This window comes from Pyrus communis, chromosome 14 (genome assembly GCF_963583255.1).
Source record: "Pyrus communis chromosome 14, drPyrComm1.1, whole genome shotgun sequence".
Taxonomy (NCBI): domain Eukaryota; kingdom Viridiplantae; phylum Streptophyta; class Magnoliopsida; order Rosales; family Rosaceae; genus Pyrus; species Pyrus communis.
Window position 1 is genome coordinate 22,813,031 of NC_084816.1, and position 68,064 is coordinate 22,881,094.

General features: G+C 35.9%; 5 protein-coding genes, 1 long non-coding RNA gene and 2 pseudogenes across 11 annotated transcripts; 5 read left to right on the forward strand and 3 right to left on the reverse strand.

Annotated features, from left to right (window-relative positions):
- Positions 1 to 3,143: 3,143 nt before the first annotated feature.
- LOC137714627 (ammonium transporter 2 member 4-like) lies at positions 3,144 to 8,370 on the reverse strand (annotated as a pseudogene).
- A 4,353-nt stretch (positions 8,371 to 12,723) lies between these two features.
- Positions 12,724 to 13,254, forward strand: LOC137714628 (uncharacterized). The gene has a single exon (XM_068453791.1). It carries the CDS (start codon positions 12,724 to 12,726, stop codon positions 13,252 to 13,254), a length of 531 nt encoding a protein of 176 aa, XP_068309892.1.
- A 4,127-nt stretch (positions 13,255 to 17,381) lies between these two features.
- Positions 17,382 to 19,198, forward strand: LOC137715698 (2-methyl-6-phytyl-1,4-hydroquinone methyltransferase, chloroplastic-like; annotated as a pseudogene).
- Positions 19,199 to 19,247: 49 nt separating this feature from the next.
- On the reverse strand, positions 19,248 to 24,707 carry LOC137715696 (peptidyl-prolyl cis-trans isomerase CYP63). Of its 6 annotated transcripts, none has more exons than XM_068455038.1 (15): positions 24,498 to 24,706; positions 23,815 to 23,898; positions 23,632 to 23,686; positions 23,180 to 23,268; positions 22,786 to 22,810; positions 22,636 to 22,674; positions 22,435 to 22,552; positions 22,113 to 22,285; positions 21,694 to 22,021; positions 21,453 to 21,595; positions 21,063 to 21,264; positions 20,895 to 20,939; positions 20,547 to 20,852; positions 20,388 to 20,468; positions 19,248 to 19,869 (listed from the first exon to the last, which is right to left on the reverse strand). In XM_068455038.1, the coding sequence occupies exons 2-15, from the start codon at positions 23,890 to 23,892 to the stop codon at positions 19,521 to 19,523; spliced, it is 2,031 nt and encodes a 676-aa protein (XP_068311139.1). In that variant the 5' UTR covers positions 23,893 to 23,898; positions 24,498 to 24,706; the 3' UTR covers positions 19,248 to 19,520. The 6 variants fall into 6 exon arrangements, with proteins under 6 accessions (XP_068311139.1, XP_068311138.1, XP_068311137.1 ...); XM_068455037.1 differs by having other exon boundaries at positions 20,895 to 20,942; XM_068455036.1 differs by having other exon boundaries at positions 19,248 to 19,863; positions 20,547 to 20,942; positions 24,498 to 24,707.
- Positions 24,708 to 37,939: 13,232 nt separating this feature from the next.
- On the forward strand, positions 37,940 to 39,231 carry LOC137716433 (calmodulin-like protein 11). The gene is made up of 4 exons (XM_068455892.1): positions 37,940 to 38,142; positions 38,329 to 38,486; positions 38,584 to 38,661; positions 38,910 to 39,231. Exons 1-4 carry the CDS (start codon positions 38,067 to 38,069, stop codon positions 39,042 to 39,044), a joined length of 447 nt encoding a protein of 148 aa, XP_068311993.1. The 5' UTR covers positions 37,940 to 38,066; the 3' UTR covers positions 39,045 to 39,231.
- Positions 39,232 to 39,788: 557 nt separating this feature from the next.
- On the forward strand, positions 39,789 to 41,253 carry LOC137715837 (uncharacterized). Its single transcript, XM_068455187.1, has one exon. The coding sequence runs from the start codon at positions 39,848 to 39,850 to the stop codon at positions 40,469 to 40,471; it is 624 nt and encodes a 207-aa protein (XP_068311288.1). The 5' UTR covers positions 39,789 to 39,847; the 3' UTR covers positions 40,472 to 41,253.
- A 7,564-nt stretch (positions 41,254 to 48,817) lies between these two features.
- On the forward strand, positions 48,818 to 55,995 carry LOC137715063 (calcium-transporting ATPase 12, plasma membrane-type-like). Its single transcript, XM_068454286.1, has 2 exons — positions 48,818 to 49,566; positions 52,032 to 55,995. The coding sequence occupies exons 1-2, from the start codon at positions 49,322 to 49,324 to the stop codon at positions 55,156 to 55,158; spliced, it is 3,372 nt and encodes a 1,123-aa protein (XP_068310387.1). The 5' UTR covers positions 48,818 to 49,321; the 3' UTR covers positions 55,159 to 55,995.
- On the reverse strand, positions 52,873 to 56,753 carry LOC137715064 (uncharacterized). The gene is made up of 4 exons (XR_011065512.1): positions 56,605 to 56,753; positions 55,991 to 56,182; positions 53,088 to 53,158; positions 52,873 to 53,005 (listed from the first exon to the last, which is right to left on the reverse strand). It is a non-coding gene; the product is annotated as an uncharacterized lncRNA (long non-coding RNA).
- Positions 56,754 to 68,064: the final 11,311 nt, after the last annotated feature.

Sequence of the window (68,064 nt, forward strand, 5' to 3'; positions counted from 1 at the left end):
AGAACAACTCATGGTTGAAGAGAAGTGATAAGCAATCATGAACCAAGGTCGAGAAGAATTAGGGGGTAGGAAAAATAATTTGGGGTCAATAGTTCAGCCGAACTTTCTTTTATTCGGCCGAAGAATTGTATTCGACCAAATAGTTTTGTAAAGTGGGCCGAGGCCGAGGCCAAGAAGAATTGGGTGTAGAACCTATATATATATATATATATATATATATATATCCCATTGTATTCGGCCAAACTTTCTTTTATTCGGCCAAAGAATTGTATTCGGCCATATTTTCTTTTATTCGGCCATATCGTTTTGTAAAGTGGGCCGAGGAACATTAGCTAGATATGTTTCGTGGCCGAGGAACTTCATTGTCGGCCGAGGTCTTAAAGTGGCCGAAGACCATCATCACATATATATGAATCCAAAGCCACAAAAAACAAAATCAAAACTTGGCCCATTGGCTTTGGAATGATGTTGTCGGGCATGCATATTTCTATCACCCTTTTTTTTTTTTTTTTTTTTTTTTTTTTTTTTTCCGCGGGCTCAATGCTCATTGCCCCCCCCTGTATTTTCTTAAGTATCGGCCAAGAGGCCGAATGGTTAAGAAAGTAATTTAGCACATGGAAATAAAAGTGGCCGAACCATAAATAGGAGGAGGCCAACGATGCTTTATTCCAAGCCGAGATCTTATAATATCAAAATTCTCAAATTGATTTCGCTCTAGGCCAAATAAAGAATTTTCTCCAAATATTTGTAACTTGGTGAAATTTTTTTCATTTTCGGCCGCCGAATGTGTTGAACAATTATTATGCCCCACACGCATAATTTCGGCTTTTAATTCAAACAACTTAGCCGAATGAGATTTCTCTATATCGGTGTTATCAATAATAATCATATTGATTGGCGTAGTTTCGGCATCTAAAACCATGTCTCCAATTACCATATCAATTGATGTGGTTTTATGATCTGAAGTCGTGTATCGGTATTGTTCGTCATTGGAACACTCCTCTAAAGAAACATTTTCTGAGTCAATTCTTGGCTCAGAAACTTGAACATTTTCTTCTAGGCCTACCACACTTTCAGTCTCGACCGAAAAAATAGGTGGCCTTTGTTCCTCGACCAAATTAACAATTTTCTTAAGCCGATGTCTGATTACGGCCGAAGCGGAAAATTGCCCCCCAGTCTTTTCAACCAACCATTCCTCAAATGGAATTGATTTGTAGTCGAAAACGTAAGGAAAATATTTTCCATCTAGCCAGGCATTAAATCGAGCCCTGTCTTCATTTACCCATTGCTCTTGCAGGGCAACATGAGCTTTTATTCTCAACATGTAAGCGAATGACTTTTGCAACTCTTTATGGCCACGAAGAACTTTTTCCACTTCCAAAGATCTTTTCCGTTCTTCATTGTGTTTTTTCAATTCCTCTAGGCGCTCGTACAATCGGCTACGTGGAGCCGGATTGGAATCTTGATATATCATATAAACTTCGTAGTTTTAGCACTGGGTCCCACTGGGCGTGCCAAAATGTTGACCCTAAAAATTACACAACCTACGTGGCGCGCAGGCCGAGTAATTAATAAGCTAACTACGTCCTTCGGTCGAATGCGGGGCGTGCCAACTCGTCGGCCGAGCTCGGCCGAGGAGTAAAATTTGTTGATGTTGCGTTGAGCGCGTCGGTGACTTCTTTATCTTGCGATTGCGGCCGAGGAAGGAACAAATCTCGGCCTTTGGATTCTCGAGCCTGAAGACAAGGCTGCTAGTTCTACAAAGTTCAATATCAAATTCGGCTTTTATGGTGCCGAATGTAGTAACCTGGTAACACCTCACTTCGCCGAGAAGGCTAATGAGATGACCTCTGCCAATAAGGATTTGAAAATCCTTCTCGACCGAGACTTGGATAGATAACCAGTCGGCCTCGACGCAGTGCTGTTTATCCAAACTGAAGGTGCTTCGGGAACGGCTGATTCTACGGCAACAGTGCTGTTTATCCAAACTGAAGATGTTCGCCGGTTGCCTTCACAGTGCTGTTTATCCAAACTGAAGATGTGTCGGCGGAAAAAGAAAATAAAAAATCTCAAGATGTTTGAGAGGTTTTGCGCAGGGCAGTTGGGTGTTGAATTGGAGGTCCTCTGAATGGTGTTCGCAGGCTTGTATTTATAGAAGCAGATGTGTGGTGCGGCTTCACTTGTGTAGAATTTGATTTTAATTCAAACTCATCAGCTAGAGTCTAGGTCAAAGACTTCTCAAGGTAAGCAACAACCTATCTTTTAGATATCATTTATCTTTAAACGATCCGCTGGATATAGTCAATATTAGGCTTTAGATAATCCAATATATATTAAGAGATAATATTATGATTAAAACCACAATATTATTCCTTAATAATAATTGAAAATTATCTCAACCACTTTATCATCCAACGGTCTAGAACTTTACTCATCTAACGGCCTTGATTGTATGGGCCGATAGCGTAAATTTAGGTCCAAACAACGCCACCACGTGTTTTAAAAATAACTAAAACTAAAATAAATTACCAGATGTAGATTGGATTTACCAAAAGCTCGATTGTGCAACGGAAAATGCTAGGAGGACTTTGTTCATAATATTTTTTAATAAAATACTGTGCAGTTAACAGTTACATTCCATTTCGTAGTTTGAACAAAAAAATCTAACCATCAACCGTCACATTATTGTATCCTACAAATATAGTCTAGAAAAATGATCTTTCTAGTATCACTTGGGTGCAAAAAAGGGTTTTGAGGGCCAAGATTTTTGAGCTAAATGCTTTTAGAGAAAATATTAAGGAAACTCTCTTAAAAATAGAACTCTTCATTGACTCTCTACCAGCTCACAGTTTAACATCAATTCTCATATCAATATTATAAAATATTGTGTCATAAACATGAGGTGACAGAGGGTTTATAGAGAGTCTTGTTCTTTGAAAGAGTCTCCTTATCATTTCTCAAAAATAGAAAGAAAGTAGAGCTTTTCATATCAACTTCCAATCACAATAACAAACTAATTTGTCCATATTTTTCAGTTCTTATTACATTAGATTAGGAGTATATTACGTTTCTTGCAAGAAACACACAACCAAAATTAAAAAAAGAAAAGAAAAAAAAAAAAAAAAAAAAAAGGCATATCAACTTCATGGCTCAGCTTTAGGCGCCTTCACAGGAAACTCTTCCATTCCATAAACTGAGTTATGCTTGGAGCCATCATACTTCTCTCCATCTCCCCACACTGCATAGGCCTCCTCTCCGTGGATGGCGTCGTCACCGAGCTGCAACTGCTCGCCGTTGAGCCTGAGCGGAATGAATTGCCTCAAGAACAAGCAAATGATGCTAGTGATGATCACATTGACAGCAACCACAAACCCTAGTCCTAGGAATTGGATTCCCATTTGCTTAAACCCTGCACTGACTTGGCCACTATGGATTCCATGGGCAAGGCCAATGTAGTGTTGCCAATTTTCGGTTAAGAAGAATATACGGCAGAGCTTCGGGTGGGCAAAGAAGCCGGCAAGAATGCCTCCTAGGCTTCCGGCCACGGCGTGGGTGTGGAACACGGCCATGGTGTCATCTACATGATTTAGGATGCCGATTTTCTCGTGGAGGACCATCATAGTATACCATGGGATGCTTCCTGACATCACTCCCATTATGATTGCTACCCAACCTTGTACCACTCCTACGCTCAAAAAAATTATGAAAAAAAAAAGTGATCATGTACAACTCAAATAAAAACGGCATACCGGTTATGTAATATGTCGTGACAATTTACGATTGCACCAAGAAATGTATCATTTTGAGTAGGCCTGATTATGAACAGGCTGAATACTTCAAATTGGCAGCATGATATTTTTATCGGCTTTCAAATTAAAGCAATAGAAAATAAATCCCATATTTATTTAAGAAAATTGAAATTTAAAATAAATTTGGTGTTAGATTACATATTGATTATAATCCCTTGATGTGTCCTTAATTCAAAATAATTAATGAGCATTTTATTTAATCTCCCATTAAATATTTAAATTTATTAATATACAAATTTTAATTTATTTTTTGACCAAAAAAGAGTTTTTTAATTTATTAATTTTATTGAACATTCTTCAAACTTGAAAGACTCAATTAATATACCTAAATGTTATTACCGAAATGTATTATATTAAACTAATGTATTTAAATGTTAGTACAGAAATGTATGTACCTGTTGACCCTAAAAACTACAAAGCCTACGTGGCGCGCATGCCGAGTAATTAATAAGCTAACTACGTCCCCTTCAATTGTATGCAGGGCATGCCAACTCGTTGGCCGAGGAGTAAAATTTGTTAATGTTGCGTTGAGCGCGTTGTTGACTTCTTGATCTTGCTATTGCAGCTGAGGAAGGAACACGTCTCGACCTTCGGGTTCTAGAGCCCAAAGACAAGGTTGTTAGTTCCGCAAAGTTCAATATCAAATTCGACTTTCAATGTGCTGAATGTAGTAACTCGTAACACCTCACTTCGCCGAAAAGGCTAATGAGATGACCTCTGCCAATAAGGATTCGAAAACCCTTCTCGACCGAGACTTGGATAGGTAACCAGTCGGCCTCAACGCAGTGTTGTTTATCCAAACTGAAGGTGCTCCTCGGTCGGCTAATTTTACGGCAACAGTGCTGTTTATTTAAACTGAAGATGTTCGCCAGTTGCCTTCACAGTGTTGTTTATCCAAAATGAAGGTGTGTTGGTGGAAAAAGAAAATAAAAAAATCTCAAGATATTTGAGAGGTTTACGCAGGGCAATTTATGTGTTGAATTGGAGGCCTTTCTTCCGTTGCACCGAGTCTTGTATTTATAGGCAAATGTCGTGTGGCGCGGCCAGATGATTTTGTAAGTCCAATTGCAATTCTATTTCACGGAACTGAAACTGATCCGTGTCCTTCAAATTTCGTGACTTTTAAACTAAAGTCTATCTAGATTTTACCACACCACATCAGAAACCTAGCCCACCTAAGCTTCTGATCTCATTAAAAAACCTAGCCTACCTAGGCTTCTTGTGTCATCATCACAACCTAGCCTACCTCTGTTGTCTAGATATAATCATCCACATCACATCACATATTATCACAATTTCACCTTTATCCCATGCATGGATTAATTGCATGAAATTAACCCATATTAGCTACACGATGCCGAATATCCCCAATTAATTTGAATCTGTCTTGGCTTCCAGTTATCCAAATCAGAGACATTACTTGCGTCTCATCTATTTCATTCCAATCCTTTATCCAAAGGATAATAACAACAGGCTAGCATGTGTGATCTTAGGCCTGGTAAGATGACCTCGGCATCCGAAATGTGATTGCATTTGAACACCACAAAATTATAAAATATTATGATAATTCCAATTATTCAAAAGATAATTAGTATGATTATGATAATCATAATAATATAAATAATTGGAAATCATGTTGACATTTTACTCATTCGACGATCTAAAACTCTGTACATTTAACGGTCTCGATTACTCAGACCGATAATGTAAAATTGGGTTCAAATAGTACAGAAATATGTGCATCGAAATGTATTATATTAAATTAATGTACCTAAATGTGTATACTGAAATGTATGCACCGAAATGTATTATATTGAATTGATGTACCTAAATGTTTGTATCGAAATATATGTACCGAAATGTGTGTACCTAAATGTATGCACTGAAATGTATTATAATGAATTTAATGTACCTAAATGAAGAAGACAAAGTACATCGAAATATATTGTATAACAAAAATTAATTTATCTAAATGTTCACAACAAAATATATTATGATAAATGAAATGAAAATGAAAATTATAATGAAATAAAATCAATACATTAAAAATTAGGAAGAAAAAGAGAAATAATTAAAAAATAAAAATATAATTAATAAATGAGGTTATTAATGTATCAAGGACTAACATTAGATTTTAATCTTACTCATAGTTTTAATCTAAAAGTCATATTTTTCAAGGATTAAAATGAAGTTTTCTAAACTTTAAATCAAACAAATTAAGAAATAATAATGAAACATAAACAAGCAGGAGTTTGTAGAAATAATAAAAGGTAGTATGTTTATCTGATTTGAAGATCTACAAATACTCTGGTTAGAAGATGCAATTATGAGACAAAGGTGATCAGGGCAAAACGGTTAGAGGAATAACTAGGAAGACTTGGAAAGAGACTTTAAGAAAAAACTTGGAGTACTTAGAGCTAATAGGAGATTTGGTGCAAAATTGAGCACAATAAAGTTCTAGAATTCATATAGTCGGTTCTATTTAGCATGATAATGATTTGTTGTTGATGTTGTTATTTATGTGGATTGGCTAATTTATACCTGCAGCAAGGGTAATGCAAACTAAGAGCTTCTCCAAATGAGATGTCAAATTGTTCAAATCAGCAATAACGATAACAAAAGACAACATTAATGTTTTCTAACCGAGAAGCCAAGTTTGATGTGACATGACATGGATTGACATCTCCCCCTTGCTGCTAACTTTGACAGACCTTTAGATTTTTTTAATTAATTATTAAATGCTTTTTATTAATTTTTTTATTAGTTTAAAGCATTGTCCTTTTATTTATTTTCATTCCCAATGCAAACAAAGTACATGAATTATTATTTTATGTTTAAATTTTGACATATCGGTTGGAGTGCAAAAGTTTAAAAGATGTCAAAGTGTCATATAAACCTTCAAATTTAAACTTTAGATTTAAAATTTGACATCTTCTTTGGAGATGGTCTAAGTCAGTGATCATGCCCTGAGTAGCGCCAATCTCAAGAAAGTAATATCAAGCAAGAGCCACGTCAGCAGGCTAGTGGCAGTGCACACGTGGGTGTTGAGGACGGCCAGAGATGTTTCTGTGTTCACCATGTAAGGACCTCCACCGTTGAATCCAGCCCACCCCATCCAAAGTAGGCCCGCCCCAGCAGAATGTTGTTTGGTGGAAATCTCTCCCTGTCATTGGTTGCCCTTGGCCCAACCTGCATGCACAAGGAAAACAGTATTTGTAATTTATACCAACTTAATTTTAACACAAAAAATAAATTTATGTGCTAGATGTGTGTTAAGTTAAATGATTAGGATAGGATAAAGTGCTCGTTCCTTGGTATTCAAGGTTGATCTTTCACCCTTATGTCAAATTTCTAGTAGATATGTGAGACATACTAGAAATGTTCTACCTTAGACATGTGGTTCTTGTTAGAATCGAACGATCTAACATCAAAAAATCTTCATATCTAATGGTGGTTTAAGAGGTTTTATGCACCCTTCTTCTTCCAAACCAGTTTTTAAGGGCAAAATTTATTTATGAACTCTTAACAATTATTATCAGAGTTTGATTTCACCAGAGCCTAGATTTCACTGAAAGCGCAACTGATATGCTAGAGTAAAATGATCAATCCAAAAAAATGATACTCTTACCACACATTTGTACCATCATTTGTATCATCTCTCTCATAGAGATGAAACTCACTTGTGTTGGTGGGTATTACCTCTAATAGAGGGATGATACAAATATGTGCTAAGTGTAGCATTATTCGATCAATATTATGTATGGAACAATGTAGGCAGTGTGGGCCACTAAAGAGTAAACTTTGGCTGAGCTAAAATTTATGATGTATTTTATGATCAGTTGCTCTAAGTTGTAATGGTTAATTTTTGGCCAGTGATGCTCGAGAGGCCATAATACATCAATGGTCAAATTTCATCCACATAGAGCATAAACGATTGACGTTGTAAAATTGTGTTTACTTACCTAGTAAGCAGCAGTGAAACCAGCAACACCAAAAGAGAGATGAATGACATAGCCACCAGAGCAGTCAATAAGCCCCTGGAGTTAAAAATACTATAGCAAGCAATTTGTGTAAGAAAATGTCAACCAATGGGGTACAAATAACATCCATGCATATAAGTTCATCCTCCCCAACAAAGCCCTAGCGATCAAAATCAACGTAATGGCCGAAAACGCAAACAGAAAATAAATCATGGTTGCAGTTGGAATAAATATACTAGGTGTTCGTTCAAGAAGGAAGCCTTGGTCCATGGCCACGTTGGGTCGACCGAGAAAGCTCGTCCCCAAACGACATTTGGTAGTCCCAGCCGACCCAATAGACCAAGACTGCCGCGAAAGTGTACAGGGCCATGAAGGCCGAGTTCACTGCCCACTTCTTTTTCACTGCCCATGAAGGCCGCGAAAGTGTACAGGGCCATGAAGGCCGAGTTCACTGCCCTAACAAGCCCTGGCACGCTCTGCATGCCAACAAGCGTGGCGGCCGTTAGTTGCCACGCATTGTCACCCTTACTGAGCCAGTCAGGGCTCGCCTGATCAGGAGCGAGGTTTTTTGGGAGCTCCATTGTGATTGATTGACGAACGAGCTTCCGGCTTAGAATTAGATGATGATTTTGCGCTGAATTATGGATGGGATGCCAATGAATGCTTTATATTGTGAATTTGGATCACCGAGGCTTTGCTGTCACTTGCCTGGATCTTTTTTAGTTCTACCTGATTTTTTGTCGTGATTAATGAATCTGAAAGCTGTCCGACAGAGGAGTTTAGGGTTTAAGGTTTTGGTTCATGTGAAGTTACTCATATGCCCCCTTGACTTTGTAGGTTGATAACTAGATATTTGCATGTTTGATGGCTAAAACTGTAATTGGACCAAGATTCCTCGTTCATTGCTTCATTCCATGAGAAATTTTTCATAGTGACGGGAACACAGGTAGTATACCACGCGTTTTTATGTAAATAGTGAGAAATTTTATTTTTTTAAGTTATTAATTTTTTAACACATATTCCACCATTTGTACAATGACACGTGATGTACCACCTCGTATGCCAGTCACATTAAAAAAAATTTCTCGTTTTCCTAGACGGTAAAACTTACGGCACAAGAATTCCCATCATTCGCATGTTGGCTTCCTTTGTCCAATGGATTGATGGTTCCGAAGGAGCTAGTATATTAAAGTAAATTCTGTTTAATTAATAGGTTATTTGGCAAGGGTTTTTGTACGTTTGTGCAAATTCAGTGATTAATATAAGTAACCTACGTATACATATCTCTACTAATCAATAAAACCCTTATTGTCAATCAAAAGAGGGTGAAAAGACAAATTAGTCTTTTATCAGACAAAAAAAATGATGGGTAATAATGTAATTTCACATGTCCAAATTTTACTGTTTTTTATTGAAGCCTCATCTACAGGTGATATTAAAATACCTCCAATATTAAAAAAAAAATTTAAAAAAAAAAATCTGAGAACAAAAATCTCCCACTCCTCCCAAGTTCTCTCTCTCTCCCTCCCTCCTTCTCTCCTTCTCATTTTCTAAAAAAATGTGTTCATACACACAAAGTGTGTAGACAAATGCTAATAATAATAATAATAATTTAAACGACTTATTAATAAAATCTTGGTTGTTAATCAAAACTCCAGAAAATTATCATTTTAATCCTTTCACCAAAACTAAATTTTGCTGTTTTTTTAGCAACCTCATAGCCAGGTTAGTACGACATGCCATATTTAAAAATTAAAAATAAAATAAAATATAAAATAAAAAGTATCCCCACGTTAGAAGAAACCACTCATCATTATCCTAACTTTCATAACTGATTTTTTTTCTTACAATTTTAAAAACTAATCCCACTTCATAATAAAAATAAAATGAAATGAAATTGTTCACACACAGTGTGTGTAGGTATCTGCTAGTACACTATTAAGAAATTGTAACTCCACGTGGTATTGTTGCGGGTACACCTAAAATGAAATAGTTATCATTTTACTTATCATTTTGAACACCGACGCCAATGAATACTAATTATCATTTTGAACCAATGTATAACATGCGTACTTAAATGAAACAGGTCTTGGAACGATTTGGTTCTTATTTCTTTTGTGTTTACTAATTTATGGTGTTAAAGTTATACTACTACACGACTTCTTTTGTACATACTAACACGTAAAGATTTATGTAAAGTGTAGGTTACACATTCAAATTCGTAATTCAATACTTAAAAAGTTAGGAATAAGATAGCTGGACACTAATTTACATGCATATAATTAATCTAAGTGCAATAATACTGATGTACTGATAATTCTAATTTTTAGAATATAATAATATAACAAAATTTATTATAATTTGAATGAAATAATAACACCGTGCCGATGTGTTTCAGATACACCTAAACATTACTGTGACACTAAGGTCTTGAGGCTTGGAATCATGACACTGGCGCCATTCAATAATATTTGTCACTTTCAATCCAATATATAACATGTGTACTTAAATGTAACAAATTTTTGAATTATTTTTATTCTTAATTTTTTTGCATTTACTAAAATATGGTGTTTAAATTATTTCACTAGATGACTTCCTTTGTACTTTGCTAACACATAGGAAATTATACCAATTGTAAGTTACATGTTCAAATTCGTAATTTAATACTTCCGAGATAAAAAAAATAATAATAAATAAAAAAAAAATAAAAAAAAAAACAAGAATAAAACCAGTTTGAGACCAATTTGATGTAGATAAGATGACGAAATAAATTGAAGATCAAGTTAAAAGGCGTATATCGGGCAGCAAGTGAAACAAATGAAAGGAGCACATTTTTGGCAAACAGCCAACAAACTTCAGTGTTACATGGTTTTTTTTTAAAAAAAAAAAAAAAAAAAAAAAAAAAAAAAGCTCTTATACAATTAGATCCCACCAAAAGTTGTCCATTACATTTATCGGAAACATTTAAGGGAAGGGATCCTTAATTTTTTTTTATAAAAATGGGGTATGGGGTCCACATTAAATCGAATTTTAACGATTCAAACCGTCTATTTTTCAAGTTACACCTTATAGATCATCCTTGCAAAATACTAGCCAAATCGAAATTGTTTAAGACATCTAATTGGGTTCAAAGAAATTAACGAATACTTTGTTATACAAGAAACAATGAAATTTTATCTTGATAATTAAATAAGCAAATGATTTCAGATTGAATTGAATTTTTGCAATGATGATCTATGAATTGAGACTTACAAAATAGATGTTTCAGATCATTGAAATTCGATGTAAAGTAAACCTCACAACTAATCCCCATTTTAAAAAAAAATTAGAAATCCCTTTACATAAAGGGCCTAATCATCCTACCAACTGCTGATAGAATTGATATGGGATGGAGTACCATGCAAGAGCATCACATCTTGCAGCAAGAGATCGATTTTGCATTGTTCACTACAACTCCAAAAGTGAAACGACTAAGAGATGATTTTCGTTTTTGCATAAATAAGTTTTAGTTGATGGTTTTTCTTCTGGGATATAAACGATATTAGAAGAGTGAATAATTGAACAAGAGATTTCGAATGTAAAAATGAATGCTCATAATAGTTACAAGCTATTCGCACGTTTTAGTTTTTATTTTTTATTTTTTATACAAATGATGTTTTACAATAAATTGTCTAATTTATTTGGAGGGAATTTCGAATTTGTCTACAAAGAGAGAAGCACACTTCTCTAACCAATTTGGTTAAACTTAAAGCATTATTTTAACTTCAATTTTAATTAAGTTAGCTAAAACATTGTACTTCATCATTTGCGCTCATCCTGAATTATGTTCATTGTAATATAAAGTAAAATTAATTTAATGTAGACAATCATTTGTCTTAATAAAATGTTTTGGAATTTTAATGTGGCCTTCAAAAGTAGGATCCAAAGTAGGAATTAAACAAATATAGAGAAGAGAAGAGAATAAAGTAAATTGTAACAATTGTCCCTTAATTTTGACTCAATTAGAGCAATGGTCCCTTAACTAAAAATTCATTACCATTGGTCCCTTAACTCATCAAAACTTGCAACTATGGTCCTTCAACTAAAAATCCACTACCAATGATCCCTCAACTTTAATCCAACTGGAGAAATGATGCCTCAACTTTAACTCACTTAGAGAAATGGTCCTTGAACTTTAACATAATTGTAGCAATGGTACTTCCAACATAACTCATTTTGACAAAATTCTGACGAAATTGACGAAAATGACCATAACTATATGTTTTGATGAGTCGACAGACCAATGATAATAAATTTTTAGTTAAGAGATCATTACTCCAATTTAATTAAAGTTGAGGAATCGAAGTACCACCATAAGAACGCTGCGTCACAGTTGACTCACAAGCATTTTGTTCGTATCCCTCCTCGCCAGAACCTGTGGTGCTCCTTCAACCCTCAGAAAAAAGCTTCTCCCTCTAAAGCTCAAAGCTCCCTCAACCAGTAAGTTCTCTCTCTCTCTCTCTCTCTCTCAACTGTAAAATTTCCATTTCAAGAGAGAGAGAGATCCCTCTAAAGCTCAAAGCTCCCTCTGTTAAAATGCTTGAAATAAACATGTTGGAATAATGGTAGGCTAGTCAATTTTCTTGTTCAAAGTTAGGCAAGTTAGGTTAGTCAAGCAAGTTAGGCAAGTTAGGCAAAATTAGGCTTATGTTCTTTTTCTTCCCTATATATATGTTTCATCTTGTAATTGTTTACATCAAGTAATATACATCAAATTTCAATATGGTATCAGAGCCAAGTCGGTCAGGGATCGTTCTTGGTAGAGCATTGGTTGTAAAGTCTCTTGAAATTTTGAGTATGCTCTGTGGTTGCAGTTTTGACTGATCTTCCACATCAGAAAAGATTTCTTGAGATTATTGCTGGTGCAATCTTCCACGAGGTCAACCATTCTAGGCATGGCCTCTCATTCAAAATGGAAAAGTCCCAACCACCCGCTCTATCTCCACCACTCGGATCAACCTGGTGCAATCCTCGTACCACAACCATTGGTGGAAGACAACTACAACACATGGGTTCAATCCATGAGTATGGCCTTAACGGTCAAGAACAAACTTGGTTTTGTTGATAGGACGATCAACAAACCAAGTGAGGATAAGTTTGAGGAGCTGCAGCAATGGAATCGCTGCAACAACTTGGTCAAGACATGGCTACTAGGCTCCATGTCAAAGGAGATTTCAGGGAGTGTCATCAACTACAAGGATGCTCGACAAATGTGGACCGATCTGCAGGAGAGGTTCTCACATGTGAATATAGTTCAGCTGTTCCATGTTGAGAACGAGATCCATGATTGCGTCCAGAGCAATATGAGTGTAAGTTCTTACTTCACTAAACTTAAAAGTTTATGGGATGAACGTGATACTTTGTGTTCCATTCCAGCATGCAGTTGTGGAACAAAGAATGAGATGAACTCATATGTTGAAACTTAGAAAACCATGAAGTTCCTTATGGGACTGAACGAATCGTATGCTACGGTTCGAAGCAATACTCTTCTTCTCGAACCACTGCCTACGGTGAACAAGGCATATGCATTGGTCCTTCGACATGAACGCCAGGCAGAGGTTTCCAATGGGAAAAGCACACAACTAGAAACTACTGTCTTTGCAGTGAAGAATCTGTCGCGAGAATCTACACCTGAAGACAAGGAGATGCGATGTGGAAAGTGCAATAAAACCAATCACATCACCAAAAATTGTCGTGCACATCTCAAGTGCACTTTTTGTGGATGGAAAGGCCACACCTTCGATTTCTGTCGAAAACGGAAAGCAGCCACAGAGACCGAATCCAATCGTCTTTTTTCTTCAAAGGGCAATCAAGTTTCACAAAGTAACAAGCAAGAGACAGTGCCTAATTTCCCGTTCTCTCAGGAGGACTGCAAGCAAATCTTTCAGATGTTGAACAAGAACAAATCATCATTTGCCAATCAAGTCAGTAATCCTCCTAGTCATGAAGAACTTTCAGGTAAAGCCTTCTCTTTTCCATGTAAAGGAACCAAAAGCATTTGGATCCTGGATAGTGGTGCCACGGATCACATAGTTTGCAGTCCTAGTCTCCTTACACACTCACGAACTGTTGAAAATCATACAGTTGAACTGCCAGATGGTTCCGTTGCCAAAGTCACTCACATTGGACAAGTTGTTTTCTCTCATAATCTTATCCTTGAAAATGTCCTATGTGTGCCGTTCTTTAGGTTGAATTTAATATCTATCAGTAAACTAGCCTATGATTCCTTATATGTCACCATTTTCTTCACCCAATTTTGTGTCATTCAGGACCTTCGCTCGGGGAAGATGATTGGGACAGGAACTGAAAGGGATGGACTTTACTACCTCGACCCATCAAAGAAAGGAACATGCAACAATATTCAAACCGTCTCACCAAAGCTTTGGCACCAACGCCTAGGACACCCATCCCATAAAGCCACTTCGTTATTACCTTTATTTAACAATAAGGCTTGTGATTTGGAAAAATGTTTAATTTGCCCATTGGCCAAACAAACAAGATCACCCTTTCCTTTGAGCTCTATTTCTACCAAATCATGTTTTGAATTATTGCATATTGATATTTGGGGTGGTTATCAAGTTGCTTCTATTTCAGGTGCCAAGTATTTCCTTACCATCGTAGATGACTACACTAGAAGCACTTGGGTTTATTTGATGAAACATAAATCTGACACAAAAGACATTTTAGTGGGATTCATTCAAATGATTGAGACTCAATTCAATACCAGAGTTCAAATCATACGAAGTGACAATGGCCCTGAGTTTAAGCTTGATCAATTTTATGCTCTCAAAGGCATCATACATCAATCTAGTTGTGTCAACACACCACAACAAAATGGTGTTGCCGAACGTAAACACCGACATTTGCTCAATGTTGCTCGGGCTTTGCTCTTTCAAGCTTGTTTGCCAAAACGTTTTTGGGGGGATGCAATCTTAACCTCAGCTTACCTCATCAATAGAACACCCACTCCACTTCTCCAAGGTAAAACACCTTACGAAAAACTGTTTCACAAAGCACCTAACTATTCACATTTAAAGGTTTTTGGTAGTTTATGTTTTGCTTCTACACACGCCCAAAGGCCCTCTAAATTCGACCCCCGTGCAATCCAATGCATTTTTCTTGGGTATCCTTATGGTCAAAAGGGTTATAAATTGTTTGATATAAAACACAATAAGACTTTTGTTTCTAGGGATGTTGTTTTTTTTGAAAATCATTTTCCACTCCAAAATCATACCACTTCCGCTGCCCCGTCTCCATCAAACATTACACCCTCATCCATCACGTTTGACTTGACCTCTCCCATTGAGTCGCACTCAAGCCTTGCACCCGAAGACATAAACACCACCTCTCCCACACTTACCGACATCACACCACCCTCATCTCCTTTACCTACTACAACTCCACCACCAGATACCTTATCAACACCTTCACCACTCTTCCCCACCTCCACATACCCTACACATACTCTACACTCTTCACCACCTCCAACCACTCCATCACCAGACCAACCACCTCCACTCCGTCGTAGCACTCGACCGACCAAAACTTCCACATTTTTGCAGGACTTTCATGTTGAGGTGGCCCTCCCTTCCCGTGTTGCTCCCACATCTTCCACAAGCATGGTCCAGTCATCAGGTACATCTCACCCCATATCTCATTATTTATCTTATGACCATGTATCCCCCACTCACAAAACCTTTCTCACCACCCTCACCATTATCAAAGAACCCACCAGTTTTTCGCAGGCTGTTCAGGATCCAAAATGGCGTGACGCCATGCAAAAAGAGATTGTTGCCCTTCATGACAATCGCACTTGGACTCTTGTGCCCTTACCACCTCACAAACATCCCATCGGTTGCAAATGGATCTATAAGGTGAAGCTTAAACCTGACGGCAGTGTTGAACGCTACAAAGCTCGTCTCGTTGCTAAAGGCTACAGTCAAATTGAGGGGCTTGATTATCGGGAAACTTTTGCTCCAGTTGCCAAGCTCACCACCGTCCGCGTCCTCCTGAGTATTGCCTCCATACGAGGCTGGCATCTTCATCAACTTGATGTGAACAACGCATTCTTGCATGGTGACTTATACGAGGAGGTTTATATGTCCCTGCCTCCTGGGTTCGGACGAAAGGGGGAGACACGAGTATGCAAATTACACAAATCCATTTATGGTTTAAAACAGGCCTCGAGACAATGGTTTATCAAGCTGTCTAGTGCTCTCAAGATTGCTGGTTTTCATCAATCATGGTCAGATTACTCATTGTTCGTCCGAAACCGTCAAGGCAGTTTCATGGCATTACTTGTGTATGTTGATGACGTGATACTTGCAGGTAACAATTTGAGAGAAATTGAAGAGACTAAACTCTTCCTTTCCCAACATTTTAAACTAAAGGATTTGGGAAAACTCAAATACTTTTTGGGGATAGAAGTTGCAAGATCTAAACAAGGGATTGCCTTGTGCCAACGCAAATATGCGTTGGAAATACTAGAAGATGTTGGGTTCCTTGGTGCGAAGCCCTCACGATTACCAATGGAACCAAACATGTCCCTTACACAAACTGATGGGACGCTCCTACATGATCCTTCTTCATACAGGCGACTCGTAGGGAGGCTGATTTACTTAACCATCACGCGACCTGACCTGACTTATGTGGTTAATATGTTGAGCCAATTCATGGACAAGCCACGACAACCACACCTTGAAGCGGTGCATAAGGTTCTCAGGTACATCAAACAATCTCCTGGACAGGGAATTCTTTTGCCTTCTACAGGTTCACTACAACTACAAGCCTTTTGTGATGCTGATTGGGCTCGATGTAAAGACACTAGAAGGTCAATAACCGGTTATTGTATCTTCCTTGGACAAGCACTGATATCTTGGAAAACGAAGAAACAAAACACAATATCTCGTTCCAGTGCAGAGGCAGAATACCGTTCTATGGCTACTACTTGTTGTGAAGTTATATGGCTAAGAAACATTTTGAAGGACTTGCAAGTAAATCATGCACAACCAGTCACAATGTTTTGTGATAATCAAGCTGCCATGCACATTGCTTCGAACCCAGTGTTTCATGAACGAACGAAGCATATAGAGATAGACTGTCACTTAATACGTGAGAAGATTCAAATGGGAATGGTGCAAACAGCTTACATACGGACCTCGAATCAACCTGCAGACTTGTTCACCAAACCACTAAGCTCGGCACAATTTGAGGTCTTAATTAGCAAGTTGGGTGTCATCGACATTCACACTCCAACTTGAGGGGGAGTGTTAAAATGCTTGAAATAAACATGTTGGAATAATGGTAGGCTAGTCAATTTTCTTGTTCAAAGTTAGGCAAGTTAGGTTAGTCAAGCAAGTTAGGCAAGTTAGGCAAAATTAGGCTTATGTTCTTTTTCTTCCCTATATATATGTTTCATCTTGTAATTGTTTACATCAAGTAATATACATCAAATTTCAATACCCTCAACCAGTAAGTTCTCTCTCTCTCTCTCTCTCTCAACTGTAAAATTTCCATTTCAAGAGAGAGAGAGATAAGTGAACAGAGCAACTTTAAAACCCCAGAAAACTGCTACCATTTGCATGCGGAATTTTGAATTTCCATTAATATTATTCAGTTAACTGAAAACCCGAGTGAAAGTCAGTAGCTTTTCTATCTGGGTTCTTTCTAAATTATCAAATCATGGCCTCTGCAATGCTCAATGGGGCTGAGAATCTCACCCTTATCAGAGCAATAACCCCAAATGTGTTAAGTTTTCACGTGTCGGATCTTCACGGGAAGCAGTTTCTGAAAACGGGTTTTGCTTCAACCGCAAGAATACCCAAATCTTGCGCTAGAATCAATGTGCCCAGATGCAGCAGCAGTATCTCGGCTCCTCGGCCAGCTTCCCAGCCGAGGTTTATTCAGCACAAGAAGGAGGCTTTCTGGTTCTACAGATTCCTCTCAATTGTGTATGATCATGTTATAAACCCCGGGCATTGGACTGAGGACATGAGGGACGAGGCGCTTGAGCCGGCGGAGCTCACTGATCGGAGAATGATTGTGGTGGATGTTGGTGGCGGCACAGGGTTCACCACTCTGGGGATTGTGAAGCATGTGGATGCCAAGAATGTCACCATTCTTGACCAGTCACCTCATCAGCTTGCCAAGGCTAAGCAGAAGGAGCCCTTGAAGGAGTGCAAGATTATTGAGGGTGATGCTGAGGACCTCCCCTTTCGAACTGATTATGCTGATCGATATGTGTCTGCTGGGAGGTACATTGCACGTACACTTTTCATTTGGTGTGCTTTCTAGCTTTGCATGATTTTAACTTGCAAATTTGTTATGTAATGTGTCGATTTAAGGGCTGGAAAGTAGTGTTTGCCTATTTAGGATGCTATTATACACAAACGTGGGTTAGTCTAGTTGGCTAAGACAGTGTTCAAATCCCCATCCTCGTAGGTTTCAGTAGTTTAGAATTTTCAGTCACACATGCTAACTTATGTAGTCTTTCTAATGGAACTGTATGATTGCATTTTCTCAGTATCTAGTACTGGCCAGATCCGCAGCGTGGCATCAAGGAAGCATACAGGGTCCTAAAACTCGGAGGAAAAGCATGCGTAATTGGTCCTGTGTACCCAACATTTTGGTTATCTTGCTTCTTTGCCGATGTATGGATGCTTTTCCCAAAGGAGGAAAAGTACATTGAGTGGTTCCAGAAGGCAGGGTTTAAAGATGTCCAGCTGAAAAGAATTGGCCCAAAATGGTATCGTGGGGTTTGCCGCCATGGATGGATCATGGGATGTTCTGTAACAGGCATTAAACCTGCATCTGGGGATTCTCCTTTACAGGTAATTTCTTCTGGAGAACTCTGGTTGACCTGTTTCTTGATGGTTAATGCTCTTCCATGTTCGATTTCTTATCAGTTCAGCATTTAGAGTTGATTGAGATTCAAGCACTTCGATGAAACGAGTGGATTCTAATTGTGTAGTAGTTCGATTAGTATATACATTGGCCATGCTACTACTGTTTATAGAAACGGAGAAACGTTATGATTTGCCGTATAAATCGCGGAAGTTCCGGTCACTATAGATCATTGAACTCGAATGCTATTGCTGTCAATTCCTAGAGCAGATGGTGGCTTTACCACTTTGTTCTTGTTTTATGATGTGCGGTTCCTTTTAATCCTAATTTCTATCGTATTTACTCTTCATCTGTCGTTGTGTTCCGATGCAGCTTGTTCCGAAAGCAGAGGACGTGACAAAGCCGGTAAATCCGTGGTCGTTCTTCGTGCGGTTCATGTTGGGTGTCATGGCAGCATTATACTATGTGCTGGTGCCTGTATACATGTGGCTCAAAGATCAAATTGTACCCAAAGGCCAGCCAATCTGAGAGAGAGTTGTTGCCTTTCTGGTTTTACTACTTGAACAAGTAGACAGAATTGTCGATGATCGCCATCGCTAATGAAATCCCATCAGATTTTTCAATTGTAATTAAAGCTTTGTTTAGTCTCTTGAACAACTGCGCGGAAAAAAACCGAATCAAAATCCCCAAACATCATCCTATAACAAAGTCGATTACATTCAAATTACATTGCAATGCAAAAGCAAAATATAACGAGACAGATAAGCCTAGAACGCCGACGGATCCATTCTGCGTAGATATACATAAACTCAAGATGCCACTAGTCTTGTGCCGGAACCAAGAAAAAGATTTAAGGACTGATATCGTCGTATGAAACCAACCCCCTTTGTGCAGGCGGGGAGCTTGATCTTGACCTTCTCGGAGACCTTGGAGTTCTATTACGACGCTTAGGAGTAGCATCTGGAGATCTGGAATAAGAGGGCCTTGGGCTCCTCGACCTGGACTTAAGCCTACCTCTGTCTGGAGAGTGCTGATCACCAATTCGGGGTCCAAGGCGGGATTTTAGTCTATCACTTACAGGAGGTCGGTCAACTGGACTCAGACTACGGCTGCGGCTGCGGCTGCGGTCCCTATTACGGACACGATAACCACCAGGACTGCGGGAAATGCTCCTACTTCGACTTCTCCTGCTCCTGTATCTCCATATACGAAAAAAAACCAATCAACAGCATGATACATTCTGGTTAATTAAGTGAAATTTGACAAAATCCTCTTCCAGTATTTGAAATCACCAGGTAATATAAGATGATGTCGGTCCCTAGTCATCAAAATTTCAAAAATCTATTACTATTAATTTCATCCACTGGGCTTCATGTATTGATGGGTAGGATAATTGCTTCTGATTTATAAGAAGCATTACAATTTATCTTTCTCTGAGAGGACTCTGGGATGGTGCGACATGGTTTTCCTTATTAATTAATGGGTTTGAAATAAAATGAGTCTAGCTCTCTGCATGTGTATAAACAAAAGAAAAAAGACATGTCGGTCTACCATGATCGAAATGTTTGTATTTCTTTCGTCTCTAACAACAAGATCATTTATGCTCTGACTTTACTTTTTCTCACCTCGTATGTTTTGTGCATACAATAGCTAAGCATATGCATTCAGGCTTGTTGAGAGAGAGAGAGAGAGAGAGAGAGAGAGAGAGAGAGAGAACCTGGGAGGGCTTCCGCCTTTTGGTGGGCTTCGCAAACGTCTACGAGGTGAGCGCTCAGAAAAATTTCTATAGCTTGAGTACCTTCAGACATGCAAAAGATAATTCATTTTAAGCTCATACTTTCTTACTCATAATTTACTAACATGATACTGAAATTACCTATCACGGTTATTTCTATAAGTGTCTCTTCCATTATTACGATAGGAATTACGGAGTGAACGCTCTGGAGATGGAGTACGGTAACGACGTGCAAAGGCAAAGCGGTCAGTGAAGCCACGCCCTTTTCTAACGCGCTTTGAATTTCCATTTGGTGAAGTGCTTCTTGACAAACCCCCTTCATGATTGGTGGTAGAAGGTTCAGGAGCTCTGCGGACAGGGCTACGCGATGGACTCCTAGCTCTGTTTTTCTCGCCAGTACTCCTCAGAGGACTTCCACTAGGAATTCTATCAGGACTTGGGCTTGGCCTGCTCCTTCCACTAGGAATTCTATCAGGACTTGGACTTGGCCTGCTCCTAGGGCTGTTTCTTGACCTCCTTTTGCGAGTCGGACTTCTGCTGATAAAATATGCACAGAAATTGTCAAGCAATCAAAGAACTATCAGCTGTACATGAACCAGTCTAAATAAACCAATAGCAGTAAAAAAGATAGAAGAAACGCAAGTCAACAGTAGAAACCTGGAGATGTTCGAATCATCTGAGTCGGAGTTCTGATTAGCAGTTTTAGCTTCTGCATTATGCCCATTGTTGAAAGGTGCATCATTTTTGGGAGATAATTCACCTTCTTCTTGGGATGAGTTGCCCTCAGTTTTCTTCCTACCATGATTATGCCTCTGTTCAACAACAATTTTTTTCACTAGAGGGGGTTCTTTTCCCACGTCTGGAACATCACAATAAACCACGAGTTCAAAATGCATTATTAGATGAAGTAAAGCTATTAAACAAAGCCACTTAAGAACATTCCATCTTGCACAAGCAGGCGCGTGCACATAAATGTTAATAACAAATAATTCACATAAACTATTATCAGGTAACAGAGGACATCTTGTAATAATATAGATGAGATACCATTGGTTGGAAGTTTTTTTTCTGCATGCTTTAAGTTGCTGGTTTTACGAGAAGAAACACGACGACCATCTTTATCATCATCAGAACTGCTTCTGCTGCTTCTAGGACTCTCACTTTCTGTGTCACTTGAACTTTCCGATCTCCTGAAAACAAGGTTATAATAAACATGCATGGAAAATAAAAGGAGGCCCAGGCAGAAAACAGAAAAAGAAGTGGCAGTTAAAGTAACTAGGAAACATACCGTTTTGACTTGTGCCTTGACCGTTTGCAATGCCGCCCGCTCTTCCTCTTTTTTTTTCCATCTCTTCTTTTCCTTGAACGCTGGTGCTTACCTTTTTTAACAGATTTCCTCTTCCTGCGCCTTCCATCACTAGACGAACTTGAGTCAGATATAGAAGAATCAGAATCAGAATCTGAAGAATCCGACTCAGACTCTGAGCTGTGGGAGTCAGATGAAGAATATCTTCTCCTCTTAGTTCTTTCCTTCAAGGATTTGTTATGCCTTCCTCTAGCTTCCTCATCAGAACTATCCTCAGAGGATGGAACCTTTCCTGATTTCCTCTTTTTACCTGGACGAAAAACTGATCATATATGCTGCCAAAATAAAGTATTTACAAGGCACATAATTCTTGTGTCATTACTTATGTATGCACACATTACCTTTCTCTTTCTCTTTCTCTTTCTCTGTTGCAACAGGGATTTTAATTTCTGAGAATTCACCACAATCCACAATTTTCACGGTTTCTAAAGGTTTTCCATCAGCAGTTCCCACTTTCTCAATTTTCTCAACGACATCCATTCCCTTCACAACTTTTCCAAAAACAACATGTTTCCTGACAAAGATAATGACTAAATCATTTTTACATAAAACATTGTCTCTTAAAGTGGTGAACAATGGAAATAAAGAAGATCTATGGCTGTAGGTAATGAGTATAAATGGCATTTCAGATAAAAGTATGAATAAAAAAGCAATTTAAATTACCCATCCAGATGAGGCTGGCGCCTGAAGATTATAAAGAACTGGGAACCATTTGTGTTTGGACCCGCATTTGCCATGGACAGAAGACCAGGCCTATCATGCTTCAATTTAAAATTTTCATCTGCAAGGGGAATGAAAATCATGACCACAACTAAACAGTTATGACGCAAGCAAGTTCCTACACGCACAAGAAAAAAAATCTACCTGCAAACTTTCCTCCATAAATACTTTCTCCACCAGTGCCTGCAAACCAATCAAAGGTCCATCCTTACATGTCTGGGCATGAATTTACAAGTAAAACATAAAATTTGCATTCATCAAACAAATAATTGATTTACAGGAAGAAATTCATACCATTTCCATTCGAAAAATCACCGCCCTGTATAAAAGAGAGACGAGGTTATGACATATTAGTACATACAAGATAAATAAATAATTCAGCCCTAAATCAGAGAGAAATGAGCGGAAAAGGTTGTCATCTCTACCTCTAACAACATCATCTCCACATCTACACAATTTTAAATTTTAGGTATTTCGAGTACAAGCTTTGCATTTGCAATGCAAGAATAGGTATTGACATTGCAAAGTTTATGTACTGACCATTTAAAAGAAGAAAATGAACATTCAGGAAAGCCGAAGTCAATAAGAGTCATAACACACAACTGTTCCATGCAACAGAGTGATTTGTCCTTTCAGGAAGATAAGTAATATTTGATGATGACGGTTCACTAGAAAAGAGGCCACATACCTGGGCCATAAATCCTTTTATTACTCGATGAAATGTTGATCCTTTGTAATGGAGAGGTTTTCCTGTAGACTTTCCAATGCCCTTCTCACCTATAACAGAAGACAGCATAAAATGTCACATTATAGGTCATTTAACCAATGACGAATGTAGGCAGAAGAAAATTGATACCAAGAAAAACAAAAAGTATGGAATCGAACACTATAACCAGATTTACACATCCAATAAAGGTAACAGTGGATGGGTTTACAAACTGATTTATTTCAGCAACACCAATGTGGTTCCCATGCTCACCAATCCTATATCTGATATGTTTTCATATTTTTTCTTTCCAGACATCTACAATAAAACCAAATCTGCCTTCCTAAAACTTTTAAAGAATCAAAACTGGATACTTATCCAACAAACACAACAAACAAATTATACTAAAAATAAAAATCAACTTTCCCATATACCTGTACAGAGAGCCCTGAAATTCTCTGCCGTCTTAGGAACAACATCAGCAAAAAGCTGCAAATTTTCAGGAGAAACAAGTTTAGCATAACTCTATATCAAAATGCAAGATAAAAGTTTCCTTTTGAAACAGGTAAAGCAAGCTACAAAATCCAACAAGGGAGAGTGTCACGATTTTTACTTACCTCAATAACAATTTGTTCCACAGGGTCCCTATCAATTGATACATCTAAGAAGACGCGAGGGTTCTTTTTATTGCTCATATTTTCCTGTCTCAAGAACATCAGAGCAACAGAAGTAAATAAACACATACCGTTTTACAGCGTAAGCCTGGGTAACAATCACGCATAGATAAAAGTAAAATCTACGTACTATTTAGCTCAAGAAAGCATCTTTGCATGTAATTCAGCAAAAATACACAAATTGAAGGAACTTTTTCTGAACAAGATACAGCGAAACAATAAGCACAGCTAGAAAAAACCAATCACTGAATCTGAGAACCCTAGAAATCAGAAAAAGGAAATGCAAGGTTCTATTTAGTTCCAAGGGTTTGGCATCTTGACATTGATCCTTTTCCATGCCAAACACATAATTCAGATTCCAATCCATGGTTTTCCATCGGCATTACATTCGAATGCAAAACGTGCCCCATATCACAGCTACTCCAAGTTTAGTTCTTTCAGCTAATCATCAGAACCAAAATCTACATACCCTCAACAGGAATCGCAAAACCTAAAACCTAAAGGTCCAATTACGTTTCTTATCAATCTGAAAACCCTAATTCTAAACTCTCGGATTGCATCCGTTACTGTGAAACAGAGTGTTGCAGTACAGGAATTATAAATCTGTAGGTGAAATTGAAGAGTACCTGTTGGTTGAGCTCGACTCGGGCTAAGTGAACTCAGTTCCGGAATCGGAAACAAAATACGGCGGCGACGGCGGCGAGCAAGGAGAGAGTGAAGAAACGATGGTTCGCCGCTGCTTTGCTGTTGCTGGCGCTTCCGCTAAAACCCCCGAGAGAGATCTTTACGATTCTTACCCATCTTGGTCTGAGCGGAAATCGCCTGCTACGCGGTAGATGGTTTTGCGGTAGATCTCTACCCTTTATTTTCTCACTGAAAATAAATAAATTAAAAATTCCTAAACTTTATTTCTCTCCCCTGACCAAGAAACAAAAGTTGCAAAGGGGAGTGGTTAAAATAGGATTTTAAAGGATTGTAAATTTTTAAAAACTTTTAGGGTAAGTAATTAGAGTGTATTTATTGTATCGGATTATTTTATACTGGACTAGGTACAGAGATGGAGTTTGATTGGATTAGCTTGGCAATCCGCTACTTTTCAAGGTCTCTCTAAGATCAGGTAGTAAGGTATTTAGTCGACATGAGTCTGACTTAGTGTCATTAAAGTCAGTCCTTACTCGCACTAAACACGACTAGTAATTCTACTTAAGTTAGTTCAGTCCAATAAAGCTCAATGAGGACGAATATATGCGCTCGTAAATTTGTAATAGACACCGCAAGAATGCATGAAAATTACTCTCAAGAAAATGAAAAATGTGTTTTTTTTTTAATTGCCTAGAAACAAAAGAATCTGGAAACACCTCTTTCATTTAAAAATAAATAAAAAAATTACCCATAAACTAGAACATCAATGCGTTCATTTTGTTAGAGAACAAATCTCACATCGGTCGTATAACAAAATAATATACAATTAATGTATGAAAGTTTCAACTCCTAATATTTCGAACGTCTTCTAAGATAGAACTTAACACCTAGTAATAGGTGATTAAGTTGTAACAATGTCAATGATATTCGTGGTGGACAGAGGCACCTTTCCCTGCATGCAAAAATAAAAATCCAAGATGATGGCTTTCAGAAAATGAGGGACTTGAATGGGCATATAAAGTTTATCAAATTTCAACACTGAACCAAAGGAAAGATAACCGTTTTTTTTTTTTTTACAGTAAACAAGAACATACCAGATTATGCTTACTAGGAAGAGTAGGATGACGTGCAAGCAAGACTGGGTCGATGCAGCTTCTGAGAATGTGATGGATTTTGCAAGAACCCTAAACCCCACGTCGTCTCTGTGGTGGGGGACTTCAGTGGCTTTTGTTTTTTTTTTTTTTCTTTTTTCATGCTATTTTTCTATTTTTTTAATTTATTTTTAAATTGAATAAAAACGTTTAGATGTGTCATATTCTTAGTCTTTGGAAATCCTTAATAAAAAAAATTAAAAAAATTCTTTGGAAATCCATCCAAATCTATAAACAAAATTCATAAAAATCCCCAAAAATCCTCATGAAATCCCCAGAATTCTACAAATCCAATCAAATCCATGAATTCAAAAAGTCTTTTAAAATCTTCCAAAATCCAAATTTGACTGCACTTTAATTCTTTTTGGGGTCAAGTCTCATCTATTTTCTCCCATTTTCCTTCTCTGTTGTCCATTAAGATACACTATGTAAAATGTGAGCAACAATATTCAACAACTTTATGGTGAAACGCTACACATTAGATGTAATTGATCTTCGAATCATGAACTTAACAAAATCTTAGCCTTGAAGACTTTGTTACTGAAATTTGTTTAGTTGCCATTGTTAACAATTAGGGAGACTTTGGATGCAGTATCTAACTACCAATTTTATTTGACTGAATCTTGTTGGTTTTTTATTTTTTTTATCAAAATCTCTGACATTAATGTAATCATGTATTTTTATGTAATTATTATATTTTTAAATTAAAGCTTAAAATTTGTAGTTGTATTTGTTTATATTACTGAGATTTTAAATAAAACTCATTATTTATGGGAGAGAAATATTAAATAATTATACTCTCCAATATATTGTACGTACAATCATCAAAATTAACTGAAAAATTATTGTACCACAACATGAGTACATTCTTCAAAACCAGAAAACAAAAATAGATATTAGGCTTAATAACATTATTAAATTTATTCGACTAAACTTAACATAGATACATTCTCAAATCAACGAAAAAGAATGTACCCATATAAGTTTAAAAAATGGATTAGGAAAAAACTGAATGGATTTTATATAAAAAAATGGGTACATTTTATATTTAAAATAGTGCATTTTATATATAATAAATTGGTATATTTAAGAATGGGTACATTTGTAACATCCCACATCGCCCAAGGGAGTAGATCATGTAAGCCTTATATGTATATTCTCATCTCTACCTAGCACGAGGCCTTTTGGGAGCTCACTGGCGTCGGGTTCCGAAGGAACTCCGAAGTTAAATGAGTTCCCACGAGAGCAATCTCATGATGGGTAACCCACCGGGAAGTTCTCGTGTAAGTTCCTATAAACAAAATCGTGAGGGCGTGGTCGGGGCCCAAAACGGACAATATTGTGCTACAATAAAGCCAATCCTTGGGCGAATGTGTGCCGACGAGGACGTCGGGCACCTAAGGGGGGTGGATTGTAATATCCCACATCGCCCATGAGAGTGGATCATGTAAGCCTTATATATATATTCTCATATTTACATAACACGAGACCTTTTGGGAGCTCGCTGGTTTCGGGTTTTGTAGGAACTCCGAAGTTAAGCGAGTTCGCGCGAGAGCAATCCTATGATGGGTGACCAACTGGCAAGTTTTCGTGTGAGTTCCCAGAAACAAAACCGTGAGGTCATGGTCAGGGCCCAAAGCGGACAATATCGTGTTACGGTAGAGTCGAGCCCGGGATATGGTAGAGGCCCGGGTCGGGATGTGACAACATTTAAGATTTAAAAAAAAATTAAAAAAGCTATATGAATATGTAATAACCCATCCCTAATTTTATAGTTTTATAAATTTTAAAAGTGTGATTTTACGAAAATGCGCCTAGTTGGGAGAGTGTTGATTTTCATTGACCGTCATTTTGTGATGCGTATGAGCTATTATTTTACCGTATTCTCGAAGTAATCGATGGTACGAACGTGTAGGCGTAAGCGGAATCAAATTTGGAATTACAATAAAAATTCTACGAAACTACGAACGTGATGGGCATTTCGGTAATTCACGTCACATAAGATATTTTCGATTTTTGTCCTTTATGGGATTGGAGTGTGAGCTGAGTGGGGCCCACACCCCACTATTTTCCCTCACTCCTCTATCCCCTTCCAGACTCTCTCAACCTCTATCTTGTTGCCACCTCACTTCTCTCATTCTAACTCTCTATGCTCTTTGCTCTTCCCAAATATTCTTCTTCTTTGCAAACCAAAATCACCACCATCACAGGCTAACAATTATGCGCAAGCTACACTCTCAATCACAATATCCTTCTCTTGTCACTCTCCCTTTATCTCTAACTCTCTTGCACTCCCTCTCCTTTAGTTTGTCTCTTCCCCGCGTTCTTTCGCTGCTTACAACAAAGAGGCCTAACCTTAATCAGTCACTGACCACCATAGTTGGATGCCACCACTTATTCCTTATCACTTTAATGAGGTTCACCAACATTTCAGAATTGAAACCGAGACCCCTAGGTTACGAACTCAAACCCAGACCTCGATCTCCATAATTTCCGACGATTTATTGACTTTTCCGACAAGGTAGGGATCGAGCACCCTTAAATCACCTTATTATCGTCATTTTGGGTTGTTTTCTGGATTATTTGTGCGAGTTGGTGATGTTTTGGTGCAGGAAATACCTCGGGGACCTCTTGTTTATTCTCCAGCAATGGGGCCGCAAAATTGTATACTTTTTTCGGCCACTGCTAGGTCTTCTGTTGGTAAATCTTTGTTCTTATTTCCCTTAGCTTCAATTTGACATAAGGATTTACAAGAATAGTTGAGTTCTTAACCCAAATCAGAGCTTGGGAAATTTCCCAGCCAAATCCTACGAATTTTGGCCTTCTCCTTCATCGGGTTTGGCAGGTGCAACCCGCAAGCCGAAATGGGTCAACCCTATCCGATGTGGAATAAAAAAAAGCCCTAACCGGATCCAAGAACCAGCCTAAGCCCATGACCCGTTAACTCTAACCTAGATCCATTTAAGAATTTGGAGGGAATATTTCAGGAGAATATTATGTTAACTTTAACAGAATATTCCGTCTGAGGATGAAATATTCCGTTTGAGGATAAAATATTCCGTTAAAGTTAACTGTTGACAATCAGTTAACTTCTTTGGAATTTTCTTGGAAACCCAGGCTAATTTCGACACCTCGAATCCATTTTTGACATCCATTTAGTCAAATTTTGAAGTTTTAACATAGTTGACCGCCTCGGCGACAATGTTGACTTTTGGGGTTGACCGTTGACTTTTCGTTGACTTTTTACGAAAATTGCCCAAGACCCTTCTTAGTGTATTTCGATGCCCTAATTCTAAATCCGCACTCCGTTTTCCCAAATTTAATCGTCTTAGTTGAGTTTTACTAATGGGTACTAATATTATGCTTAGATGCGATTATTGTCGGAGACTCTGGCTTTCCTTGAACAACTGCGACCTCGTAAGTATCTATGAGTGAGTCTTTTCTTTTATATAGTATATATGTTTGTTTAGTTTCCATTTATATATTTGATAAAGAACCTTCCACGTTACGCTTAGATTAGATTAATGTTTATAAGAATTAGCATATTAACGAAATTTATGAAATTATGCTACATCATACGGGATGCACATGTATGCGTATTATTATTGGTGCCTTAATTGGATTTATGATCATGAATAACATTGCATTGATTAGAATTATCTAATTATCAATTTACCATGGCATGATCATATTTATGTTATCTGCTCATCGTTGCTGCACCGGTGTTAATACTCGCCCGAGGCCAGGGCCTGTCTTTCATGTGTATGTTCACATCGCACCGTACGCTCACTATGGATCAATTGTAGGTGCTAATTCTGTCCTAGATTACTATAGACAATTAGGACTCGTATGTGATGCGCATAGTGTCAGTCTTCACGTGATTGTAGTATTAGAGCATAATTCATTATTACACCTAGTCTTGTTCATGTCAGAATATGTCTACATGAACTCGTGTGTTAGCATATATCGATGAGCACCCTATATGATATATTTGTTTATGCGAGATTATGTGATTTCCGGACGTTAGATGTTTATTTACGAAATATTGTGACGTATTGAATTCTTGAAATATTACAGGTTACGGTAAGTATTTTCATACTATACATAGTATGTATATTTTGGAACTATACTTGTTTTACGGCGAAAGGTTATTACATTTTGAAAAGATTTTTACAAAACTTTATTTTTAGGCCCACTCACCTTTGTTTTTTCGCCCCTCTATGTGACATCCCACATCGCACAGGGGAGTGATCCTTATATGTATATTTTCATCCCTACCTAGCACGAGGCCTTTTGGGAGTTCACTGGCTTCGGGTTCCGTAGGAACTCCGAAGTTAAGAGAGAAGGGGGCTAGAGCAATCCCATGATGGGTGACCCACTGGGAAGTTGTTCGTGAGTTCCCAAAAGCAAAACCGTGAGGGAATGGTAAGCCCAAATCGGACAATATCGTGCTACAATGGTGGAACGGGCCTGGGAAGTGATCCGCCCTAGGCCGGGATGTGACACTCTAGGTTTTAGTAGCTGAGCTTTTGTATCGACAAGGATTCTTGGCAAATCTTGGTATTGGAGGTTACCTTTGATGGTATAATTCTCATTTTACTTTTATTGTACTTTACTTATGCGTTAGCATCACATGTGAAATGGGTTCATTCCCGCTCACATGCACACTCTTCCATTTATGCACTTCTAGGTTTAAATTTACTCACATTTTTCACATCACTACACTTTATGGTTTCGTCACCTTCTTAATGCCGGCCATCACAGTTCGATTCAGAGTCCAGGTGGACATTCTGGTTCGTGGTGTGTCAAATAAGTACACTTACGATTAAAAAATTGAAAGTTTTTTTTATAAAAAAATTAATGGGTACAAATTAATATTAATATATATTTTAGAAATGTTTTGAATTGAAAATGAATTAGAAGTTTAAGAAGGGTGTGAGTGTTAAAACACTAAGGGCTTTTAGATCTAGATCCAAAAACATAGATGGTTTTTAGGAGTGAGTCCAATTACCTAATTTTATGTATTTATTTTTTTAATGCTCATTTTATATTTTCTAAAAATATTAAAAATCAATTAAAATCTTCTAATATTATGAATTTTCAACCCCAAAAAAATATAATTAATATCTTATAACAAAAAAAAATAATATATTGACATAAATCTATCTAGAAATCATTCTACCCTAACTCAAGTAACAAATATATGAATGTATATCATACCTATAAGTAAGATATGAAACTTAACTAAAAAGTAGAAAAAACATAATATATCTACAAGCAAGACACATGAATCTTATTTGATTATAAAAAAGAATATGTCATATAGGTAGATAAATATAATTAACATGTGATATAGGTTGATTATTAAAAAAAAAAAAAAAAATCTATAAATGGGGTTTAAAAAGGGATAAAGAACAAGAAAGAACAAAAATAAATAATAAATAATCAAAGAGATAATTAGGAAGAAATTTGATTTTTATAATAAATCTTATCATTTAAGAGATAATTATTGATAATAAAATAATAAGATTTAAGGAATTTGACTTATTTTAATAAATTGGACTATTCCTACTATTGGCTAAAAAAATTGGACTTATATCAAGTTTCCAAACACTAAATCAATTACTAATTTTTATTTAAAGAAAAATATGTAACTAACTTGTAAACTCATTAAAATATTAATGCTAGAGACTTGGTTTAAAATTTGAAAATTGATAAGATCTCAATCAATGAACTAGAGACTAGATACTAATTTTTCTTAAGAATTATGTATCATTCCGTGATTAACTTGTTAACCTGCGACGTATTGGAATTTGATGTACAGTATATCGTAACCTTTTATCAATATACCACTTCCACTTACTCTTTAATTAAAAATTCTTTCTAACGTAAGCGCTTATAACCATTAAGTGTTTTTTGCGGAAGCATTCTCAAACAAACATTAGGTCCTCTCAATTCATATTGTTCAACACGAGACAATCATTATGCCACCATTTTTCAGACGATCGCATTAGGTAGCTAGGTTAATTTAGCAATGCCGTTTCTTCCGGAATTTTGTCAAACCGCATGCTCCTGCTGAATACTTGTAGTCGTTCACAAAGATGTATTATATTAAGGGTGTCCTTGAAACTCGATTGGTTACATTTTTAGGTCACAAAGTCAACAACGGCGAGTGAAAAATAAGCTGAAAATGAACATCAAAGTCATGTCCTTCTTGACTCTAAAAATTGTTGAATTTCTAGAGAAAACGTCACGTGCTATTACTAAGATTATAAAATGTGCTAGGTGCTAGTTAGGCGACGAGTAGGGATCTAGCGCCTAGGCGTCTAGCGTATGGATTTTTTTTTTTAATTAAATTTATTATGTTACATATAATTAAATGTCTACTTATACTTGGAAAAATACACTGTTCTAAAAATTCCCGCCTAGGCGCTAGGCGGTTGGCCACCACCCCGATTAATACTTAGGCTTTGAAAATTAAGAAAGGGGGCCTAGACCTACTGAGGCGCCTGCCTAACCCCCCAAACCGGCCTAGACACCCGCCTAGGTTGCGACTCACTTAGATATAAAATAGATAACTTCATTTTGCATTTTATTTTTTCAATAAATTGTAAGAGACTTGTTGAATACTTAAAGGAACACACATTATATATTTGTTCTCCATGTTTTCATTATGTTTCAATAGGTCATAATATATATGTCATTCCATTTTGTAGTTTATGATGAAATCATATATATTTTAAGTATAAACAAACACTTATTTACACGAAATATAATAGATTTAATTAAATCCACCTAGTCCGCCTAGGCGCCCGCCTAGACCCCGCCTAACCGCCTAGGCGCTAGGCCCCAACCCACCGCCCGACTAGCGTTTAGCGTCTTTTAAAACAATAATAAATAAATTGCAAAAATAGAATGACATATAGATTATAAAATATAAGAACGTATTGAAAACATCAGAGAAATCATATAACGAGTGTTGATCCAAGTATTCAACAAGTTTTTTACAATTTATGAAAAAAAAATCCAAAATAAAAGTTATCTACTGTCTAAGTAAGACTCGCGAACTAGACGGGTGAGGCGGGCGCCTAAGCAGGTTTAGGCACCCTTTTTTAATTTTCAAACACCTAGAGATTAATAGGGAAGGTGGCCACCTACTGCTTAGACGAGGTCTAAGCAACGTTTAACACACTCCGACTCGGAGTGTCCACCTGGACTTCGAATCAAGATGTGCTGGCCAACACCAGGAAGGTGACGAAGACATAAAGTGTAGTGATGTGGAAAATGTGAGTAAATTTAAACCTAAAGTGCCTAAACGTAAGAGTGCGCATGTGAGCGGGAATGAACCTATTTCACACGTGATGTCAAAGCATAAGTAAACTACAGTAAAGGTAAAAGAGGAATTTTACCGTCGATGGTATTCCCACAACAACATTTTGCCAGAAATCCTCGTCAACACGAAAGCTCTGTCACTAATACCCGAAGGGGCAAAAAATAAGGATAAGTGGGCCTAAAAATAAAGCTTTGTAAAAACCTTTTCGAAACATAATAACCCCTCACCGTAAAACAATTATAGTTTCTAAAATAGATATACCACATATAATATGAAATACTTACCATAGCCAGATCTCAAGAATGCAATATGTCATAAACTTTTGTAAATAAACACATGACGTTCGTAATCACATATTATCGCATAAACAAACATATCATATCGAGTGCTCATCGACATATGTTGACACACGAGCTCATGCAGAGATATTCTAACATGAACAGGACTGGGTGTAACAATGACTTACTCTCTAGTACTACAATCACGTGAAGACTGGCGCTATCCACATCACATACGAGTCCTAATTGTCTATAGCAATCTAGGATAGGACTGGTACTTACAAAAGATCCAAAGTAAGCGTACGGTGCGATGTGAACATACACGTGAAAGACTAGCCCTAGCATGGGCGAGTACTAACACCAGTGCAGCACACGATGAGCAGATAATGCAATGGTAAATACTATGATCATGCAATGGTAAATCGATAATTCGATAATTCAATAACCCTAGTCAATGAAATACTATTCATAACCATAAATACTATTAAAACATTCGTACTAATACGCATGCATGTGCATCCCATATGACGTAGTATGATTGCATGACTTCCGTCAATAGGGTAATTTTATATACGTTACCCTAATCTAGGTGTAACGCAGAAAATTCTTTATCAAATATATATACTATATAAAAGAAAAAACCTATTCATAGGTACTTGCAATGTCACATCGATTTGAGCTGGGAAAGTCGGAGTCTTCGACAGTAATCGCACCTAAACATAATATTGGAACCCATTAGTAAAACTCAACTTAAATGACTAAATTTGAGAAAACAGAGTTCAGATTTAGAATCAAAGCGTCGAAATACGCTAAGAGGGGTCTCAGGCAAATTTTGTAAGAAGTCAACGGTCAACCCTAAAAAGTCAACCGAAATGTCGAGCCAGTCAACTACGCCAAATCTTCGGAATTTCAATAAATGAATGTCAAAAATGGACTCGGAGCATCAAAATTAGCCTATGAGAGTTTTTGAGAAAATTCCGAAAAAGTCAACACAAGGAATATTCATTCATTTCCAAGAATATTCCCAAAGGAAATTCTAAGCCCATTTCGAATTTTGGCTAAGCTGGAAACATCGGCCCAAAGGCTTGGGCAGGGTTTGGGCTTAAGACCTTTTTTTTTTTTTTTTCTGGTCGGGTCGACCTGGTCTCCATCACTGGTCTGGTCGCGAGTTCGAAGAAGAAGAAATCCGAAATTCCCTCGGCTCCGATCAACCACAAAACTTCACTAAATCTAGTCATCCATTATGTCAAAATGAAGCCAAAGAAACAAGGAGTCGAAATATACCATTGGATTCCTCGACCGTGGTTGGAGTTGGCTCGAAAACTGCTCAAAATTGTCGAAAAACTGAGAAATTTCCCCCTCACACTGTTTATGTACCAAAACCCCCACCAAAAACCTTAGAAAAGCTAGAATTACATACCAAAACACGATCCACTAAGTTTTAAGTTGTTTTCGAGACTCACCATCATCAAAAAATTAACCCATCAAAATTGGGCTCGGGTGTATGGTGTGGGTTCGATATCGGAGCTTCATTTTTTATTTTCTGGTTTAAATCGAGAAGGGGGACAAGGTGTGCAAGTTGGTGGTGTTAAGATTAGGTGGTGGTGGTGATCTTGACCTCACGGCCGATAAATGTTGCAGAGGGATGAACATATTCGAGAGAGAGAGAGTGAGGGAGAAAGAGAATTGGGAGAGATGAAAACGAGAGAGGTTTCCAGAGAGCCGGGAGGAAGACACATGGCAAGAGAGAAGTGGAGACTTGTGAGATGTGGGCCCCTCGGCCAAAATAAATTATTAAATTATTAGAAATATCCTCCAAATAATATTATAATAATAATATAATAAAATATCATTAAAATAACAATATAATAAATATGAAAAATATATAAGATATAAAATAGTAATTCTATACAAAAGTATTTTTCGAATTCGTAGTTCTGTAAAACCTCCATCGTAGTTCTGATTTCAATTCCGCTTGCACCTACGCGTTCGTACCGTCGAGTACTTCAAGTATACAGTAAAATAGTAATTCATACGCGTCACGAAATGACGGTCAACAAAAGTCAACAATCTAGCCTCAAGGGGCATTTTCATCATTAAGAAAATCATGCATGCCAATCACCTCATCTCCTGTTTCTTATTCTCCAATTGCCACATTTTGCTCTCCAATGTTTTGCTGGCCATGATGTCGCCAACAAGCGTTTTTATAATCTTTATCCATATCATACAATATAAGATGTTCAACAATGGTGTTCCTAACAAAAGTATATCGATTACGACATCTTTTGCAAGGACATCTAAACTTATCAGGACCAACACCATTTGCAATTGCTTGATCCAAAAACAAATTAATTCCAGTTGTCTACGCTTCAAAATTTCGGGGTATTGTCAACCAACTCTTGTCCATATTTTACCACTTTACGAAGGTAAAATATTACGTTGACACTAAGATACCTACAATCTTTCAATCCCTATCATGTAGGCATAACTATCAAAATTTTCAATTTCTATCTTTCACCCCTCGAACTCTATCACGATTGCAATCTTTTAATTTTCAACACCTATTATAGTAAAAACAAATTAAAATAACAACAAAAAGTTATCAAAACTATGCTCATCTAATCCATTCTAATAAATAACAACCAAAAGTTATCAAACTTATCAAAATAACAACAAATTCAAATAACAATTAGAGTGCAAAAAAAATTAATTAATATATTCTTATATTCCTAAATATTATAAGTTTAGGTTATATTTAATATCGTTAATTTAACATAAATGCTTATAAATATTATTCATTCTATTTTCTCATAACAATTCAAATTATGCTCATCTAATCCATACTAGTAAATAACAACCAAAAGTTATCAAAATAACAACAAATTAAAATAACAATTAGAGTGCAAAAAAAAAATTTTAATTTAACATAATATATTCTTATATTACTAAATATTATAAGTTTATGTTATATTTAATATTGTTAATTTAACATAAATGCTTATAAATATTATTCATTCCATTTTCTCATAACAATTCAAATTATGTTCATCTAATCCATTCTAGTAAATAACAACAAAAAATTATCAAAATAAACAAATTATAATAAAAATTAGAGTGCAAAAAAAAAAAAAAAAAAAACGTAATATATTCTTATATTACTCAATATTATAAGTTTATGTTATATTTAATATTGTTAATTTAACATAAATGCTTATAAATATTATTCATTCCATTTTCTCATAACAATTCAAATTATGTTCATCTAATCCATTCTAGTAAATAACAACAAAAAATTATCAAAATAACAACAAATTAAAATAACAATTAGAGTGCCAAAAAAAAAAAACATAATATATTCTTATTTTACTCAATATTATAAGTTTATGTTATATTTAATATTGTTAATTTAACATAAATGCTTATAAATATTATTCATTCTATTTTCTCATAACAATTCAAGTGACAAAATTAATTAATTCGACTAAATTTTTATTAATTTAACAAAAATAGTAGAATTTTATCTAAGTGCTTAAATTATAATTTTTAAATAAATAAACTTGTGTATTATACAATTTAAAAATTAAAGAAGTTAGTGATACAAACCTGATTTGTTGAAGAATTTCGACGTCAACAATTCTTTATGTACTCAACCAGCTCAAATAAATTTCCTACAAAAATAAATTGTAACTAAAAATTAAACATAAGAGGAGAAAATAAAAATATTATAAGCAAGAAAAACTTACTGTTGTGAAGAGGAACAAATGAAGTTTGAAAACCAAAGGAGAAAGCTGAAAGAGAGAGAACACGGGAGGCTTTGTAAATTGGAAGAACGAATAAGAAAAGTGCAAGAGAAGAAAAAGAAAACACGGGGGAGGGGATATAAAGACCATCAATGTGTCGCTTACAACTGACACTGAGTTTCAAAATATATGTCGCTCAAAACCGACGCAGGATTTAAAATATTAAAAACAAGAATTAGTGTCGCCTGAAGCGACACCCATAGTTTATGTCGCTTAAAAACGACACTATTTTATTTAAAGTGACGCCAGTACTTAAAAATATTAAAATATATGTCGGTTATAAGCGACACTAAATTTTTACGTCGGTTTAAAAGCGACATAGAAATTTTATGATGCTTATAAGCGACAGTAAATACGACGTCATCTTCCGTGAGTGTCGCAAATCTCTTTTTCGCCACTATATGATATTAAACCAACGCAACAACTGACACTATAAAGTTCTTTTGTAGTAGTGAACAATGGTTGTTACCAATCTGCGCGTTGCAATATGGGTAGACAATATAGTTAATATATAATGTACTAAGGATATAATGTTGATATATAAAACTATGCACTATAAGGGAAGTAAATTAGTAATAAAATATCGTATGACTCTGTGATATTGAAAAAATCGTCAACAGGAGAAAGCGAGAGTAAGTAATTGGAAAATTCTTATAATCAAAGTTTTCAATTTCAACCGTTGATTCAAGACTCGAGGCCTCACTTCTAGAAAATTTCCATGTTTTGAATGGAGAAAATACTCACATGCATGCTGCGCGTTTGACTATTTCAATTAAATTAAAAAAGAATTATTTAGCTACTTTCGTCGCCTACTTATAACGTGAAAGCGACGCAGACAATTCCAACACTCAAGGCCAGCTCCAAAATACCATTCTTTGTTCCACATTAGCAATACAACTTACCATTCTTTGTTCCACATTAGCAATACAACTTTCTCTAGCTGCCAAACAGAAAGCCAACTTGTTTTTCTCGCAGCTTTTGATCCCAAAAAATGGCAGATGCATTGACAGAAGGTCAAATTTCTGAGTTCCAGGAAGCCTTTTGCCTCATTGACAAGGATTCAGATGGTAAGTTCTTATCAGTTCACGTTTAATCATATTACTTTACGTATGTTTTCGTTAAGTGATTCTTCTCGACTGGGGACGGGAGTTCCTACAATCGTATACATCGATTCCTCTCGCGTTCATCCATCACGTGCTTTCGTGCTCAATTTGATGAGTTGCTAGGGTTTTTGATTGAGTCTTTATTTGCAGGACTTATTAGATTGGAAGAACTAGCAACAGTGATCCAGTCACTGGATCAACGTCCTACAAAAGAAGAAATCCAAGACATGATAAGTGAGATTGGTGCTGATGGAAATGGGACCATAGATTTTGAAGAGTTTTTGAATATTATGTCAAGAAAGATGAAGGTAATTAAGCTCTATAATATCAAACTGTTAGACCTAATTGTGTTAATTAAGCTTTTGGAACCAGTTTAATTGAAGAAGATTGTATTTAATCTTGCAGGAAAATGTTGCTGAGGAGCTCAAAGAAGCCTTCAAAGTATTTGACAGAGACCAAGATGGCTACATTTCAGCCTCTGAGGTACACATTAAATTATAGTTTACTTTAGTTTCATTTGGCCTAATTGGCGACCCGACCTTTTAAATCCCAACTGATGTGTCAGAATTAGGGTTTCTTCGTGTTCGGATTTACTTTAAACTTCGTTTATTTACGATCAGTAAACAACTGTCATGTTATGTATCACATCAGTTGGTATAAAAAATTTGGGATAACAGATGATGCTTGAAATGTTACTCATGTCTCTATGTACTTGTTTTGTTCTTTTATAGCTGAGACAAGTGATGATAAATTTAGGAGAAAGACTGACTGACGAAGAGGCAGAACAAATGATTAAAGAAGCTGATTTAGATGGTGATGGTCTAGTTAGCTATGAAGAATTTGCAAGGATGATGATGCTCAGTTGATCTTTTCCTCCTTTCTTAATCATGTTACTAGAAATAGAAAAATTGATCAAAATTAAATTATGTGTTTAATCCTTATACTCATTGATTAGGAAGCAATGCAAATTGTGCAATTATGGTTGTATTATATGAGAGGTGCCATTTCACTTTTATTGTTCACAACTTAATTTGTTTAGAATTTTTTAAATTATAGCTGTATTATTTGGTATCCGGCGTATTCGCACCTAAGTTTGAATTTCCTTAATTTAGATTTAGATCGTAATATCAATTCTATTAAAAAATGTATGCCTAAAAATAAATAAAATAAAAAGAAGATAATTTATTTATTAAAAAAAACCTGCATTGTGTAATTGGACCTTCAATCCAAGCATAATTGGGCTTTAAGAAAATGAAGCTCCCTTTTTCCTCTTAAGCCCAACCCAATTCGAATTCGGGATAATTTGTTTAGTTGTAAATAAGCTGAGCTCCCTCGTTGCTAAAATTGTTTTTAGACGGTTAAAAGCGTTTTTAAATTATAAAAACGTTTTTATGAAGATCTTCATGAAACATTTTAAATAAAAAATATTTTCAAAGGAGTCTATATAGATATATATATATAGATATATATATATATATATATATATATATATATATATATATATATATATCTTTTTTGGTTGGAACTCACATCACAAACAGTATCATTTTTTCGCTTTCTCACGTGCGGCTTCTAAAAAGAGAAATTCACACATGTCGGAATACAACGGCTTTGCGCCAAATCTCTAACCTCCGCTGGCGCCTTCTTTTCTTCTCTCACAACCCTAAAAATGGCGGCTTCGGAATCGAACCATATCGACGAGCATTCAGCCGCTGCAACAACCATACAATTCGACCGTCCGGTCCCATTACTCCGCGGACCGGTTCGGGCAAGCCGAACCGACGACCCGTCCTGCGGTCCGTACGTCCTGGCGTTTCGAGACCCAAAGGCTTGGGCAAACGCGTACAGAGCCTGCAAGTCCAAGATGGTGGAGCAGTGCGAGGCCGGCGCAAGGATCGGTTGCGCCATCAGCGGATCCGAAAAGTGTAAGCCCCCGTGGTGGCGAGCTCTGATTGGTCAGAAAGCGCCGGATTTCAAACAGAGGGAGCAGTGCGAGGAGAGAGAAATGGAGGGTTGTTTGACGGCGGCAAAAGAGAAGTGCGGCGGGTTTGCGAAGGAAAAGTGCATGAAGCCCTTCAGAGAAGCGAGGATTGCAGGCGTGAACGTGAAACAGGCTGAGAGATTGGTGTGCTGGGGGACTGTGGCGGATCGGAGTACGTGGGTCAATTTGATTGGATTGGACAAATTGGGGATTTCGGGTTCTACCACGAATTATAGGGCTGGTGAGTTGTTTGGTTCGGATAGTGAGGTTGATGGAGTTTTGGGCGGTGAGAATTTGACACTGAAGGTGTGAGATTTTGGAAAATGGAGGTGAAAGTTGGTGCATTTGTGATGAAATTTTGGACGAAATTGTTGCTGATGAAGTGGGATTGTGCAAAAGGTATGTTCGGTTGAACTCTGCTTCTTTGATTTAACATGGAAAAAGTAGAAAAGTTTCAATGCATTTCTGAATTTAGTGTTCGAAACTTGGGAGTATAATATAATTGTGTTATAGTATCGGATGAGCTTCGTATGATTTTGGTTTCGGATAGGAATTTTTGTACAGGTTCAAGTTCTATTTAGTTATAACTTGTAAGAATTCAATGGCAGTCATTTGAGTGATAGAAAGCATATGTTAATCTGATTGTTCATTGTGTTAAGAAACATTTGGTTGTGCAACTATGTGGTAAAGTTCGCCTCGTACTGCAGTTTTCGCTTTGCTTGATATATTTTGTTTAGATTGTCAAATCTGCTATATATCTGATATGGGTTTGCTGCAATGCTAAAACTACAGGCGAATGCATCCATCGTCATTAGTGATTCACTGTGACTTGTGCGTGTAGAACTGAACAAGTTAATGGGCGATATTGGTGGATTTAAATCCATCTTTGCCCTTCTCTTGACTGCATCCTTACTTTGTAATTGATTTAATTGAGCTTGAATGCACAATGTCCTTAGGGTGCTACTGCATTCAGTTTACATGGATGGCACTCGGGGTTCGTTGGGCCGAAAGAGCCCAAATTAAACCCTCATTTTTAGTACTAACTTTGACCTTGGTTGAACATCAATACAAACAAAAAACTTTAATATTAAACAGTTTAGGGCATCTTGTACTTCATAACTGCATGTTTTTGGGCATATATGATTTTGGACTATCCTTGTGAAGTTATTCTGCATAGACTTTCTGAATTTTTATCTTTAACATTGCACATAGCTATCTGAAAAGAATCAATTTCTTATGTAAATTAATTTAACTCTATAGACTTTTTTTGTTTATAAGGGTTTACCTTTGATATAGGCAAATAGTTTCTTGAAAGTATCATTTTCATTTATAAAATAAATTAACTACGTTGATTTTTGGCACACGTAGGATTTTAAACCTTAACATATCCAGGATAGTTATACAAACAATTATTTTGTTTTTAAAAATAAACTTAGCTATGTATTTTAGAAACTTATTTGGTTTTGGTATGTTTGACATATAAAATTTATGAAAATATTTATAAAGCCAAGAACTTCTTTGATATTACATGCTTCACCAAAATATATAACTTAATGCTTTTAAAAATATAACTGTCAACTTACACTATCTAATTTGCTACTTGATGTTGTGGTTTTTTCCTTGTGTTTCTGCACCACTAAGTTTGGTGGATTCACATGAAACACAGAAATAACTACAAGCTGTTTGGCGAGGAAATTTCTGCTTCATTTATGTGCTGACACAATATCGAACTGGATTTGTTATGGTCTCCGAAATAATAAAAGAAAATGGCAGTAGAGAATTCATACAAGCTATTTAGCGAGGAAATTTCTGCTTTGTTTATGTGCTGACAGAATATCAAACTGGATTTGTTATGGTCTCTGAAATATTAATAAAAATGGCAGTAGAGTGTTCACACAATTTCATCACACAATAATATATGGAAACATACTGTCGATTTCTTATCTTGTGACCAAGTTTGTACTAATGATATTTCATCTTGTGATCAATTTCGTAGTAATGATTTCTCGTCTTGTAATCAAATTTTTCATAATGATATCTTATCTCGTGATCAAATATTTAGTAAAGGGAAGTGCTATTTGTGCAATGGACGAATATCACTAGAGCTTTGATGGTGACCGCTGGCGCAAATTGCACTCCTCTTACAATAGGCATATGACAAAAACCAACATCATAAGTTGTGCATGGAATATTATACGTATAAAACTCTACATTTGCCTTACTGTGACTTGTGCATGTAGAACTGAACAGGTTAATGGGTGTCCTTGTTTGATTTAAATCTAGCTTGACCTTCTCTTGACTGCATCCTTTGTAATTGATTTAATCGAGCTTGAATGCACAATGTTCTTAGGGTGTTACTGCGTTCAGTTTACACGGATAGCACTCGGGGCTCGTTGCCGGAAGAGCCCAAAGTAAACCCTCATTTTAAGTTCTAACTTTGACATAGGTTGAACATCAATACAGACCAACAACTTTAGACCCAAACATTAAACGGTTTAAGGCATCTTGTACCTCATAACTACATGTTGTAGGGGATATATGATTTTGGACTATCCTTGTGAAGTCATTCTGCATAGACTTTCTGCTTATGAATTTTTTTATCTTTGTAACGTTGCACATATCTGAAAAGAATCAATTTCTTTTGTAAATTAATCAAGATCAATAGACTTTATTTTGTTTATAAGGGTTTACCTTGGATATAGGCAAATAGTTTGTTAAAAGCATCATTTTCATCTATAAAATAAATTAACTACGTTGATTTTCGGCATACGTAGGATTTTAAACTTCAATGTATGCAGGATAGTTATACAAACAATTATTTTGTTTTTAAAAATAAACTTAGCTACGTATTTTAGAAACTTATTTGGTTTTGGTATGTTTGACATTAAAAATTTATGAAAATATTTATAAAGCCAAGAACTTCTTCGATCTTACATGCTTCACCAAAATGTATAACTTAAATGCTTTGAAAAATATAATTTAGTCAACTTAGCTGTGGTTGTTTCCTTGCATTTCTGCACCGCTAGGTTTGGTGGATTCATATGAAACGCAGAAATTCGTACAAGCTATTTAATTAGGAAATTTCTGCTTCATTTACATGCTGACACAATATCAGACTGGATTTGTTATGGTCTCCGAAATAATAAAAGAAAATGGCAGTAGAGTGTTACACAAGTTCATACACACAAAAATGTGGAAAAGTAGTGTGTCGTTATCTTATCTTGTGAGCACATTTGTATCAATGCTATCTTGTCTTGTGAATCTGTGATCAATTTTGTAGTAATGATGTCTCATCTTGTGATCAAAATTTGTCGTAGTAATATCTTATCTCGTGATCAAATACGTAGTAAAGGGAGCGCTATTTGCGCAACGGACAAATATCACCAGAGCTTTGATGGTGACCGGTAGCGCAAGTTGCGCTCCCTTTACAATACACATGGTTAAAATCAACATCATAAGTTGTGCATGCATTTGTATTAACGATATCTTGTCTTGTGATCAATTTTGTAGTAATGATATCTCATCTCGTGATCAAAATTTGTCGTAGTGATATCTTATCTCGTGATCAAATACGTAGTAAAGGGAGTGCTATTTGCGCATGGGACCGGTAGCGCAAATTGCGTTCCCTTTACAGTACGCATATGGTTAAAAACAATATCATAAGCTGTGCGTGGAATATTATACGTACAAAACTCTGCATTGACGTCACGGATGTTGCTGTCATCGTCGGTGTAACCGAGGCACACGGTTCGGTCGCGGCAAGGACGTAATGTAAAAACAGAGAAGCATTTAGTGAATGGAAGTTGTTAGGAAGTTGCAGCACGGCCTTTTGGGGGATTTCTGCCTTTAAAGTAAGATCAACTTGGTTTTGGTCAATGTCGTGATTAATGAGGTAGGCCATTTAGTCGTGGAAAGCTCTTCCACCATTGACGAGGGAAACCACCAGGAAATTGCATTTGTCATGTAATTTGTCCAAGTGGTGATTCTTGTGATCTAGTACTGCCTTTTTTTCTGAAAAGAAAATGATTTTTCTGGACCATCTGTAGAGACTGAAGATAGGATTCGATGTGGAAATGGCAAGTTGGAGAAAGTGGAATCCGATGGATGAGAGTTTGTTTGAGGAAATTGTAGCGATTTCTGTACACTTATTTTCTTCTTTCACACACTTATGTTTCTGGCTATTGAATTAAATTAAATAAAATGAGAGTTAAGGGACATAAATAAACATGGTGGTCTAAAAGGAGAAAATTCGTTTTGGGCCAAATTTCCTCAAGAAATTGAGCCAGGTATAATGGCGGGCCTACCAGTGTGAGCGAACGTGCTCAATTTGTTCGCATCCACACAGCTTCGACGTGCATGACACGGGACAAAGCGTCAGCACTGGCCCCCAAGAGCTGACGCCCTTGTTGGCCATGTGCAATGAGCCCAATGACTTTTTCTTTTTAATTTGACAACTATAAAAATTGGGTAGTTGGTTGATACAACGGTTCAAATTCGAACTGGTTTTTAAATCAAAGTTATAATTCCATTACATCAAACAACAGAGATTGAACATCAGCAAATCTAATGGTAAAAGAAGATCTGTTGGCCCAAAATTAAATCAAATGGCTAAAACAATTAACAAATTATTTAAATAAAATTTTACCGAAATTTTCTACAAATACCTATGTATTTGTTCAAACATATATACAATGCAAATATTTTCATGTGTTTCGTATGGGTACAAGGGTTTTTTTATGTTGTTCCATGACTTTCATGTTTCATGTGATGCATATGTTATGAATTTGTGTTTAAGAATGGGGTAGCTAATGTGATTTTTCATTATATATCCAAATTTAACTATTTTTAGTTAAAATGTCCATAAAAACAAATTAGGATGATCTACATGGATTTTATTATTAAAAAGTTACCATGAAAACAATTTAGGCTGAAATCATTATTTAATAATCTTGGTTCAAAATTACTAAAGGAGAAAAATTGTTTCTGATTTATGGCTTAAAATTTTCTGGCATCAATTTTAAAGTTTTATCCCACACCACTGCACGTGTTATTCTTGTCTTTCTGCTTTTATGCCTTTAGCTTTTAAGGCTCGTTTAAGACTGCAACTAAACGCTTTTACTTGCAAGGGCTAACCACTTGTATTAGAAACATGTAGAAGTGTTTGTTGAACTATTAAGTGCTTCCTAAAGAAAACAATTGGAAGTGCTTTCTTAAGAAGCATATGAATGCGCTTCTCCTAAAGTGTTTTTACGATCCAAAAATGCATCTAACTTTACATGTTAAACGTAGTTGGAAGCGTTTTTTATTGTTAGAAAACATTTTAATCCTTACTAGAAGTAGCTTTATCTATTAAACATAATTGGAAACGTTTTTTATGATTAAAAAACACTTTTATCTTTTCTAGAACTAACCGCAAACCGGCCTTTAATTAAAAAATATGTGCTCAAAGATGTGAAAAATGCATTAGCAAAAGAAAAGAAGCTGCTATAAAAAGCCTATTGGCATAGAAAAGTCATTATATATTTTTCAAAGGACATTTTCTCTTTAATATTGTCGTGAGATACATCGAGTTTGCGTACTTTTTTAAGGGACCCGACTTCTCTACCTTTCCAGTTTCCATACTTTTCTATCTCTTCTTATTTTATGCAGTCGCAGTTAAACCACGTCAACATTTTATATTGATTTTTTTATAGAGATAATAAGACAAAAAACAATAGTAATATAAAATGTTGACGTGGTTTAATTGTAACCGCACAAACAGAAGAGGATGAGAATGTATAGGAACCGGAAGGGCAAAGAAGCCAGATTCTTTTTTAAGGCCAATAACAATTATTTAAAAACAAATGACGTTGCATTGTCGCCGTCACATTACCCGTCGGACGTCGAAGCCAATCGTAATCAACCGCCTTAGCAATATGATTTCAGAAGAAATATAAACAATTATAACAAACATAGAAAAAAATGACTTGTTTTTTTTTTATTATTATTATTTTATTATTTTATTGTGTTAAACGATAGATTTTGTTAGATTTGATGTTAGATTAGCTAATGATGAGATTTGAACTCACGTCATCGTTCAAAAGCTCAACACATTTTCACCGTTGTGGTAAAATGTGTGATAAATTAACTCAGTTAGTCCAATTCGTTTATTTTATTGGGCTGTTGTATTTTATGCATATTGCAAAAGGAAGAAAAATAAATGAATTTAATGTAAATAAATAAAAGCATAGGTGGAATGATCCAAGTCCGCCCTGGCGGCAATTCTTTTAAAAAACCGTACAAAAATGTACGGACAAATGGTTGTTACGACTTGCAGCGGCTCCTTTAATTTGAAACTGTCGTTAGCTTAATTAAACACTTAATATTTAGATTTGGTTTGGTACTGAGGTGATTCTGAAAAAAACTGGTATAAAAAAAAGTCGGGTGCTGTTTTTGTGTTTGATAAACATTCAGCTTCAGTTTTTTTTTCACAGTTTTGGGTTAAAAAAAGCCAAAAACAAGAAGCTGCAAAACCCAACTTTGAAAAACCGGTTTTTTTTCATATCTGTTTTATATAAAAGTTTACCAAACACTATAATACTGTTTTTTTTTTTTTTCAAAAGCACTTTTACAAAAAAGTTTACCAAACACTCTGCTACTTTATTTCACAGCTGCTTATTCTCACAGCACAGCAGAAGTAGCTTTTTTTCAAAGCACAGCAATACCAAACCAGCCCTTGAACCTTTCCATTTGGGTGTCATAATTTGAAATATTTGAACAAAAGGTTGGCTAGGAAATAAAATACCATAAATCGGCATCATTTTGTTTTGATTTGTGTTGATTAAAGTTCAATGTATACTTATGAATCGTTTAAAGGTATGAGGTTTCAAACTTAAGTATTTGGCAAATCCGAGCGCACTATTAGACATGAGATGTTTGGTAATGAAAAAATAAAAAAAAAAACAAAAAACAAAAAACAAAAAAACAAAAAAACGATGAAATTTGGCTATCTATTTGCTATTGTGTCCTTTCAAGTTGAGCTCCTTAAAATTCAACTATTCAAGACATGCAATGCAAACTTGTGGGTCATCTCTGGCCAAAAGGAGGCTTCAAACTTCTAGGAGGCTTCAAATTTTAGCATCCGGCAAATCCGTACACATTAATTGATAAGAGCTAACAATGTTGATTTTTGAATGTTAACAAGTGGCCAGTGCGAATTGTGGCTTCCCAATAAACAAAAAATAAGAGAGGTTCTGGATTTAATGTTTTGAGTAGGTGAGTCTGCTTAATTGTGATCATGGATAGGATGAAATTTCTCATAGTCTCTTTAGACTCGGAAGAAGTGGATAACTGTAATTTACTACCAGTTGTCCTTATTTTGCTGTTAAAAGAAGAAAAAAAAGAAAAAAGAAAAAAAAGACAATTATGAGTTTGGAAATGAATCAACGGATATTGAGAACAACTAAGATGAGAATAGGCAAAGTCATATTTTTGAGAATTTTTTTTAGGGTGCTCGAAACACAAGTCGTTATACAAGTGAAGAGATATTCGAAAAATAAAAATTTTCTTCATAATAACTAATGTACTATTCCGTGTTCCGAATATACTGAAAAATTCTCCACATTTTCCATTTTATGGGGTAAAGTAATTAATAAAGTAGTGAGAAAAAAAAGACAACCCACGTTGCGGACCTTTCAAATATTCACAAAAGATATAAATAAATAAATATCTATGTCAACTTCCATGTCTCAATGTGACTCTGTTCATAACACAATATTTCCAACAATCTTTCCAGTTATTTCCAGTTATTTCCCTCTCTATTTCTATTTGATATATTTCTCTGAGATAATAATCTTAGTCATTTCGTTTACATCGAGCTGGAAATTTTTGTCGATGATTTTAGTGGAGACCCAAGTCATTGTTTAATAGTTGATTTTTCTTCAATTTCCCCAAGGCAAAACTAGCAGTTCTGTCATTTAAGTTGAATGGAGTGCTTTACATTTCACGGAGCAATTACAAAAGAAGAATATCGACTCGGCTTTTAGCCAAAATGTCCTTTGAGTTTAACACAACTTTTCATTTTGATTTCTGATTTTTAAAATCGATATAAATTGTTCTTGAGATTGTCCACTGTCAATCATTTTAGTGATTTTGTGAAAAATCTCGATTAAATTGAAAAACCACCAATTCCGGTGGAGGGGTTGATTTAACAAAACACCCTCAATTTAACCAAGATTTTTCACTGAATAACCAAAATGATTACTATGGACAACATCAGTGACCATTTCTATCGATTTAGATCTCAAACACCACAGTCAGAAATTATGCTAATCTCAAAGAACATTTTATCTAAAAAGTCTACCGACTCTAATGATATTTCTCTTTACAATACAAGTTTATTACAGTTTAACACGTAGGTCTAAACATTTTTTTTTTTTTTTTTTTGAATAAATCACTTCAGTATGCGTCAGTTTGTGAAGGCAATAAGGATTGACTCCTTACATACTCGTAATAAGACATCTCTCTCTCAAAAAAAAAAAAAAAAAAAAACGTAAGACTCCATGTATTTTACTCTTCCTGAGAGTTGTCCTAACCATGCATACTGATAGAAAAACTTGTGTTGGAATATGTCATCCTTACGACGACTTTTCACAAAAGGATAGTTTGGTCGCACTCGACTGCGTACTAGTCCCACCCAACATAACAACTTCTCCGGTCACTACCAAAATTTCTTGTAAAGAGCCAAACAGTATTAAAAACCTGCTCTATTTTTTATGGCCTGAGCAAGAACTTTGTATTGACTACATAAACGTGCTATTGCTGCTTGACAATTTTTGCCGACGTGGTACATATGCTTTCATCTCATTGTTAGCAACCATTTTTTGCCTATAAATACAACTCAACCATTCACTTTAGGATGAACTCTCTTTCTATCAATTGTAGGCCAAAAAGTATTAAAAACCTGCTCTATTTTTTATGGCTTGAGCAAGAACTTTGTATTGACCAATAAACGTGCTATTGCTGCTAGACAATTTTGCCGACAGGGTACATATGCTTTCATCTCATTGTTAGCTACCCTTTTTTGCCTATAAATACAACTCAACCATTGTTAGCTAGGTCATCCTCCTCCTTACTAACCACTAATCCCTTTCACTCTTAAACTCTTTAGACCTAAAAAGAAACATGGTAAGCAGCAGCGACACGGCCTACAATTGTGGCCCATCGCTCCTTGACGACCTTGACACCGCCCTCCGAGCTAAGAGGAGGTGGCGGATGGCCTTTTTGGCGTTACGTGTTGTCCGTGTCATGCTTGAGCGTCCCAGAGAGATAGTATCCAATCACTACAGTTTAGTGTCCGACGTTGATGATCATGAAGATGCTGGTCTTGCAGAAACTGTGAAGGAAAAGAACTTGGCTGCTGCAAAAAGGTACTTGCATTCAAACAGTAAACCTAATATTTTCATAAGAAGAATGATAAGTACAACTAAGCTGAATTTTCAACACGCTTTTCCTATTGACCTAAATATTAAACTTATTTAATGGGTGGTGTATCATTGTCCGCAACGTGTTTATTTATTTGGAACGAGAAATGAGTGAGAGTTGTGTTATTGGAATTTCAATCCAAGTCATTTCATTGATTAATTGCACTAACAAGGGAATCAAAAGTCATGTGGACCTAAGATAAAGTCAATAATTCTATTTTAGAATTTTGCAAGACAGAGACTTCTGAGGCTGCTTGTGAAAGTACAGGATATCACTAAGGGCTCACTCGAAAATACTTTTAAAATGATCGAAAATACTTTTAGTGAAAATATTTGTGAAATTAATTTTTAATAAAAATCCAACTGAATCTTGCAAAAGTACTTTAAGTGTTTCCTACAAACAACAAATATCTAGTGCTTCTTTTAAATAAAAAACACTTGAAGTACTCTCATTCATTTTGCAAACACTTCTAAACGAGTTCCAATAATTTGTACTAAAGTTATCTTTCACTTTTTTATATTACCTTTGGTTGGAATGAGTCAATAATCAAAATGGCTTCATTCTCATTTCAACTTAGAAAGTAAGTAAACACTTGCACATATTTAGTTAGATTTCGATTTCAGATTGTTAGTAAACACTCAAGTAAATGAATACATCTAATGTAATTTATGTAAAAGATCAGGCACCCTTCACAAAATTTATATTGGACAAACAAGGTGCCAAACTTTAGGGACCAAATTGTTAACTACGTGCTTAAACCGCAAGTGTGCACCTAACACAAACGTTCTGTAAGAAGATTGAAATTTTAATAAAAATTTGGTGTTAGATTACATATTGGTTATAATCTCCTTATCACTAATTCAAATTTACTAATATGTATTTTATTCAATGTCTCCAATTAAATATTTAAATTTATTAATATACACATTTTAATTTATTTTTTTGACCAAAAAAAGTTTTTTAATTCATTAGTTTTGTTTAGCATTCTTCAAACTTAAAAGGACTCAGTTAATGTACCTAAATATTAGTACTGAAATGTATATCCCGAAATGTATACACTGAAATCTATTATATTGAACTAATGTGACTAAATACTTGAAATGTTAATACCAAAATGTATTTATATTGAATAAATATACCTAAATGTTTGTATCGAAATGTATGTAACAAAATGTATGCACAAAAATGTATTATAATGAATTTAATGTACCTAAATGAAAAAGACAAAGTATATCGAAAGATCTTGTATAACATAAATTAGTTATCTAAATGTTTACAACAACATGTGTTATGATATAATGAAATAAAATTAATACATTAGAACTAGGAGGAAAGAGATAAATAATTAAACATCAAAATATAATTAATAAATGAGGTGATTAATGTATCAAGGGACTATAATTAAATTTTGATCTTAATCATGTTTTTGTCTAAAAGTCATATTTGTCAAGGATTAGAATGAAGTTTCCTATAATTTAATTTCACCCTCAAAAAATTTACAATTTTAAACCTAGAAACATTATTGTACTATCATACTTTTAAGGCTTTTCAGCCAAAATGATCTCTAAAATTGGTATAAATTCTTACTTTGATCTTTGAGATTTGAAATCCATAGAAGTAGTCCATGAGACTGTACACTGTTAATCATTTTAGTTATTCTATGAAAAACCTTCATTAAATTGAGGGTAATTTTATCAAATCATCCCTTCCACTTGAACCATTGGTTTCTTCAATTCAAAGGGAAATTTTTCACAAACAAACAAAAATGGTTGACGATGAATAATCTCAAATACCACTTTTATAAAATTTTTAAATCTTAAGATCATTTTCGCTAAAAAATCTATGGCAGAGCCTGCTTTTTATAAAGAATGGTAAAGCCTACTTTTAATAAAGAAATTGTAGAGTGAGACAATGGTACAACCATTATTGTAAAGTTTTCCTTCCGTATATCGAGTAATTGAAGCATGATAAAAAAATGTCATTTCATACATAGTAGGAGGACCACCACAAGAGAGGAAATTTCCCCATTGCCTGTAGCGCAAGAAACCTTTTGGTTTAGGGTGATTGACCACACAATTGAATGGTAGACCTTAAAAAAAATCCAACCTAAAGTTTGGAGGGAGTAGCTTTCCATTTCACAAGAGAAATACAAATACAATGCTATCACAACGTTGCTCGTGTACACATCAAGTCCCATACTTGTATTGTGTTCGGTTCACGCCATTCAAGTCGTGTCGTGTCACACATTGCCTCTTTTGCAATCACCGACTGAATTTGGCTATAAAACAGAGCAAAATACACATGACAATGGAGTTCTTAATTTGTTTCAACTAGGCTCTCTTTCCGACTTTATTTTCTTAACTGTGTGAACTCTTCAAAGTTCTAACTGTTGACAAACCATGTTAAGCAGCCGTGATTCGCCTTATGGTTATGGCAAATTGCTCCTCCACATCACCACCACCACCACCCTCACCAGAGCCAAGATGAGATGGCGCATGGCATACGCAACAATATATGCTGTTCGGGCCATGCTTTCGCTTCCCAAAGAGCTTCTAAACAAGAGAAACAACTACAAAAAGGACTCCGAGATCTTGCACTCTTATTCTTACACTGCACTGGATGTGAAACCAAGCACTTCCCACCAAGAAATCATTACTGAAACTGATTGGCGCAGTTTTCTCCCCAACACTGAATTTGATCATGCAGGACTTGTACGAGTGGTGCAGGATAAGGACTTGTGTGCTCTGAACCAGTTTGGAGGAGTTAACGGCGTCAGCACTTTTCTCGGAACAAACCCTGAAAATGGCATCCCTGGAAATGAGCCAGAAGTCAACCAAAGGCGTGAAATCTTTGGTTCAAATACCTACCACAAGCAGCCTCCAAAAGGGTTGTCCTATTTTGTGCTGGACGCTTTGAAAGATACAACAATTCTGATTCTCTGTGTCTGTGCGGCGCTTTCTCTCGGATTTGGAATCAAAGAGCATGGAGCGAAGGAAGGCTGGTACGAGGGAGGAAGCATCTTTGTTGCTGTATTCATTGTCATTGTTGTCTCAGCTCTCAGTAACTTTAGACAAGAATTACAGTTCGACAAATTGTCTAAAATCAGTAGCAACATCAAAGTTGAGGTATTTAGAGACAAACAGAGACAAGAAATCTCCATCTTCAATATTGTAGTTGGAGATGTTGTGGTTCTGAATATGGGAGATCAAATACCTGCAGATGGATTGTTCCTAGATGGGTATTCCTTACAAGTGGACGAGTCAAGCATGACGGGAGAGAGTGACCATGTTGAAGTTGATTCCGCCAAGAACCCCTTCCTGTTCTCCGGTGCAAAGGTAGTAGATGGCCATGCTCGAATGCTCATCACATCAGTTGGGATGAACACTGCGTGGGGAGAAATGATGAGCTCAATATCGCAGGACTCAAATGAAAGAACACCATTACAAGAAAGGCTTGACAAACTAACCTCTTCTATTGGAAAGGTAGGCCTTGCAGTTGCCTTCCTAGTTCTTGTAGTCTTGTTGATTCGTTTTTTCACTGGTAACACAAAAGATGATGAGGGAAAAAAGGAGTACAGTGGTAGCAACAAAAGCATAGATAGTGTGTTGAGCGGAGTAGTTCGCATTGTTTCCGCTGCAGTCACTATTGTGGTTGTGGCAATCCCCGAAGGTCTGCCATTGGCCGTCACACTAACACTTGCTTACTCAATGAAAAGAATGATGAATGATCAGGCTATGGTCAGAAAACTACAAGCTTGTGAGACGATGGGATCAGCAACCGTTATTTGTACTGACAAAACAGGAACTTTGACAAAAAATGAAATGGAAGTGACTCAATTTTTTGTTGGCCAAGATCTCTTTGAGAAAGATAATTCAATCACATCAAATGTTTGTGAATTATTCCATGAAGGAGTTGGCTTGAACACGACCGGAAGTGTTTACATGCCTTTTTTGGGATCAAAACCCGAAATTTCTGGTAGTCCAACAGAGAAAGCGATTCTCCATTGGGCTGTTTCAGATTTGGGTATGGACCTGGAAAAGTTGAAGCCTAGTTATGACATTCTTCATGTTGAAACGTTTAACTCAGATAAGAAACGAAGCGGGGTTCTTATAAAGAAGAAGAATAACACCATCCATGTGCACTGGAAAGGAGCTGCTGAGATGATCGTTGCAATGTGCTCGAGTTATTATGAAACCAACGGGACTATAAAGTCCTTGGATGAAGATGGTAGGTCAAATATTGAGAAAACAATCCAAGGCATGGCAGCTAGTAGCCTCCGGTGCATTGCTTTTGCTCAAGCTCAAATTTCAGAGAAAGAAATTGAATACAGCAACGACAACAAGGCCTATCCAAGGCTAAAAGAAGATGGATTAATCTTGCTAGGGGTAGTTGGTCTCAAAGATCCATGTCGGCCAGGGGTCACCAAAGCTGTGAGAACATGCATGTCTGCAGGCGTGCAAATTAAAATGATTACCGGAGACAATGTTTTCACAGCTAAAGCTATAGCTACAGAATGTGGAATACTAAATACTGAGGATGTGGAAAATGGTGATCAAGTGATAGAAGGAGCAGAATTCCGAAACTACACACCGGAAGAGAGAATGAAAAAGGTCGATAGAATTCGCGTGATGGCAAGATCCTCCCCGTTCGACAAGCTATTGATGGTGCAGTGTTTGAAGCAGAAAGGACATGTGGTTGCAGTCACAGGAGATGGCACAAATGATGCACCTGCATTGAAAGAAGCTGATATAGGACTTTCCATGGGAATCCAAGGGACGGAGGTGGCAAAAGAAAGCTCAGACATCATCATCTTGGACGACAACTTCAATTCTGTGGCCACAGTTTTGAGGTGGGGGAGATGTGTTTATAACAATATACAGAAGTTCATCCAGTTTCAACTAACTGTTAATGTTGCAGCTCTAGTAATCAACTTTATCGCCGCAGTTTCAGCTGGTGAAGTTCCCCTAACAGCAGTTCAGTTGCTGTGGGTGAATCTCATCATGGATACACTAGGCGCTCTCGCCCTTGCTACTGAGCGGCCAACAGATGAGCTAATGCAGAAGAAACCTGTAGGTCGAACTGCACCGCTCATAACCAATATTATGTGGAGAAACCTTTTATGTCAAGCTCTATATCAAATAGCCATCCTCTTAACCTTGCAGTTCAGTGGCGAGTCCATCTTCAATGTCACTGCTGTGGTGAATGATACTTTGATTTTCAACACGTTCGTACTCTGTCAAATTTTCAACGAGTTCAACTCGAGGAGCATGGAGAAGCAGAATGTATTCAAAGGAATTCACAGGAACAAATTGTTTATTGGAATTGTGGGGATAACTATCGTTCTTCAAGTTGTGATGGTGGAGTTCCTGAAGAAGTTTGCAAGCACAGAGAGGTTGACTTTGGGGCAATGGGCAACTTGTGTCGCAATTGCAGCTGTTTCATGGCCAATTGGTTGGATCGTGAAGTGCATACCAGTTCCAGATGAACCGTTCATCGAAACCATCAAGAGGTTACTCACAATCAAAAGAAATGTGTGAGCATCTTGGACTCCAAGTCTTGGGTTTGGCTCGAGAACCAAGGTCCAGGTTCCGGAGTTCAGGGGCCGGGACAAGATGCCGGATACCTGAGCTCAAAGCTCAAAGGCGTGAGCTCAGGGCTCAAGGTCCAAAGTGGAGCTCTAGGTTTGGGACTCAGCGCTCGGGGTTCACTCTCGGGGTTAATGTCCTACATCCCTAGCTTGGGGTCTAGGTTTGAGTATTTGATGCTCGGAGTCAATGCCTACGGCTTGGAGTCTTAGGCTCAAGTGAATTTGTAAATTTGGAATGTTCATTCCCAAACTATATATGCGAACCAAAACAACGGAATGACCATTCCATAAGGATGCATAAACCCTAATAATCCAAACGTTACCTGAGATACGGATTATTATGGTGTAAAATAATAAGTTCCAAGATAAGATTCCTTGTATCTGAACTTGTAAGTGTGATGTTTGAAGGAGATGTACAAGAGTGCATAAGCCGAATTTAATCATTTTCTAACTTAGATAAGATTAATTCATTGTTTATAAAGCACAGAAGCAAGACGGAGATTAGATAAGATCAGTTATACATGTGTACATTCAAGAATAGGCTAAAACAAAAGACTCGAAAGAGCAGAAACCGAAAGGATGTAGTATATGAACTCTAATCCCGACTTCTGCATCATTTCGGTGAATAACATGTAAAACAATCTGACAGTGACATTTCTTTTGATTATTGTAAGAGCTATTGAAGATTGCTAAACCCTAATCATGGTTTAAGACTCTTTAATTACAAAGACAAACATCAGCAAGTATGAACTGAGCAGGAATAGTAATTGGAGATTACTTACATAAACCAACTACTGGTGGAACATGGCAACAATCCCTTTCACAGGAGAGATTTGACCGTGTGACCGTTGTAATGTCTCTCCCTCCCTCTATCTTTCTCATCACCTCACGATAGAGAGTTGGGGGGACATTACGACGGTTACACCCAAGATCTTGCCCTTTCACAGCCTTCCCCTCACATTATTACCTGCAGGCTGCAGCAAAATTTCCAGTTAATATCTGAGATTGAACAAAATCAAGCTGCTTCCCTTAAGACAACCCATTTAATCATTTTCAACAAACTTTTAGGGAAAAAAAAAAAAAAATTCAATTACACACAGAAACTCCAGAAAATTCCAATTAAGAAGATGAATCAATCAATCAATCACCTCCATCACCTGTTACAATTAAGTGAAGGAGTAAAGGAACACCCTTTTAATTTGCATGCTTTTTTCATTTTGCAGATACAGAAAACCCATCATCATCCTCTAAAATCTAATTCTCTCATCGAATTCACATGGAAAATAGTTCAAATTTACTGATTTTTTGAATCAGATTAATTACCAAACTGAACAGTAAGAAAAGGAAAGGCAAAGGCAAAAACAGAGAGTAAAGTGTAAGTTTTTTGAAAACTCACTGGTACTGCACAGTTACATGTTGCTTGTGAACTGCCAAGTATTCTTCTTTGGTACAGCAGAGAGAGAGATTAGGCGCGCCAAATGAACAGATTGTATCTGTAATTTTGCAGGATGCTCTTTGGTCTTGAGAAATTGAGTGATTTGAAAGCAAACAGAACACAAAAGGCCAATAATGTCCTTTCATTTTTAATCATGATGTGGGGCAGAAGCGACACTGTCTATTTTGCATTCGTCACAAATTGGCCGCGCAGTGTTTTTTTTTTTTTTTTTTTTTTTTGAGGGACCATCTTGTGGCAAAGTCACGACAATTTAATTTTTTTTGAAGTTGGAAAAACTCATAGAAGCGTTTCAACCACTTTTGGGCACTCACATGTGATCATCAACGCAACGAATGGAACCCACAAGTTTCACTTGTATCGTATCGTTCAATTCGGGAGCAAATTTTCACAAATATCGTTCATCTAAATATTTCAACATAATATCGTTCACCTAAATATATCAACATCACAATGGACCTAGTGGTTGAACTTAATTGGACACCTTCTTTAGTTTTTGTAGGGCCTTAACTCCATTAAGATATCAAGGGTATATGAAAAAAAAAAATTAAAAACTAAATAAAAATAAATAAATAAAATCATCTTAAGAGAGAGAAGAATCGAACTCGTGATCTTATAAGAGAGAAAAATCAAACACAAGATCTTACGTACGTAGATAAATTTACAACTCCTAGAAACTGCAAGCCCTACTATATTATTATGGGTGTAGAGATTTTCGCTACACTTTCAACATTGTAAATGAAACATTGTGATCGAATAATGACTGCCAATATGAAAAATTGCATAAAAACGAATTGACCTTACAATAGTGAACCTCATACTTTACAATAAACTTGATTTCTCAAATTCAATAGCAGAAATTTCACAAGTACTTTCATTAGTTGCAAATCAGTCCACATATGAATGAACAACAAATGGACGAACAACGTAATATAAAAGTAAAAATATTATTAAAATAAATAAAAATACCGAAACGATTACAAGATTTATACGAGTACATCGAAATTAACTTGACGAAAATAAACGAATAAAGACTCGTACATGTGGCAAACTAGCAAACTCTAAACCTAAACGGACTTAGGCCCAAGAAACCAAACACTTAAAAACTAAATACGACTATTTTTCCAACAATTCCAACGTTTAAACAATGATATCCAAAGAGGTTTAATTAATTAACAATATACATGATAGAACGGCTAAAAGCTTATATAATACTACTGCAGGCTGTGCAGCCATGCACAAAGATTCAAGTGTTTTCCCCCCTTGTTACTACGACATATGTCACCATTAAATTGTTCTTTAACAAAACCAACATATTAAACAACATCTAAAAGGGATTAGTGCAATATAATCAAAGGCTTAATTTAAGTATAAGGGTTAATTGATAAGATGGAATCTCAAAAGCACCAAACATTTTTGGACTGGAGAAATTCTGTCACTCAAAACCCTAACAGTAGTATGAATATTACCCCAAGCAGCTAAGATTCCGGAATACCATATGAACATTTTTAGCGCAATGTTACTCTCATTGGCCAAGTCATGGCTTTCTTTTGCAAAATAAAGTTCTGCAAATGGACCACCATGTGTATACTGGATTACATATGATAAAAAGGGCAATCCCAAGGCAATAAGGTTCTCTTCTTTGCAAGGGTCGGAGAGGGAGGAGAAACGTAATCGTAAGCAGTCTTACCCTTACTTTGCAAAGAGATTGTTTTACAACTCGAACCCATGATCTTTTGATAAAACATGAGTAACCTTTCTATTGCGCGAAGGCTCGCCCTTATTGGATTAAACATCATAAATCATGAAATTTCATATTAGCACTCTAAAAAAGTCTCCATGCTCTTTACCTTCTTTATTTCATTAGCTAAGAGTGCAGGATGACCTTTTTTAAAGCGCCAATAGCATCTCCAAACAATGAAATGTCAGACGGCATACGATCAGCTATGTTGTAGTGCTTGATAAAAACCAAATCCATCACAAAGTTAAAGAGACTCCAAAGTTAAATCATAGAAGTGGAACCACAAAAAGAATTTAGAAACCAAACAAAAACGAGAGGAAAAAAGGACAAGTGTAAGGGAAAAAACGATGAAACAGTACCCTATGTGGCACAGAAATGAAAGAAAATTGTAGCCAAATTAATGATTCCCCAAATGAGAAAATCACATAAAGAAGCTATCCAGATGGTGTAGGGCTAGAATCGTGATAGTAGGGAGTGTTCTTTTTCGTGATCCCCATCAACAGGTGAAGCTACCACATGATCTGATCTTTCCTTGACCAAGAGGGAAGTTTAGATCATGCTGGCAGCTTCAACTGCTATTGGTCCACGACATCCAAAGCAAAACCCTAATCCATATGTGAGAGATAGAGAGAGATATCTACTTTTCTTTAGCTGTGGGATGTGTTTGGAGAAGAGGAGAAGAGGCCGATATAAATAGAAGCCAAAGAGTGCCTTCCTATCTCAGACTCTTCTGTGTGTTAGTAGTCCCTGTGGTGGTGAATTTGTTATAATTAAGGGCTAATTAAAGGTTAGAAATAGTATATTAGTGATCAATTAGTTGTGGAGAGAACAGGTGGCAGTGGTCCAAAGTAAGACAAATTGAATATTATCAGGCTCTTATGCCACCACCATGCAGACATGGTAGTGACCTCTTCTATAATTTTCCCTGAGCTTTAATCAACTTTAAGTGGAACTTTCTTCCACACCATACATGAACCAAAAAAGAGTTCAAAACACAATGAGTTTGTTGGGGACCATTGGCACGCTTCTTAGCAAATTTAGGAGAAAAGGAAAGGGGAAGCATCTCAACCAAAACAAATGCATGTGACAATCTTCCCTCCATCTCCTTCTTGGTTTCCTGCATTATCAATGATCTCTCCCTTTGTTATTTTGTTAGGGAGAAAATAGGCATTCTCAATCCTCACGAATAGTTCGACGATGAAAGGTGGACCAGCAATAAACATTAAATTTGGATGCTCTGAGTTCTGAAGTTCATGAGCACTACAAAATCATATATGTATAAATGACACGGTATAAATGATTACATGTAACTTACTGATGATTACATGAATTAATTATTGATGGTAAAGTAGATTGAAAATTTCTCCAATTTAGAGAAAGAAAAAATAGAAAGTGTGTCATTCGTTGAAATGCTTGATCGTAGAGAACCCTATTGTGTTTTATAAGAACAATACACTTTAAAGTTTAAACCCCACAAATTGTTTAATGATAGTTAAAGTGAGCATTAGACCAGCAACAAAAATATGTATTCAGATGTTTAGATTTTAAAGTTCTAGAAGCACAAATTCATTCACCTCATACATGCTGTGACTTTCTAGAAACTTACACGTGAAATATTGCGAGTAGTTAACATGTATTAATTGTGATATTGCCCTCAATACCTAAAAACTAAAAGAAAATGAACCTTCCTTTATGAAACAGAATGTGATTTGTGGAATGCTTGATCCGTGAGAACATAATTGGTGTCGGCTGCACAATAAAAGCAATCTAAAAACGAATTTTTGGGAGTCCAATGTGTAAAGTGAACAATCTGATACAATCAAATAGGAAAATGATTTGTAATATATTCTGATAAAGTCGATCGGTTTTGATATTGAGATTCTGTTGGCTTTGAATTTGTTTCGATCCCTTTGGTAGGTTAAAGGGCAGATGGAACCAATAGATGGATGCAGAGTCATCCCGGTGAGAAAGCTTCGAAAAGTGGAAAACAAAATATTCTAAATAAAAGTTCCCAAACACATTGGCTTGATTCGGATACAAAACTCATGATTTTTAATTTAACTACCATTTTATTTTATTTTTTTTAATAAAAGTGATTTTTTATATTAAATTATTTAAATCATCAAGATAAAAATTCGAATTTGAATGCACAGATGCCACAATGTTGCGATAGACAAAAGTTGCTTGTGCGAGCATGAGAAATTGAGGAAAACTTATTTCACCCAAATTCACCAACTTTACTTTCATCTCAACAATTCCTTCTTCAATCATTAAACACCACCAACAAGCTTTTAATCAATTACCCACCAAAGGAAAAATTTATGAATCCACCACTAGGTGCATATGAGAGAACATATGTTCTATTAAATTTGACTAAGCCCAACTTATTTTTTAACTATATTTTGAATATGCAATGGAAAGCCATCATGTTATGCACTATAATGCATGTCCGATCTCCACTAATTTCTTTCCCTCTAGTTGTTTATTTAACTCTCTAAAACTATTGCTCTATTTGAAAACCAACATTTTAAATATAAAAATATGTCTCATTTGCAAAGAAGCTGCCTTCATTGGCCTTGAATTTATAAATAAAAAATATTACTTGCTTGTTCAAAAGAGCAACTGGAATTTAATAAACTCTACTGCAAATAAAGCTAAGTTGGACGTTGCAGTCGGTACAAGGATCTTTCTTGTTGTGATAAATTTATACAAGGCACTTTCATTTAATAGAACATATGTTCTCTCATATGCACCTAGTGGTGGATTCATACGACAAGAAAAGATGAGAGATTGCTCAAATTTAATAGAACACATGAATAAGACATTTAACATACGACAACATGATGAGAGATTGCTCAAATTTTTTCTTTGGCTTGTGATGAGATATTGCCAATCTTATGTTGCATTATTGCTCACTCTATCTGTCACTCATTGTTTAATAACATGTTTCATCCTTTAATTTTCTCACTCTTTTTTTTTCCCAATGGACGAAGATTGGTCTGCCTTATGTCATAGATAGTAGAAAGCGGAGAGATACATTGTATTGTGAAAGATACAAAATCTGCCCTATCTTATTGAAGGCTAAGCGATCAATGCACCAAATTGGCACCCACGTTGTGGCCTGGGGCAAAAACTTAAGTGCAAGTGCATACACTTTTTGCCTCTTTCTCATCTATATATAAAAAGAACATTGAGTAGTATTTTTGGTGTCACCAAACTTCAACAAAAATATTTGGATAAAAATACCTCCAAAACAAAAAACTTCAAAAACATCCTAAAATAATGCATCAAATAAAGTACGGATATTTTTTTCATTTTAACAATATTTTTTTAATAATTAATTTTTTTGCGTTGTTTTTTATTAGTACATCACAATAGACTAGCAATAATATGATTCAACTTCTTTATTTCTAAACACGTTCAAAACATCTTAAGAATTGTATAATGCTAATTATAAAAAAGATCTTTCACATAATAATGTGAATAAATTAGTTGTCAAATAATTATTTTTTTTTTAACAAACAATACTATCTATACTAAGAAAGAGGAATGTGAACTTAACCTCACAATAGACTAGCAATAATGTAATTAAATGAGTTGTTTATTTAATATTATTTTTTATATTTTTAAACACGATTAAAACATCTTAAAAGGTGTTTAACGCCGGTTATAAAAAAAGATCTTTCGCACGCGAATAATAATGTAATTAAATTAATTGTTAAATGATTTTTTTTATTTAACAAACGATATTATCTACATTAAAAAAGAAAAGATTTAACCTCACAATGAAGTATCAATAATATAATTCAATCAATTGTTTATTAAATATTATTTTCTCCATTCTTATTTTTTTATAGAAACCGATTTTATTATGTAAATTCAACTGCTTTAATTAGTTTACGAAGGATTTTTCTAACATGATCTAAAATTATTCATTCACTTCAAATATTTGACTTTCTTTTTGTCAATTTAAGCATATACATTTAAAACGTATAAATCACGCGTAACACATAGTGATTCAAAAAAACCTTATGCATGTGGGTAAGCACGTGCATGAAGGCTAATGAGATAATTGAGAAGTAAAATTTAAATGCAACTAGATCATATTTTTGTGATTATTTCTCTACTCAAATAACATTTCATGTGGGTAGAGAAATAAGCAAAAAGTTGTGCCTAAAATAATCACATCATCGCTTAGTCAGTTGTTAATTAATCCTACGGTTAGTTCGGGCTAGAATTGATGCTAAATAGCTCATCCTATCTATCTTAGGCCAGTCAATCAGCTGTTAATTAAGCCTATGTTTAGTTCAGATTAGAATCGGTGTTAAATAAGTCATCCAATCTTAGTCCAGACTGTCAAGTCAATCAAACACTCCCCATAAGTTTGTAGTCTCAAACCTTTATAACGAAAATTTAGTCGGCACAAAAACACTTCTCTTCAAGTTCCAGTTGGTACAAGAGTCGTTTATATGCACTACAAGTTTCTTTTTGGGAATATATACTACAAGCTATTTATATTCATATATTCTGTGGCCTAGCTTCACACCATTTTCTGCATAAATTTATCTGGCTGAGCATTTTTATTTCCATATTAACTTGGTCTTGAATTCTCTAAATCCCAATTCAAAAATACATGTTGAAAATGACAAACATATGATTTCTAGCTCTTGGTGTAATACCAAACTTTATCAAATCGAAAAACCTACAATCCTCTATAGAACAGTTGTATTGGATCTAAGGGAACTAAGTGACGAAGTATTGACACAAATAAAAGTACATGTATAGTAAATACCTGGTAGAGTTGGGATTCTTACTACGCACCAGTTTAATCAAAAGAAAACTAATAAAAAAGAGTTGAAAACTTTTAAGTTATAAAAAATTTGTGAAAAATAAAAGGTAAAAGTAAATAGTATTAAGATTGGATGTAAAAATAATATTTTTCATTAAAGTAAACAATATCGAAAATTTTTCGTTAAAATTTTCTTTATTAAAATCTTAACACACCAATTCTGTATAGATACATAATCAGCATCAGGAATATTAAGACAAGAGAAAATTATATTTACATATATATATATACACATCACCAAGGTGTGTGTCAATCTTACATTGTTAGATTAGATCACTGAGCAGCTTATAAATTATTAAAAAGTAAGACCAAAGAAAAGCTGCGAGCAAAAAGACATAGAATCTAGAACGCATGCTAGGAATGACAAATAAATCTAAGACCAGAGGAATATACTATGATATACTTACAGTGATCTCTCATAACTTTCTGCTGCTTTTCTTGTTCCAAAGGCTGAGAGAACGGTTGGCTTTCTGTGTGTTTTGGGTCCCAAAACAGGAAGGAGTGAGGCTGTCAGAGCATGACCTAGCTAGGGTTAATAGAACTCATACCCACATATATGTGTGATTGTATATATCTTTAGCCAAAGCTAGATCATGCTGGCAGCTTCACTTTTTCCCTTGTGAACTTTCTTTCCTTACGCAGAGACTAGGTCTACTATCTCTCATGATTGTGTGGATGAACAAAAGAAGAATGATGAAATCTACAACAAATTAGGGTTACTGGAGCACAGAATGAAAATACCGTAATAAAAAATAAAAAAAAAAGACCAAAGTTTAGGAAAATGACCCGAAGTTAAATATATAAAGCTGAATCATATATACAAGAAAAAAAAATAAGTGCATGAAATTATTGCATAAACTTCAATATATAAAGAAAATATAATTTTAAACGAAAGTATTGACCAAGGAAAAACTAAATCTAGAGCAGATCTTTGATAAAAGGTATTCTTTCTCCATTAACTAACTAGAAAAAGAGGGGTTTTTTTTCTATCGGAAAGAAGGAAGATGATTTAAAAAAAATATATATATACATATATATATATATATAGGAAAGCTCAAGGAGAAATAAGGAAGCTGCGTGTATAAAAGATAATAGACTGGAGAAGAAGAACACCAGAGATGCAGAAACCTAAGGGCATGTGTTAACATTTATATAGGGGAAACTGAGACAGATGTTGCATTTGCATTGGCTGAAATGAGACAGATGTTAAAGAGGTAGATAAAGAGGTTCATAAAAGCCCTAACCCCCCTCCCCTTCACTCTGTGAAGCAGTGAATTAAAGAGGCATCATCGTGTGGACAAGGCCAAGAGTTAAAAGGTCTGGACATATATAACAGCTAAGAAAGCAAAGAAATTGCAGCTATAAATCTGTATAGGTAACAGCTAGCTGTGCTAAAACAGTGTTTGGGTGTCACAGGTGGAAGATATATAGGGCGGCTTTGCACTGGCCAAAACCCTGAGTCTCTCTCTTTCTAAAAACCCTAAAGAAAATTAAGAAAATTGTTTGACTGTGGACTGGAGGAATGGATGAAGATACGATAGGATTTGTTCTAAAACGTACATAACAAAAATTCAGAATCACTGTTGCTACAGAGCAGAAACGCCACGATACCTAAATTATTGGGTTGTCAAAAAATTTGATTTTAGTAAAAGTAAGGGGGTATTACCGACCTTCTCAGATGGATTTTTTTTTATTTTGCATTCTTGGCTCTTTCTTCTTGTTTTGTAAGATTTCGTAAAGGTTGAAACGGTATATTTTTTTAGTTTGTTTACTTGTGGGTAACTGTTAGATAGCTAACCTTTTCAAATTTGATTGATTTTAACTAAATTGAATTTTAAAGAGTGGCTTAAAAATAGTAGTTTCAGATTTTCTTACAATAATTGAATAATGAGAAAGAAAGCAAAGAAAATAGAAGAAGAATGTTATACTTACTTGGGATTTTCTTATGGCTGAAAGAGCATCAAAATTATATAAAGATGTCTCTTCGTTCGATCACAGTGAGTAGTCAGTTTTGCTGCATAGCATGATAACTGAGCAGCAAATGCTATGAACATTATGTTATTACAGGACACTGTTCTGTTTTTGGAGGAGTTTCAAAACTAAAACACGTGAATAGAAACTCAACACCTTAACACTATGATATTGCACCACACACAATGTTGAAAATTGAAATGCGCTTCTCTAAAAGTTGAAAATTGAAATGCATGAAACATAAGTTTGTAATGTTGAAAATTGAAATGTATGAGTTTGTTTGTTTTATAGGCACCACCCTTTTGAAATCACTCCTCCTGGAAGAGTCCTTAAACCTTAATTCTTATAAACAAAACGAATCAAGATCGAGTTAACCATGTCAATATTGAAAAAAAAAAAAAAAAAAAAAAAAGAGGTTACATTTTGTTGGATTTATCAAGATATACTAACAAAGTAACAAAATTAACAACGGAACGATAACTTTAGCAGTAAAACATTTAACCGTTACGACTCATATCGTGAAGATCATACCTCCATGGTCAGTGAATCGGACGGTGGATAAAAATGAAGCTGTGAGATGAGACTGCCCTAGATTATTAGTAGAGTACAGCTGTGCTGTGACATTGGTCTAATTTTGGTGGAGGGAGGTGGTGGAAGTGAGGAGGGCAGAAAATAAATGGGGAGAATTAAAGGCATGGGATCTGATCTGATGGATGAGTGCGTGTTTCGATGGAGATGAAGATCACAGTTGATCCTCTTTGCTTCCATCCACGCCCTGCGTCTGCGTGCCTTCTCATTGCAGACGGTTCGTTTTTTTACGCCCTAGCTAGCTAGCTAGCTACCTGTGAAAGTCTATCAAGGCTATATGGCCCTTCAAAGTATAATTTGAGAAGAAAATTGTAGCAATAATCTTTATTTTAAATTGAATTTAAGCAATAGCTTTTTAACTAAAAATTTGTAATTATTGATCTTCTAACTCTTTAAAACTGCAATTATGGTTTTTTTCTTCAACATCGTCAGAACATTTGTCAAACTAAGTCATATTTCAAGGATCATTGCTACAAATAAGTTGAAGTTAAGGGATCATTGCTCTAATTGAGTTAAAATTGATGAACCATTTCTCCAATTAGGTTAAAGTTGAGAGAGCATTGTTACAATTTCTCATTTTGTTTTCCATATTTGCTCTTTTATTCAGCCTCACGTGAGTGACACATGACTCATTTTGACCAAAATTCTAACGAAGTTGATGACAAGGTTTACAGTTCCATATTTTGATGAGTTAAAAGACCAATAATCACAAATTTTTAATTGAGAGACTATTACTTCAATTGAGTTAAAATTAAAAGATCATTACTACAATTTCCTCTCATTTGGAATTCTCTAATGGAGAAGTTTATGCTTTAAATTGAAAAGTTTGAAATGGACTAGATTTTTCTTTCCATTCACTAATAAACTTAAAAATTGGTTGGAATAATTAATCTACAAATTTTAATTATCGGAAGAGTTTTTATCACATATAATCTTGAAATCGACTCATCTTATTAAAATAGTTTTTGAAATAAGAAGTAAATGCATGAGTTGGGCTGTAAAAGGGTGCAGTCTCTGATCTGTTGCTATAGGGGGAAGAGGTCCTCTCTTATTCACTTCCTAGGGATTGTAGAAATCTTCATATTCTAATTGTTCATTGTATATAATTTCCGTCAAGTACTATTTGTGTTTAATTTTAAATTAAAAAAAAAATTAAATAATTTTTTATTACACAATGCACGATAAATGATTAAGATATGAGGATCTTTAGAATCTCCATAATTTGAATCCGAATAAATCCAAATCCGCTATAGGGTAGGGCGGTCCCATATATCTCCCTGTTAACCTGCAGCATATTTACTAACCTTTTCATTTCTCTAGGTTTGCTAACATTACATTTATTTGACTGCACAAGATATATGCCGTCATTTAGCCACAGCCAATCGGGTTAGTTAGGAAATTGGTTTCTCATCTCTCTCTCTTTTTTATTATGCAACTTGTCACATGATAACAGATACAAATATATCGTACTGGAGGCTTTATACAACCGATAGTATACTAAAGTGTGATATGGCATCAGGCTCAACATTTGTTTCTTTCATAAAGTGGCATAGTTCAAGAACCTAGTTTGCAAACCCATTGCGAACACAAGAAGAGATCATGCTCGTCCAAGACACAATATCCTTCGAGTCAATCAATTCGAACATCCGCTTTGCATATTTCACGTATCCACGCTCACAATAAAGGTTAACAAGTGCATTTTGTAACACCAGATTGAATATTCAAATATTTCTTCTTAGAACGTATTGATTTAACCTCATGAGTGGGACCATCATCCCATAGTATGTTGCTGCCAAAAGCTCGTATTTATTCAAGAGAATCTCCTAAGTGTTCTTGAACAACTAAAAAGAGATTATTTAATCATAAATAATTTAGTTCAAATGTAAGATACTTATTCAGAAGTTTTCGTAACTCAATCATATATAATAGAACCATCAAAGAATTGACCCTTTCGAACTCTGTCCAAAGAAACGCATGTCAACGCACCAAAAGCCGCTAAAATGCTTTCTACCATCATTGCAAGCTGCAAATCAGAATCGAATCCATTTGGATGTGTGAGCAAAGTGCCCAGTGAGTGAAAAGCTTCCGAGTCTTCCTCTGTCGCAAACCTCCTCCAGGGAAGGGAATTTAATGGCGTTTTGAGGGTGTTTAGAGAAGTGGAGAGACGGGTTTGGCAGAGTGTTCTTCGACATTGGGTGCAGTGCACGGCGGAGGAAGTGGAGGAGCCGTAGTGTCGGGCTGGAGTAGCCATTAC

What these genes read in the sequence shown, in the direction of transcription:
- LOC137714628 (XM_068453791.1), top strand. Translation starts at nt 12,724, where the DNA reads ATGGCCTCTCATTCAAAATGGAAAAGTCCCAACCACCCGCTCTATCTC.
- LOC137715696 (XM_068455033.1), bottom strand. Translation starts at nt 23,892, where the DNA reads ATGAGCAATAAAAAGAACCCTCGCGTCTTCTTAGATGTATCAATTGAT. An exon ending in TGGAACAAATTGTTATTGAG is followed by an intron (nt 23,687 to 23,814) that starts GTAAGTAAAAAT and finishes GAAAATTTGCAG; the next exon opens with CTTTTTGCTGATGTTGTTCC. An exon ending in AGAGAAAGAGAAAGAGAAAG is followed by an intron (nt 22,022 to 22,112) that starts GTAATGTGTGCA and finishes TTTTTCGTCCAG; the next exon opens with GTAAAAAGAGGAAATCAGGA.
- LOC137716433 (XM_068455892.1), top strand. Translation starts at nt 38,067, where the DNA reads ATGGCAGATGCATTGACAGAAGGTCAAATTTCTGAGTTCCAGGAAGCC. An exon ending in TTATGTCAAGAAAGATGAAG is followed by an intron (nt 38,487 to 38,583) that starts GTAATTAAGCTC and finishes TTAATCTTGCAG; the next exon opens with GAAAATGTTGCTGAGGAGCT. An exon ending in GCTACATTTCAGCCTCTGAG is followed by an intron (nt 38,662 to 38,909) that starts GTACACATTAAA and finishes GTTCTTTTATAG; the next exon opens with CTGAGACAAGTGATGATAAA.
- LOC137715837 (XM_068455187.1), top strand. Translation starts at nt 39,848, where the DNA reads ATGGCGGCTTCGGAATCGAACCATATCGACGAGCATTCAGCCGCTGCA.
- LOC137715063 (XM_068454286.1), top strand. Translation starts at nt 49,322, where the DNA reads ATGGTAAGCAGCAGCGACACGGCCTACAATTGTGGCCCATCGCTCCTT. An exon ending in AACTTGGCTGCTGCAAAAAG is followed by an intron (nt 49,567 to 52,031) that starts GTACTTGCATTC and finishes CATGTTAAGCAG; the next exon opens with CCGTGATTCGCCTTATGGTT.